The 72089-nt window shown below is 32.2% G+C and overlaps 6 protein-coding genes and 1 long non-coding RNA gene across 10 annotated transcripts in view; 3 read left to right on the top strand and 4 right to left on the bottom strand.

Annotated features, from left to right (window-relative positions):
- Positions 1–13657: 13657 nt before the first annotated feature.
- Positions 13658–15542, top strand: COL5 (CONSTANS-like 5). Its single transcript, XM_016345355.3, has 2 exons — positions 13658–14709; positions 14802–15542. Exons 1-2 carry the CDS (start codon positions 13999–14001, stop codon positions 15180–15182), a joined length of 1092 nt encoding a protein of 363 aa, XP_016200841.1. The 5' UTR covers positions 13658–13998; the 3' UTR covers positions 15183–15542.
- Positions 15543–32466: 16924 nt separating this feature from the next.
- LOC107641978 (Protein kinase superfamily protein) lies at positions 32467–36175 on the bottom strand. 2 transcript variants are annotated; one of them, XM_016345328.3, is made up of 10 exons: positions 35649–36175; positions 35430–35548; positions 35222–35340; positions 35004–35131; positions 34538–34924; positions 34195–34449; positions 33949–34106; positions 33649–33864; positions 33410–33559; positions 32467–32999 (listed from the first exon to the last, which is right to left on the bottom strand). In XM_016345328.3, exons 1-10 carry the CDS (start codon positions 35779–35781, stop codon positions 32853–32855), a joined length of 1812 nt encoding a protein of 603 aa, XP_016200814.1. In that variant the 5' UTR covers positions 35782–36175; the 3' UTR covers positions 32467–32852. The 2 variants fall into 2 exon arrangements, with proteins under 2 accessions (XP_016200814.1, XP_016200819.1); XM_016345333.3 differs by having other exon boundaries at positions 35034–35131; positions 35649–35919.
- Positions 36176–37965: 1790 nt separating this feature from the next.
- LOC107641996 (PTI1-like tyrosine-protein kinase At3g15890) lies at positions 37966–39815 on the bottom strand. Of its 2 annotated transcripts, none has more exons than XM_088500193.1 (3): positions 39766–39815; positions 39519–39672; positions 37966–38892 (listed from the first exon to the last, which is right to left on the bottom strand). In XM_088500193.1, the coding sequence occupies exons 1-3, from the start codon at positions 39813–39815 to the stop codon at positions 37966–37968; spliced, it is 1131 nt and encodes a 376-aa protein (XP_088356319.1). The 2 variants fall into 2 exon arrangements, with proteins under 2 accessions (XP_088356319.1, XP_016200832.1); XM_016345346.3 differs by having other exon boundaries at positions 37966–38883.
- A 7863-nt stretch (positions 39816–47678) lies between these two features.
- On the bottom strand, positions 47679–48546 carry GDU3 (glutamine dumper 3). The gene has a single exon (XM_016345324.3). It carries the CDS (start codon positions 48417–48419, stop codon positions 47934–47936), a length of 486 nt encoding a protein of 161 aa, XP_016200810.1. The 5' UTR covers positions 48420–48546; the 3' UTR covers positions 47679–47933.
- A 12171-nt stretch (positions 48547–60717) lies between these two features.
- Positions 60718–62217, top strand: LOC110264466 (uncharacterized). The gene is made up of 3 exons (XR_002350651.2): positions 60718–61099; positions 61170–61362; positions 61822–62217. It is a non-coding gene; the product is annotated as an uncharacterized LOC110264466 (long non-coding RNA).
- A 4205-nt stretch (positions 62218–66422) lies between these two features.
- Positions 66423–68388, bottom strand: LOC107641952 (uncharacterized). 2 transcript variants are annotated; one of them, XM_016345319.3, is made up of 6 exons: positions 68222–68388; positions 68118–68144; positions 67963–68025; positions 66970–67048; positions 66845–66890; positions 66423–66749 (listed from the first exon to the last, which is right to left on the bottom strand). In XM_016345319.3, the coding sequence occupies exons 1-6, from the start codon at positions 68261–68263 to the stop codon at positions 66740–66742; spliced, it is 267 nt and encodes an 88-aa protein (XP_016200805.1). In that variant the 5' UTR covers positions 68264–68388; the 3' UTR covers positions 66423–66739. The 2 variants fall into 2 exon arrangements, with proteins under 2 accessions (XP_016200805.1, XP_088358394.1); XM_088502268.1 differs by lacking the exon at positions 66423–66749 and having other exon boundaries at positions 66841–66890; positions 68222–68373.
- A 2840-nt stretch (positions 68389–71228) lies between these two features.
- The window catches only part of LOC107641941 (glutamate receptor 2.8-like), a 2474-nt gene continuing 1613 nt past the window's right edge, over positions 71229–72089 (top strand). The window contains exons 1-2 of the mRNA XM_016345314.3: positions 71229–71679; positions 71791–72089. The exon at positions 71791–72089 is cut by the window's right edge and continues 8 nt beyond it. Coding sequence (XP_016200800.1) covers positions 71365–71679; positions 71791–72089 — 614 coding nt within the window. The 5' untranslated portion in view covers positions 71229–71364. The remainder of the gene's footprint in view (positions 71680–71790) is intronic.

Here is a 72089-nt window from a genome sequence, read left to right as displayed (position 1 = left end):
CAATGAACTTTTAGAGTATATAATAAGATTATTATTAATAAAGTTAAAAAATTAATTTTTTTATATTTTAATAAAATTATTTGATTTTTTTTTATTTTAACATGTGATTTAAAATACAGGTTAACTAAATCCATATCAAAATCAAGAATGAAAAAAGTGAAAGATATTTGCTTGAAAAGGAAAGGAAGTATATAGAGAAGTTAAAAGTTGTTTAGTGCAAAATGTAAATAGCATTATTAGGGAGTTGATGGGGCAATGCAAGACTCATTCTTAAATATTAATTAATTAATATAAGTGGGATACAGAAAACAAGGCCAGCAGAGAGACACGTCGAGGGCTCCCGTCGCATCATCCATCAGCCATCGGCACTGACTAGCACGCATGAAGCATCCCCATTAACTTCCAAAATATTCATTCATACCCATTTCATTAACTACCCATATATCTTCGGAATTGTTTCGATCTAGGATTAAAGTTAAGATAGATACTTGGTTTATACTATGGTCTAAAATAAAACTAGATATAAAAAGATAAAGACTTATCTAAGAAATTATATGTTGAGTCTGTAGCGGAATTTTAACTTCTAATAGATAAAAAGTAATATGAAATTGAGCATTACTCACAATAGTATACTCGCTATATAATTATTAAAAAAAAAAAAGAAAAAAAAATAAATAATTGCTATGAATGTGAATTCCTTTAATTTTTAATTGAAATTGAATACATTTTGATTTCACTTATTTATATAGTTTCTTAACTTCTATAAATAACAAGAGAGCATACTATAAAATAGTTTTCTATAAAAGCTCTTTAACTATCCACTATTTTCTCTCTTCCATCATTTGTCTGCCTCCCTTTGTTTTCTCTTTGTCTTTCTTTTATTCTCACAATTCTCCACATCGTTCACAATTTGAAATCTACTCAAATTTTGGACGATCAAAGTGTGGTATTCATATCCGGTTGCATCATTTTTACAATGACTGCCTACGTACTTTTGTTCAGGATCAAACCAATCGTAGTTCTTCTATTTCTCCATGTAATGCCTAACATGAAGCAATATTGAGCAATTCCAAACAGTGTTGGAACTTGTTTCCTGACACTGCTTTAGTCAACATATCAGCATGGTTTTCATCTGTGTGTATTTTTATAAGAGAAATGTTACCTTTCTTTATAACATCGTGCACGAAATGATATCTTACATCAATATGCTTGGTACGAGCATGATGAACCTGATTTTTAGCCAAATAAATTGCACTTTGACTATCACAACTCAGGTTCACGCAATCTTGCTTCAACCCCAAATCATCTAGAAGACCCCTTAGCCACAATGCTTCTTTCACCCCTTCTGCTACTGCTATGTACTCAGCTTCTGTAGTAGATAGTGCCACTGTAGCTTGTAACATCGATCGCCAACTAACTGGAGCACCTTGTATTTTATATACATAACCAGTCGTAGAACGTCTTCTATCTAGATCACCAGCATAATCAAAATCAACAAAGTCGCTGATTTGACATGATTTTTCACTAAAGCATAAACCTGTGTCAATTGTACCCTTCAAGTATCTTAATATCCACTTGACTGCTTCCTAGTGTGCCTTACCCGGGTTTGTCATGAACATGCTAACAACACTGACTGCCTGTGAAATATCTGGGCGTGTACACACCATCGCATACATTAGGCTACCGACTGCACTAGCATAAGGTACATTTTTCATGTAAGCCTTATCCTCTGCTGTTGTGGGAGATTGTTTACCAGAGAGCCTAAAATGTGGAGCCAACGGCGTTACCACCGATTTAGCATTTTTCATTTCAAACCTTTCAATGACGCGCTCAATGTATCCTCTTTGGCTCAAGAACAATTTTTGGCTTGATCCATCTCTTTTAATTTCTATGCCTAATATTTTCCGTGCAGCACCCAAGTCTTTTGTTTCAAATTCTTTACCAAGTTGAACCTTTAACATATCTATCTCTACCTTGCTCTTAGAGGCAATAAGTATGTCATCCACATACAATAGAAGATAGATATAATCACCTCCAAGAAGCTTACGAATGTATACACAACAATCATAATTACTTCTGAAAAAACCTTGTTTTAACATAAAGGAGTCAAATTGCTTATACCATTGCCGAGGAGATTGTTTCAATCCATATAGCGATTTCCTCAAGCGACATACCTGACTTTCTTTACCCTCAACCTTGAAACCCTCAGGTTGATACATGTAGATTTCTTCCTCTAAGTCACCGTGCAAGAATGCAGTCTTCACGTCTAGTTGTTCCAACTCAAGATCACCATGAGTGACAAGACTTAAAAGCACCCGTATGGAAGTGTGTTTCACCACAGGAGAAAATATCTCATTGTAATCAACACTTTCTTTCTATGCAAATCCCTTTGCTACTAATCTAGCTTTGAATCTTGTACCATCTGACTTAGTAGGATCTTCTTTTCTTTTATACACCCACTTACAACCAATTGCAGTCTTTTTCACGGGCAATGTGACCACATCCCATGTCTTGTTCTTATGAAGAGATTGAATCTCTTCCTCCATAGCGACCAACCAACTCTCTCTATCTTTGTCTTTGATAGCATGTTTGAAGGTGACCAACTCATCATCCTCCACTGAGAGTGCATAATCTACCAAGTTTACCTACCCATAATATCTCAAAGGCTTGTCTGACCCGAACTTCTGAACAAATTTATAATTTCTCTTTGGCCTAGTAGATGCCAAAGAATCCTGCTGCTGCTGTTGTAATACATGTGCATTTTCTCGCTGAATTTCCTCATGATCAAGTTCATCCTCTACGTCATCTCGAGTAGCATTAGGATGCTCCATCTGAACATTACTAGAGTCTATTTGTTGGTATTTAGACTCTATCTCCACCACTTGAGTATTCGAAGTTTTTCCAACATCACCATCATCTGGCACCATATCTTTAGACAAAGCTACCATAGATCGTTCGTCAAAGGTAACATCCCTGCTAATTACAAACTTAGAATCATTTACACTCCAAAGGCGATAGCTTTGAACCCCTCTTGGATACCCCAAAAAGATTGCCTTCTTAGCTCTATCATCAAGCTTATTATCTTTGACATGATAATAGGCTGTGCATCCAAAGACTCTGAGTTTCTCGTAATCTGCATGTTTTTCTGACCACACCTTATAAGGTGTGTCTCCATCTAGAGAAGAATGTGGAGATCGATTCACTATGTAGCAAGCTGTAGCAACCGATTCTACCCACCATTCTCTGCCTAACCCGAAATTAGAGCGCATACACCTTGCCTTCTCAAGTAGCGTACGATTCAGTCGTTCGGCGACTCCATTCTTTTGTGGTGTTTCTCTAACTGTCCAGTATCTTGTAATGCCTTCTCGGTCACAGAACTCCTTGAAAGCCCCATCCGTGTACTCTGTGCCATTATCAAATCGTAGAGTTTTCAGATTCCTACCTGTTCGGTTTTCAACCATTGCTTTCCACCGCTTAAAAGTATCGAATACCTCATTCTTATGTTTGAGGAAGTAAATCTAAACATACCTGGAATAATCATCAACAAAAGTAACAAAATACCTGGAACCACCCTTGGAAGTAACTTTAGCCGGGCCGCAAACATCAGTATGTACGTAGTCTAACAACCCTCTGTTTTTATGCTTGATTGTAGAAAACTTCACCCTATGTGCCTTTCCATACACACAATGCTCACAAAATTCTATTGTGGTTTCTTCATATTGTTCAGCAAACCTTGTCCACAAAGCAATGATAGACCTTTCTCTGACATATGTCCAAGCCGCATGTGCTATATTCTTGTGCAATTTGTTTGATCTCTACTTCTACCGATTCCAACTGCTAACTCACCTGTGATTGTTGTCCCCAAAAGAGAATAAAGATTACCGTGACGAACTCCCTTCATGACTACTAAAGAACCACGAACAACTTTTAGTACCCCATTTTTCGCAACTATTTTGCAGCCATTTTTCTCCAACAAACCTATGGAGATAAGATTTTTCTGCAAGTCTGGAATATGCCTCACATCCTTTAAGGTTCTTACTCCTCCATCATGTATCTTGATTCTTATAGTACCCAACCCCACAGTTTTACAAGCATGATCATTGCCCATTAAAACTGTGCCACCATTTATGCTTTCATAGGTAGTAAACCACTTCTTATTTGGACACTTATGGTGAGAGGCTCCTGAATCAAGAATCCACTTACCGGAGATTTCATAAGATTGTTCTGTTACAGAGTAACAATCCTCCTCATCATTTGAGACGTAGCTTGCTTCTTGCTTTTCTTTTGGGTTGTCGTTGTTCTGTTTCTTGAAAGTTATATTCTTATTTGGACAATTTGCTTTGAAATGTCCAACCTCACCACATTTAAAGCATGTTCTCTCCGCGTGAGGTCTAGATTTTGGCCTAGACTTTCCACGCTTATTATCTTTTCCTCTTTCATTAGTCTTTCCTCTAGCCGCGAATAATCCTTGTGCTTGATCATTATACTCTCTTTCATTTGAAGATGACATTACACTTGTAGTAACCTTACGTAGATCATCCGCTTAAAGTGATGCCCTCGTCTCATCCATGGTCAGAGTGTCACCCACCAGCATCAATGTCTGTACCAGATTTTTGTAGGACTTCGGTAATGAAAGTAACAATATGAGTGCCTGGTCTTCATCATCAACCTTCACATCTATATCCTTTAAGTTTGATATGATCCTATCAAACTTATTGATATATTCTCAGATTGAGGTGCCTTCCTCCATCTTGCATGTATACAATTTGGATTTTAAGTAGATCCTGTTAGTTAGAGTCTTCGTCATGAAGTTACTCTCTAACTTTGTCCAGATGCCTACTACAGTTGTTTCTTCGTTCACCAAGAAAGCAACATCCCTCTCAAGGCATAAGATTATTGCAGCCCGTACCTCGAGATCTAATTCTTCTCAATCCTCATCATTCATTCCTTCCGACTTTTTCTCTTTTTCCGCTAGTGCCTTGTGTAACTTTTGTGATATAAGCAGGTTTTTCATCTGCATCCTCCAATAGGAAAAATCATTTTTCCCATTGAACTTCTCGATTTCATATTTGCCTACTTTGACATTACTACTAGTAGAAGCCATTATATTCAAAATTGAATTTTACCACTCAAATAATGAATAATATAACGTTGGCTCTTGATACCAATTGTTGAGTCTGCAGCAGAATTTTGACTTCTAATAGATAGAAAGTAATATGAAATTGAACATTACTCATAATAATACACTCGCTATATAATTATTAAAGAGAAAAAAATGAATAATTGCTATGGATGTGAATTCCTTTGATTTTTAATTGAAATTGAATACATTTTGATTTCACTCATTTATATAGTTTCCTAACTTCTATAAATAATAAGAGAGCATACTATAAAATAGTTTCCTATAAAAGCTCCTTAACTATCCACCATTTTCTCTATTCCATCTTTTGTCTGTCTCTCTTTGTTTTCTCTCTGTCTTTCTTTTATTCTCACATTATGTCTTCTCTATACATACTCGATCTTATAGAAGTTGGATGCCACGATAATAGTGCAACCCTATTTTTTTTTTAAATAAAATAATTAATCTTTAATATATTTACCATTTATTTAAAAAGAAGATGTCAATAATTTTTTTTTAAAAAAAGAAATAATTATCCACTACTTAAAGTGGAATTAGTTTAATAGTTACTTTTTTATTATAAATATATTGATACTCTTAAATATATTTAAAATTCAATCTACTAAAATTTGTCTAAAATTTTTACTAACTTAAGTATTACAATCTTTTGTAGGTACTATTCCTTTTATTTTCTCACAAAAAATTCAGACGACAACATTTTAATGCCAATACAAGTATAAATCAGACGCTGTCTCGAAAAAATCTGGATCTCACGTTCACCATTTCAAATAATCTTCGAAACAATTTGTTTTCGTGCATAAATTAAAGTTACATCTTGCCAAAGTATATCATTACTGGGTTAAGGTCTCAAGTGAGGTTTTCTACTCCAACTTTAAAGATGGTGGGCTATTTGTAAGGACAAGCTTCAATAAAAATTTAATAGACACGTGTTAAAGCAGAGTAGTGTTCACCTATGTTGTGGTATTTTGTTCCACATTTGTAGGTTTTTTTTTTTAAATATATATTAAATTATTAAAAATGAATTCTTTAAAAATAACCTAAATGATGTGTTATATATTATTGTGAGACTTTACAAAATGTTATTATTTTTATAATTAAAATAATATTTTTTATAAAACATCTATATTTTATCTTTTTTATAATTATTTTTTTAATTATAAAATGTCAATTTTATATTATCATCATATCAATATAAAATATTAAAATAAATGAAGTTGACTTTATTGTTTAGTCAACTAAAGTCAACTTCATTTATTCATCACATACATTACCATACGACAATATCATTTACTAGTAAAAATTCAACATTTATAAGTTGACTTTTGTATAAGTGTTGTTTGTTATAAAGAATTACTAATAGTCCACCGTGTGTTCTTATATATAATGATTATAATTAAGTGATACGTCCTTGACTCCTTCCACAGTTTCATTATTTGAATAGATAAGATATAAGAACCAAACTCCTATTTTTTAATATCTAGAACCTTCCACACAACTTCTCTTGACATGTGCCATATGCTTTCATTAACTCTTATGGAAATCATAGTAGATCTCGCATATATATATCTTTCAAATATATCAGACTTATTTAGTGCAAAACCAAATTGATTCTTTATAACGAATACTACTTTTCAATACGCTTATTCTTGTTCTTCCTTATGCAAAACTTCATATTGAATAGCTTACAAACTTTTCTTTTCCCGGATGCATATATCATAGAGCTCATAAATTAAACCTACCATTTCTTTTATGTTTATTTTAACATAAGAATGAAAGCAATTCTTTCTCCATTATTAATCTAGCTCTAGCATTATTTTGGACCTCAATATCTCATGATAAAGAACATTTCGATTTGAGTTATGCCCTTCTATCTTAGACTTTTCAATAAATGTACATATATACATCAATATGTATAATATCATGTATCACTAATTGCTATTATCTTTTGTTTCGGTCAAAGATTTTTTCATTATTTAATTAGTTTGTATTTTAATATTAATAAAATATCAACTTATTATTATAATATATCTACAAAATTTTTATATTATATATATAGTGTCTATTTGACAAAAAAAAAAAAAAATTAAAATCAACATATTTATGTGTTCTATATCATATGGTTATTAGTATCTAGTGTTGTTATTAGTATCTCTACTTCATAAGTTAAGATAACCCATTACTCCACTTTACAAAGTGGGGAGCAAACATATCAAAGTACAGGATTTCTACATATCATATCACCAAAAACTAATGTAAAGAAAATAGTGTGTAAGCTTGCAGCTTGCCCCAGCATATGCTAAGACAGCCCCCATGCTATAATTTGCGTAAAGAAAAGTTTTCTTTAAATTATTAGTAAAAATAGTAGAATACTATATTGTCAATAATAAAGTGAACGAGTTAATTAAATATCAATAGAAGAAAACTATAGAAATTGAGTAAAGCTAAATACTTATATAAAATTAGGTGGAAATTCAGGTCGACTTCACATTAAGTTGATAACTGAGAGTCATTAGATGATTTGATTGATTTGACTAAATTTTCATGTAACGGCTCTCAGCTATCAACTTCATATGAAGTTGAGTGCACTTAAATTTTCACCATAAAATTATGTTAGGTAGACACTTCTTAGTTTATATGTAAATAGAAATAGTTTAGAGTACCTGGTAAGTAAATCTTTTAGTTCTTGTATAGTTGTATATATAATTTTTCTTATTTTTTGATTTTAAGCAGCTAACGTTCTACAAATACATACTGTAGCATAGTGGATTAATAATAATAAAAATAATCCCATTATGTTACTAATAGTATTCTTGTCAACTTCTGCCAACTCTTGTTTATGACCGTATTTAATAGAAGTATCTTTGTAGATGTATCTAATAAAAATATTTTTTATAACTGTGTTTAATAGAAGTGTTTTTATAGATGTATTTCTTAGATATATCTCTTTATACATGTATTTAAAATATAATAATTAATTATTATTGACAATAAATTGACAGATAATATATTACTACTTACTCTACTTAATAAAAATCATAAGAAACAAACAAACGAAAACTTTTAGAATAGGAATATCCGCAATTAATACGCGTTAACATGGTCAAACAGTTAGAACGTTAATCACATCTTACCATTAATTCACAAGAAGTGCCGAAAGGCAATACCCTAGGTGGTAGGGAAAAGCATTGATTTGAAGAAAAAGCTTAATTTCACAAGAAAACGGACCTAGCCTTTTGGTATATCTTGCCTTTCCACCACGAAAAATATTTGAATTGTGAAATTATTCAATTTGATCTTATACATTTTTATAAAATAATTAGACTAAGTAAGTTGATAACAAAAAATAATACATCGCTTTCAATGAATGGTGTATATGCATATGTATCACACCCTCAAAGGCAAGGCAAAGCAAAACGAAGATGTATGACTCCGCGTCGTTCCCACCACACAAACTACCACCAAGCTGCTTCTGTCTTTTTCGTTTATGTTAATGTAATTGTTTTTTCCTTTAATTACTTCCTTTCTTCTTTTTCTTTTTATTTTATTTTATTTTTACACCATGCCACCGCCCAAAGAAAGGGACCGAAAGTTATACCCCCATTATTGTTTTCAAGTATTTAAGAAAATAAATATATATATAATGTTAGTAATCCCTTAACTTGGAAGTGAATAGATTAAGATGGCACGAACCAATCTTCACGAGTCAGAACCGACTTTTCAATTAAATTAATTTATCTACTTCCGTCGTCTTGATTGGTTTCGTTAGTTTATGCCTTATGACGTCACTAACCACGTATGCATTAATTTGGTTATTGTTTTTTTATCTATATAGAATGGTGGAATGATTCCAGAACATTGAATCTTCTATCCTTCTATATTCGTATGTAAATGATTTTGACCAGCTGTCATATTGTTTTATCTTAGTCAAATTGTCATCATCATCATAAAGCTTTTTTGTTACAATTTATCGTTAATTATTTTTTATATGATGGATAAAATGGTGTAATACATTGATATGAGTTAAAATGAGTGTATTTCATAAGTGTGATATATAATATAAATCGTTACTCACGATTTGCATAACAAAAGAAATCGTTATTCACGATTTCATAAATTACATTTTTTTTTAATTAAAAAATTAAAATCATGACTCACGATTTTTTTTTGTCTTATCTAAAATCGTAACCTACGATTTCTATTAATTTTTTTTATTTTTTGTCTTATTTAAAATCGTTACTCACGATTTCTTTTATCCCATATCAGTGCATTATACCAAAATATCATAATATTAATGAAAAACACCTATAACAACACAATATAAAAAAAAAAATAGCCACAATTTATCTGCATATGTCAAATTATAATATCATACGAAGAAAGAAGTAATATTATCTTAGTCTTTTATAACATTAGAATAATAACTTAATTACCTTTTTGTGTATAATAAAATAAAATTATGACTCACTCAATTTCAATATGACTGCATACAAATAGATGTAGTAGTAATTGTATTTAATTGAGTTAGTATAGTTAACACAGAGATCAGACCCTACATAGTACATAGTACTTACTATACAGAGTAAAATACAAATAAGGATAAGGTGTTCTTTGCAATTTGCAATTTACAATTTTCAATTTGTAGTTTGCAATTTGCAGTTTGCAAACCAGCAAACTGTAGTACTAGTAAAAAGGATAATCATCAATAGCTTTCATATAATTTACTCCCCTATATATGTTGCTGCTATTGGAGAATATTAATTGTCGTGAAAAGGTTGATGTTGTTGGAGATAGAGTGAGAGATATGAGGGAAGAGGGAAGAAGTAAAGATAACGTTGAAAAAAAATAAAATAAAGTTATTAACTATGAAAAATTTTAAGGATAACTGGCGTGAACCTTATCCTGATGAAGCGCCCTCAAAGCTAACTTACCTAATTTTCAGTTCACAGCTACCATCATTAACATGTATGATCAGTTCATTTCCCTCTCTCTCTCTCTCTTCCCCATCTTCTAGTAATGCTAGCTGTGTCTCTTCTTAGATAACTAACACTTCTCACTCGAGCCAGCATGTATGTACGAATTTTTACTCATTGAAAATACATGAATTTTATATCCTTATGTGAGAAAATAATTAGATGAGGCATATCATTTTTTATATGTATCGTCCCACAGACGGTATGTCCACAGTCACCAATTCCATTGTGGTTAAAAAAAATCCAAAATCTAAGAAAGGAGAAATATTTAACATCATTTTATTTAAAATTTAATAAAATAAGACATTTAAAATTATTAAAAAAATATTTAAAAATTTAAAAAAAATATATAATTATTATAAAAATCATCCTAAATATATAACAAAAGCACATTTGAAACTTAGAAAAAAGAAGCATTTAAAATTAATAAAAAAAATCATCTAAACTTAGAAAAAGAAGAGGATTTAGAGGAGAGAACACGGTATCGCAGGACAACAAATTGCAGGAGAGAGGCGTTGGGAGGAATTGGAGGATTGGAGGGGGAGACGGGCGCGTCGCGACGAGAGGATTCAAAGAGAGAGGGAATGGCGTCGCGGGACAATGGGTTGCAGGGAGAGACGTGGCGTCACGGTTTGGATGGATAAGCGCAATGGAAATTTCACGGAACACGTTTTTGAAATTTTTTTTTTTGAAGTAAAAGTATCTCACTACAATAAGATGGAGCAAGAACAAAGAAGTAACAACTTACAAACTCTAAAATAACTCAAAATAATCCTTAGTTATTTTTGGCATTGTTATCAACAACTAAAGGTTCACCACCAAACTATTTATTAGAATTTGTAAAAGATCTGTTAATAATTTTTACCATACTTAAACACTGATTGTTGAAATTTCTATAATTTTTTTTAATTAAATTGTCCAAATGACAGCAAAAAAAATCAATAAACCACCTTTTTCTCTCTCACCTTTGTCATTAGTAAATCTGTACAACTTTCAAAGTGTTATCTGAGGATACCTAAAATAACGCACATCCTTCCAAAAGTGAACAACCAAACACACCACAACTGCTAAGTAAACTCACATCCAATGAATAAGTGAAAACTAGTTTCTATCGATTTATTACATAATACACACATATGATCATCTTGGTCAATAACACTTAATCTTCACAGTTTTTTTTTTTTGTATTCTTCCTACCAACCAACACAAACTACGTAAATAACTCAATTTTTGGTGGGACAAATCCTCGTTAAATTGTACTAGTAAAATTATAGCTTGTTAAAATATCTCTATCTACAATATCTACACAAATAAATTAATGAAATAAATACTTTTTTTTTGTTAAATTTTCATATTACTCTATCTTTTCTCTCAGTTATTAGTTTAACTTATCGTAAAACTTCGTGAAATTGGTTTACTAATTTCAACTTTCACTGAAATACACTTTTAAAATTTTATAATTAAATTTTTATTTTTTTAAAAATAAATTGCTAAATAAAAAAGTTGATTACATATAAAGTTGATTAATTATACTTTTTTAATATATATGGTCCTCACAGAAAAAATGAATTGCATTTCACAAGTGGTTCAGTGTTTTCACAAAAGTAGAGGAGTTGATCGAATCAATAAAAAATATTAAACTTTTAATTTATTCTCCTAATGGTCTTCCAAAACTTTTAAATAAAAAAAAAAATTAAATTTATTTAATATTTAATATTTTTAAAAATAACATATATATTAAATAAAATAATTTCTTTTAATATTAGACAAATAATTAAGAAGATGAATTAAAACTCTTAGTCATTACTTAATAAAAAAATACTTCTTTAAAAGTTAGTCGATTTAATTTTATCCAGATTATTCGCGAGTTAAAAAAAATAATGCAAGTCTACTAATTTTTTTGTTTTCTTATTTTTTTAATAAAAATATATAAACAGTTAAATAATAAACACTAAGTACATTATTTACATTAACACACAGTCACACACTAACAAATAATATTATGATACAGATTATCAATCTAAAACTCTAATGGAAGTTTATGAGTTTATATTATACATTATTCTTATCAATCTAAAACTCTAATGCAACTTATTTTTACAATTTTCCATTTCAATCTCCTCGCGTTAGTTGTTTGACTTTTCTTCTTGTGGTGGTGCGAAGGATACAAATGATTACGTCACCCATTATTACACTCTCTTTACTTAATTACTTAATTATCATATCTCTTCCTACTTACTTACTATATTTAGTTTACACATCCTATCTCTAACTCCTAAACGGCACTACCGCACCATGCATATATATCATTTGTGAATCGTGATACTACTTCCATATCCAAAAAATGATTATTATTACCCTATTTATACCACCATATTATGACGTGACAAAAGAGGGAAATAAAATATTTCGTTTTAGCATGTTACCCATTCTTTGTTAGAATAATGTTTTTAAAAAAATGATGATAATTAATATATTCATGTAGCTCAGAATGTTCCATAAAAAGAATGAAAATATCACGAAAATTCATTCTAACCTAGCAGTTGCCGTATACAAATAGTAAAAGTTTGGATGATATGTTACAATAACGAGTTAAAATTTTTCCCAGTTCTTATGAAACCCTATTATATATAAATATTTCTGTAAACTCTCATGGAGTTTAAACATACGCTTTGATATTGTTGGGCTAACTGATATTGAATTCTTTTGAATTGGTGTTTACCAAACAATAAACAATATATATCTAACCTAACCTCTGTTTCTTTGCCAGTTTTTCTTTTAAAAAATCTAACCTAAACACATGCTAAACCAGACACAAGAGAATTAATTACTATATATACCCTAAACAGAATATCTTGCATACAATATTCATTCAATAATAACTTCTCCAAATAAAGAGTAACCATGAAAGACTTATTCCGATCCTAGTAAAAATTAAAAAAATAAAATAAAATAAAATAGAAAAAGTTACATGTTATTGCAACATTTTAAAATTCGGTTCAATATTTCAATCAATTTGGCCTTTTGTATGCACTTATATAGAGTAGAAAAGATGAAAGAGTTTGAGCCTCCAATGTGAAACTTGCCGAGTCTCTATAGTATATATCCACATACATGAGATGAAAACATTACGTATACATCCATAGGTGGTTTTTGTCTGGCTTCAAAATGGCGAATCAGTTCGTTTCACCAAAGGAGTATACAAGTGCTGGCTTATAAAATCTCCCACAAATGTCATTGAAGCTGTAAACAGATAATGTGGGGTCTATTATGCTGGACCATAATAATATGTGGGGGGAAAAAGAGTTAATATTGATAAACAGAGAAATTTTTGACAATCACAGAATAATACATTCATTTTTCATCTGTTTTAGTATTTATAAAATCAACCACCATATATATATTTTCTTTGTTTGACAATACCTTTTTTAAAATCAAAAGATTAATATTGATTATTTATCTGCGATAATTAAGCAAAGTTAATTATGTATTTTTATTGATGTATGTTGAAGGCTTGAAATCGATGTGGGGATGGGGTGGGCATCTTGAGCATGTCGCCTCTTCCCAATTTGATAATTTGATCTTGGTGTCCGTGGAGGGCCCACGTCGGCACAGACACAACACGATGACAACTACTACTCCTAAATAGAAATAGATATATTTGTTGGCCTGAGGGAACCATTTTCGTGGCCAATAAGAACCCACGTGTCGTGTCTTCATTCGTCATCACCTAGATTTCCTCAATGTGACGACGCACTCCAACCCCTAGATAATAATAGAAATCAACACACCGTTCCCATTCAGAAAAAATAATCAAGAATCCACATCTCCAGGGAGCAACTACTACTACCACTGCTGCTGCTTACTGGACAATTGAGAGAGAGAGCCATGGGCCTTAAGGGGTTGAGGAGCGGCTGGACCGTGCCGCCCAAGCCATGCGACTCCTGCAAGATCGCTTCCGCCGCACTCTTCTGCCGCCCTGATTCCGCCTTCCTCTGCATAGCCTGCGATTCCAAGATTCACTGCGCCAACAAGCTTGCTTCGCGCCACGACCGAGTCTGGATGTGTGAGGTCTGCGAGCAGGCACCTGCTGCGGTCACCTGCAAAGCTGACGCAGCAGCCCTCTGCGTTACCTGCGACTCTGACATCCACTCTGCTAACCCCCTCGCCCGCCGCCACGAGCGCATTCCCGTCGAGCCCTTCTTTGACTCTGCCGACTCTATCGTCAAGGCCTCTGCCGCCTCCTTCAGCTTCGTCGTCCCAACCGACAACGGCATCTCCTCTGACGGATTCCCCAACGACGACGCCGCCTGGCTCATTCCCAACCCAAACTACGGCTCAAAGCTTATGGACGCCCCGGACATGAAATCAAGGGAGATGTTCTTCTCAGAAATGGATCCCTTCCTCGATTTCGATTATTCCAACTCCTTCCAGAACAACAACAACAACAACAGCGCCGGAAACGACAGCGTCGTTCCGGTTCAATCCAAACCCGCTCCCATGATGAATCACCATGCCGAAGGTAGCTGCTTCGACATCGATTTTTGTAGATCGAAGCTTTCCTCCTTCAACTATCCATCACAGTCTATTAGCCAAAGCGTAAGTGCTAAGATATAACAAGCTCATCTTAAAATTGTAGAGGAAAACTTGAATTTCGCTGATTGAAATTTGAATTTTGTTATGCACAACAGGTTTCTTCGTCTTCGCTTGATGTAGGAGTGGTGCCAGACGGGAACACCGTCTCGGATATATCGTACTCGTTCGGCCGGAACTGCTCCGATTCGAGTGGGATGGGATCGGCGGGAAGTGGCGGCGGAGCCACGCAGCTGTGCGGGATGGACCGTGAGGCGAGGGTGCTGAGGTACAGGGAGAAGAGGAAGAACCGTAAGTTCGAGAAGACCATAAGATACGCTTCGCGTAAGGCTTATGCAGAAACCCGGCCCAGGATCAAGGGCCGGTTCGCTAAACGGACCGAAATCGAGTCGGAGGTGGATCGTCTCTACAGCCCCGGCGGTGGTGTCCCAGGGTGTCTCATGCTGGACAGCCAATACGGCGTCGTACCATCGTTTTAGTAGCGTAGAAAAGGAGTGAATGGCAAAGTAGGGTGCATGGGGAAATGCTCTGTTCCTCTTTTCTCGCTAGTATTTGGGGATTGTAGAATAATGAATGATTAGTGAATCTATGGTAACCGTTGATTGAATCTGTCCGGACATGATGCTTATAATTGGCCGTTGATCTGATGCAGAGCATATGAACATTAAGATTTGCTCTGCTGGAGAAAAAGCCCTCTATCTTTTTCTGTAAACTTATTAAAATTAGGAAAAAGAAAACTGTAAAGGGCTTTGTGTAGAATTAGAATCTGTACTGTAAACTCTTTTCACCGCTTTCTCTGTCTCTTTCTCTTTCCAGTTAAAAAGTGTCCTTTTCCAATCTGATCACGGATCTCTTTCCCCGTTTCTATTGGGTGCCTTTCTTCCCAAATGTATCTGTTTTTCTTATGAGAGGTATCATCCTTTGACTATTCTTGTATTAAGAACCTATCATCCTTTTACGACTCCGTGTCATGTTAGGTTACCATATGTACGATTTATTGTTAGTCGTAACTCAAGTTTGATTTCTTTTCTCATCCATATTTTAATCACACAATGGGGTTTAGGGGATATACTCTAGGATGAGATGAAAGGTATTTTCTTTAATTTTCCAGAAGTTTCTATGAATAGAATACTGAATATATAAACGGTGGAAGGGAAGGGGGATGGTTCTCCCAATTAGTCCCACGGTTGACACGTTGGATTTATAAGATCACGAACAAAGGTAAAAATTCAGATGCAGTTGATTTCATGTAAAGTTGATACGTGCGAATCGTTAGATGATTTGACTGATTTGACTAAATTTTTATTTAACGGCTCTCAGATATCAACTTCACATGAAGTCGACGTCACCTGAGTTTTCACCCGAACAATATTGTTTCTCAATAGTCATTACCTCATGTATTAATATTTTACTGTCGTAAAAGCTCGTGATAGAATTATTAATAGATACGCTGTTATAATAAGACTTGCAAATGGTATAACTAGATGTCTCTATCAATGCATATAATTATCTTGGTATATAATATTCAACCAACATCCATTGGAATCCTTGTTAGCTAGGAAGGAGTTTATTTTTAAGTGTCTATTAGCGTTGCTGCCATGGAAAAAAAAAATTGGTGAATATAATGTATTGCGATAATGATATTTTAGATTAATTGTATATATACTAAGAAATTAGAAAGCCTAGTATATTAAAGTTTTTATTAATTTCATTCCAAATTAATTAAGGGGATCAAACATAAAATACAAATGAGTTCAATATTAGAATCTTAGAACAATACTCCAACAGATAATATATAACTCAAAATTGAAATTAATACGAAACTAAATGTATAAGTAAGCTATCCATTTAGCGCTTTAAGCATTACTATGTCACGAATCAAATTCTCATACAATGCATGTTTAATTTCTACGAGTAATGGTAGAGAGATAATCATTTAAAATTAATTTATTTCATTTTATATTTATAATTTTATATGTAATATTTATATTTATATATTTATTATATTTAAAATTATTTATTAATTTTAACAATAGTTAAAGAGTATAAATAAAAAAATACTTTAGACTATTTATTTTAATCTTTATTATCTTCTAATATCTATTTAGCAGATAGATAACAATCAATTCTTAGTCTTTAAATTTTACCTGACAATCAAATTAATTCCTAAATCTTAAAAGTAAGTTGATAGTGTTTGGATAGAGTATTTTACATTAAAGAATTAAAATATAAAAGACTTAAAATAACTCAAAAAAATATATTTCCTCTTTTTAATACTTTAATCTAAGAGTATTAATACATAAAGAAACAAAAAATATTTCTACCTATCATTTTAAATACTAAATAAAGTAAAAAAAAAAAAGGAAGCAACTGTTTAAAGTGGCTGTAATCATAGACATCAACCGATATCTCTCGCGTTAGTTATCTGGAACTCAGGTGCAGTTGACTTCATGTGAAGTTGATAATTAAAAGCCATTAGATAATTTGACTGATTTAAATAAATTTTCATCTAAGAACTCTTAATTATCAATTTTACGTAAAGTCGACTATATCTAAATTTTCACCGGATACTATACTGAGGAGAATTTACTATGACGATGATAAAAATATCACACAAAGTAATTGAAAAGAGATGATTTTTTGACGTGAAAAGATAATTGATATTATTAATTATATATAAAACTACTTTACCATTAAAGATATTGTCTCATGTGACCTATGCTATGGCCCATCGATCTCTTGATCAACAATAAAAATCTATGGATGATAATATGATATTACATTTTCGCGTCCCACACCAAATGCAATTCATCCAACGCATCACTTGTAAATAGGGATATACATATCATCATCGATATACTACACAATTGTTAGGACATATATAATTGGATGAATTTCAGGTATGCCAAAAATTAAGGTGTTTTAATATTTTTAGTTATTCATCTTAATTATGTATATTTTTTTATTAAGATATATGATTAAAAATATTGGACCACTTTAATTTTTGGTATATCTGAAATACTTCTTATATAATAAATTAATAATACAAAGAAGTAATGACTTGAACTCAATACATTACTATTTAAGTGACAATGTTATGCCAGATTGTATTAGTATATAAAGACAGAACACTTAAATATAAATATAAAAAATAAAATTATATTTAATAGATGAGATATGAATAAAAATATTGTGTTTTGAGATACAAAGATAATAAATAAAAATACAACTTAACTTTTTATTTTTAATTTATTATTATTATCAAAATTTTATAATTATGTTTTTTATTATTTTATTTTTTATTCTATTTTATATTTAATTTATTATTAAATAAAATATAAAAATATTAATTTTTATTTTTTTATTTTTTTATTTTTTGTGTTATATTTTTAATATCTTATTTTATCATGTTGTTAGATCGGATCGGAGCCATATATATCAATCATTGAAGAACATTTTGTGGTGATGAGAATGAATTCAAAGACCAAAGACAAACTTAGTTTACAACATTATTAGTGGTCTCGTAGAGTAGATATAATCATAGAAATGAGATTGATTCTTGTTATACTTTGAGGGTGAGCATAGGAAGAACCAAATGAGTATGTTTAATGGGATTTGGGTTGAGGAAAACATGAAAGTGATGATATGGATATAACTAGCATCCTTGTCTGTGATTATTAATGTTGAGAGATGGACATTAATGAGGAAAAAAGGTGTGGGTCCAATTGGTACACGTGGGGTCATTGTCAGAATGGGCTCCACGCACCACATCTTCTTCACGTGTCGCCCCGGGCCAGCCCATCTCCTGTGGGCTCACTTTGCCGTCCTTACTCTCTCCACACTGGTCCATTCCCATTCCCCCAGCTATCACCATCACCATCATCGCCATTTGCAAATTGCAATTCCATGTACAACAAAATTAAAATTAAAATCATATAAGTTAGTCATTGATGATGAGATTAATACTCTATGCATGGGGTTCTTCTCCTTCTATTGAAGAGGATCAAAGCAATATCAATAAACTCTGAGAGTGTTGGGAAAACTCAACACAGGTTTAAACAAGAACCTGTCTAACAGCGGAAGCATTAGAAATAATTTTTTCACAATCTGTGCGATTAAATAGACAATATCAAAGATACTGCAAGCAGTAAATATAATGGCAGAAATTAAATAATCAGACACAAGAATTTTAACGTGGAAAAATTTTCAAAAGATGGACAAAAAACTCACGGGACCTAGTCCAGAAAAATCTTCCACTATCAGAATAATGGGTACACAAACAGTCTTCAAAATGACATTAGAGCATCTCAACAATCAACAAAATAAATCATCAAAACTGACGGAATCAACATAAACCCTCCACAAAAGTGGGTATCTCAAATCAAGCAAAAGAAAAGGCAATACAACTAGCAAGTTATATTCTAATGTTCATCTCTACACCAGAAATAACATACTAAAATTTCATAAGAAATGGGGCAAATTTACCAAGTCAATGTGATCAAAATAGTAATGCTCTTTTCCCCCAATTTTTCTCTTCTCCTTCGACGCTATGCTTCGTGTTTCTTTTTCATTCAAAAGAATGAATGAAGCTTCACTCTCTCTCTTGTGCTTCCCGTGGCTAATAGCCACTTTATTTCTTTTGTTTTATTTTTTTTTGTTTTAAAATTGTGGGCCCCACTTAGTTTGGAACCCACTAACAAATCTCCCATTCACTAACTCAAGTGGGGATAGGCTGCTCCACCAAACCTGCCTTCTCTTTGCAGGAATCAAACTTCACTGCAGGTAAACTCTTAGTCATCATATCTAAACCATTATCATCGGTATGGATCTTCTCAAGTGCATATGACTTCATCTCAAGCGCTTGACGTATCCCATGATACCTCACCTCTATGTGTTTCGATCTAGAATGAAACGTCGGATTCTTGCTAAGATGGATAGCACTCTGAATATCACAAAATAACACAAACTTTTCTTAATTGATGCCTAACTCTTGTAGAAATTTCTTCATCCACAAGAGTTCCTTAGAAGCTTCAACAACAGCAATGTATTCTGCCTCTATAGTAGACAAAGCAACACATTTCTGAAGTCGAGATTGTCACGACACAGCTCCCCCCTGCAAAAGTCATCATATAACCAGAAGTAGACTTCCTTGAATCAAGATCCCCAGCCATATCTGCATCTGTGTAACCATCCAACACAGGTTGGCCACTTCCAAAACATAAACAAACTCTGGAAGTACCATTAAGGTATCTGAGAATCCACTTCACTGCTTGCCAGTGTTCCTTGCCAGGATTAGAGAGAAACCGACTAACAACTCCAACAGCATGAGCAATATTTGGCCTGGTGCAAACCATAACATACATCAAACTGCCAACTGCAGATGCATATGGAATCTTCTTCATTTCTGCTTTCTTTTTCTCACTTGTAGGACATTGTTGAGAACTCAGCTTGAAATGACTAGCAAGTGGAGTACTAACAGGTTTGGAATTATTCATGTTAAACCTCTCTAAAACCTTCTCAATGTACTTCTGCTGCGACAACCACAGTTTCCCATTCTTCCTGTCACGAGTGATACTCATGCCAAGGATTTTCTTTGCAGGACCCAAATCCTTCATAGCAAAGGATCTATTCAAGTCTTTCTTGAGACTTTCAATCTTCTTAGTGTCATGACCAACAATCAACATGTCATCAACATAAAGTAAGAGAATTATAAAATCACCATCAGGGAATTTTTTAACATACGCACAATGATAAGAAGAAGTCTTACTATACCCACGACCTTCCAAGAAGGAATTAAACTTTGTGTATCACTGCCTTGGCGCTTGCTTCAGCCCATATAAGCTCTTCTTCAACTTGCATACAAGATGCTTCTTTCCTTTAACCTCGAAACCCTCTGGTTGCTCCATGTAAATTTCTTTATCTATATCACCGTGAAGGAATGAAGTCTTCACATCAAGTTGCTCAACCTCTAAATTCAAGCTAGCCGCCAATCCAAGCACAACTCGAATAGAGGACATCTTCACAACTGGAGAGAAAATCTCCTCAAAATCAATACCTTTCTTTTGCTCAAAGCCTTTCACAACCAATCGAGTTTTGTACCTTGGCCGTGAGACATTTTCATTTGCTTTCAACTTGAACACCCATTTATTCTTGAATGCTCTCTTATCCTTCGGTAACTTCACCAATTCAAAAGTATGATTCTCATGCAAGGATTTTTTTTTTTTTTTCTTCTTGCATGGCCTTCAACCAATCTTCCTTATGCTCATCAGACATATCTTCTTGGTAACTCTCTGGCTCCCCAGTCTCAGTGTTCATCACATACTCATGAGGAGAGTATTTTTGAGAAGAATGATGCTCTCTAGTAGATCTTCTCAATTCAGGCTCAACTGGTGGTTCAGGTGGAACTTCAATATCTGGTACCTCAAGTTGAGGTGTAGGTTCATCATGCAAATCATCACCATCATTATCAACTTGTACATCTCCCCCATCAATAGGAGGTCTAGTAGAAGGACCAGGTTCATCATCAGCAGAACGTCTAACGGTTATTGTAGGCTTATCTGTCTTCCCCAAGTCTTCAATAGTTTGGTCTTCAAGAAAAATCACATCTCGGATTCTAATTATCTCTTGGAATGTGAACAAAAGCCCTGCAGCCAAACACTCGCAAGTGACTATAGGAGACATCTTTCCCTTTCCAAACTTTCTCTGAAACATCACCATTAAGTGGAACTGAAGGAGAAAGGTTGATCAGATCTACTGCAGTCCTCATCGCTTCACCCCAAAAGGATTTAGGCAACTTTGCATGAGAGAGCATACACCTGACTCTATCATTGATAGTGCGATTCATTCTCTCTGCAACTCCATTATGTTGAGGAGTCTTAGGAACAGTCTTCTCAAGCTTGATCCCATGTCCTTTACAATACTCTTCAAACGGACCCCTGTATTCACCACCATTATCTGCTCGAACACATTTCAATTTCCTTCCTGTTTTTCTTTCAACACTTGCATGAAAGTGTTTGAAGATTTCGAGCACCTGATCTTTAGATTTCAAAACAAAAGCCCACACTTTTCAAGAATAATCATCAATAAAAGTAACAAAATATGATGCACCACCTAGTGTCTTAACATCCATAGTGCAAACATTAGTGTGAACTAAATCTAGAACATGTGATCTCCTATGAGGTCCAGAATTATGAAATGATACTCTAGCATACTTTCCAACAAAGACGCTTAGTCTTTTCTCACTCAAGTGACTAAGACGTATGTGCCACAAATCAGAAGAGGAATCCTCAGCTACGTTTAACTCTTCTTTGCACAACTTTGCTTGCAACTAGTAGAGAGTAGTGAGACTATTGTCTTCTCTTGCAACAATGAGAGCTACTTTGGTAATCTTGCATTTTCCACTACCAAAGGAAGTGCAATACCCCTCTTGATCCAATGCCTTCACTGAAATAAGATTGAACCGCATATCTAGCACATGCCTAATATTCTTCAACTGCAACTTGCATCCCATGTTAGTTTCAAGCCACATATCACCCATACCAATGATATCACACACTCCTTTATCTCCCAATTTGATCTTGCCAAAATTTTCAGTAATATAGGAAGTGAAAAATTCACGCCTCGGAGTGACATGACATGAGGCACTAGAGTCTATAATCCAAGTGAAATCATCACAGACAAGATTCACATAATTTTCATCATATGTGATAAGAACATCTTCATAAACAATAGCAGCAGTTTCTTTATCACTATCTTTACCTTTGTCTTCGTTTCTTTCCCTTGATTGTTCTCTTTTCAAGAACCTACAATACCTCTTGATATGCCCCGACTTGCCACAATTGTGACAAATGAACTCCTTTCTTGGCTTGTACTTTCCTCTTGACTTGCTTCGACTCTCTGACTTGTCGGTACTATGAGGTTTTCTACTTTGACTTCTCCCCCATAACTCTGAAACAAGTGCTTCTGACTGGGAGGAGGCATTAGTCAAACCTCGCTCTTTTCTTCTGACTTCTTCATTCAACATGCTCTCTTTAATCATTGCTAACGTCAACTTCCCATTTGGAGCTGAGTTAGTCAGTATCACAACCAGAACTTCCCAACTATCAGGCAAAGAGCTCAACAACAACAAGGCTTGTAACTCATCATTCAAAGTGATTTCATTATTTGTCAGTTGGTTCACTGTCTCCTGAAAAATGCTCAAGTGCTCCGGCATTGATTTACCTTCTTCTTGACAAGCTTCCTAATCAAGAATGCTTTATTTTGCACATTCTTCCTCTCATATAACTCCTTCAATTTATTCCACATCTTCTCAGCATTCGTTTCGGTGTCAACATGTGGATACACGCTAAGATCAAGTCATTGCCTAATCAAAGCAACTGCATTCCGATTCAGTTTCTTCCATTCAACATCGAATTTAGTACCTTTGGATTTATCCCCCTCCACAGGATCATACAAGTCCTTGCTATACAACATATCTTCCATGAGGGTCTTCCAAATTGAATAATTTTGGGAATTCAATTTGACCATATTCGGTCCATGAGTATTTTCCTCCATTTAATCAGCACAGAGATAAACAACCAAAGCTCTGAATACCACTTTGTTGAAAAAACTCAACATAGGTTTAAACAAGAACCTGTCTAAAAGCGGAAGCACCAGAAATAATTTTTCCACAACCTGTGCGATTAAATAAGTAATACCAAAGATACTCCAAGCAGCAAATATAATGGCAAAAATTAAATAACCAGACACCAGAATTTTAACGTGAAAAATCCCCCAAAAGAGGGACAAAATACCCACGGGACCTAGTCCAAAAAAATCTTCCACTATCAGAATAATGGGTACACAAACAGTCTTCCTAGTGATACTAGAGCATCTCAACAATCAACAAAATACATAATCAAAACTGATGGAATCAACATAAACCCTCCACAAAAGTGGGTATCTCAAATCAGGCAAAAGAGAAGGCAATACAACTAGCAAGTTATATTCTAATGTTCATCTCTATACCAGGAATAACATACTAAAATTTCATAAGAAATGGAGCGAATTTATCAGGTCAATGTGATTAAAATGGTAATGCTCTTTTCCCCCAAATTTTCTCTTCTCCTTCGATGCTATGCTTCGTGTTTCTTTTTCATTCAAAAGAATGAATGAAGCTTCACTCTCTCTGTTGTACTTCCCATGGCTAATAGCCTCTTTATTTCTTTTGTTTTATTTTTTTTGTTTGTTTCAAAATTGTGGATCCAGTTGGAACCCGTCCCAGCAACGCCTACTGCAAGGTGAGGCTCCGCCCTTCCCCTAGAATCCACTCCGGGTCGGAGGAGCTGCTAGTCCAACTTCTTGAGCAGCCGAGATATTGAACAACGAGCCAGGTCAAAGAAAGAGAGAAAAATGATAGGTAGTTTCCTTCTTGCTTTTGCGGGGGTTTTGGCAGAATTGGGTTTTCAGGTGATATTGGATTGGATAGAACCTGAAAGAAGTCATACTGGATACCACTGGTTAAACCCCACTTAATTGGAGACCCACCATCACACAGAACATTCTAGTATTATCTCTATTAAGTTATTTGAGTTATAATTCATTGACATTAAAATATGTATTTTATATTTTATGAATCGTTGTATTTTAACATGTGTCTTTAAAATTGGTGTCTCTCTAAATAAACAGTTGAAATGTATTAACAACCAAACACTGCCTTATGATACGGTTGTGTAAGGATCTGTCGTCTTGGTTATTCTATGGATGGGTCCTTTGCTTCCAATGGCCACGTGAAGGGGGAAGACTAAATGAAAATTGAGATGGTGGTGGTGGCCCTCTACTTGGTTTATCTTACCTACTACATTTTATTACTTATTATTGTTATTTTTGAAAACGACTTTGTTGCTCTCTACGGACCTAAAGCCGTATTCATTTTTTCTTAGTGCGTTGTCCAGGACCTTGTCAATGAAGCAAACTAATTTCTTCTTGATAAGTTGATTCTATTGTTTGATCTATTTTTTGCTTATTTCTTTTATTAAACACATATGTTTATTGTTGCCTAATTACTGAAGCAAGTAAGATAAAATTGTCTACAAAAATTAAATTATATGTTGACTTCGAATTGAAGTGTTACTGAATAAGTGAATAGGGAACCAAAGAAATTTTTACACTAAAAGATAGGTGTATTTAATATTTGGACAATAATATTATGTTCATGTAAAATACATATTAAAATATAAAATATATATTAAAAATTAAATATATATTATATAAAAAATATAATGATTAATTTAATAATTAATTTTAATGATCACGTAATATTTTTCTTAATGTTTCGCGTAAATAAAATATCAATTAAAAGCTGAGATTTGTTTTTATTTAGGTCTTTTTTTTTTTTTGTGTTTCTTTCTTTATTAGTTTTGGGTTTAAAGCGTTTACTTTATGTACACCAAAAAAGGCATTTTCTTTCCTTCAACAAATAAAAAAGTTATCTTTCAGAAGAAGTAAAACAAGAATATTATTTATATATTAAAATTAATTACTATATATTTGTATTAATTTATTTTTTTAATATATATTTTATATTTTTAGTGAGTGATTTTAATATACACTTAACATAATTATAAATAAAATTCGACCAAAAAATAAAAAATTACACCAACAAAAGAAAATAGAAAATGATATCTGTCAATTGAAAAATAAAATAGTAAAAACGTTTCAACTTCTTTTTTTGTTGTTATGTGATAATGAGTACTTTTTCTTCTTTTTTATTTGTTGGGTTTTCTTGTGATTATTGACTTTTTTTTTAATTTTTTTTCTTGGATCTTGCTCGTGATGATATTAGGTCGAACGTTTTCTTTTTCTTATATTTTTCTCCCTTTATACATTGTCCTTTTTTGTTAATATTATTCGGGGTTGAAGCTCAAGAAAAGAGAACCTACTACAAACTAAACGGGATAAAGTAGCCCGTCTTTTATCATCTCTGAGAATACTAAGAAACTCAGGAGGAGATAAATCCCAAAAAATATAGTCAGTTTCTGAGTTTATACTCAATCTAGCCAGGTAATTAATACTCCTGTTTTTCTCTCTATAAATCTGTACAAAAATTATACTCTACTCTCTTCTCCTCAGTTCATTCACTTTCCTGATTATGGGGTTAGGGTGTCTCCCCAAATTCTTTCCCCCATTCAAGAGACTTATCACTGCTACAGAATCAATCTTTGCAATAATTCTACAGAAACCTATAACCCAAGCCAAACTCAAACCCTTGTATATACCCCAAAACTCTGCATCAAACGCTGATCTTCCCCCAATTTTGCAAATAAAACCCGCAATCCATCTTCCTTCTTCCGTCCGCAGGTGGCCGCCGCACCCACTTGCTGGAGGAGTTCTCACCGCCGACCCGTTCGTGTTCAACTTGACTCACCCATGGAGGATGGGTTCCAGCAAATGTTCCTCTTTGTTTTCGCTCCTTGCTTCCCTACTTGGTGAGGTCTTCTCAAAAGCTCATGTATTTTCTTAGCCTATTTGATGATCTCATTGTGTGGTTGAGGTGGTCTTTGATATTGATTATTGTTTAATTCCTTGTTCCTCCAATGCCATAATCTCCAGCATGTAGTAATGAAAATGTCTTTCCAGTTCAACTCAGTGTCCGCACTCTATTGCTTCTTGAGGTTAGTTTCTATCCATTGCTCCCAATTAAGTTGAAAGAATTAAGGAATAAATTTGATATTGATAAGTTTACACCAAATAGTTGAGACTTTAGGGTAATTTCTAAGCACATGTAGTACATATTTAGCATCTCCGTTACAAAGTTGACAAATTTTATTACCCTCGAAAATTCTAGCTTTTCTCGGTTGGTCATGATTCTTCTGTGCATGGCTGTCCATAAAAAAACTTTTGCTCTTTGTGGTCCCTTCCAACTCCAGAGGCTTGTCCAGGTCGTTTTTTCCCATTTAGGCCAGTTTGATAGAGCTTTGTATGTTGCACTAATAGAGAAGTCTCCATCTTAAGAGTGTTTCCACCCTCTTTTATCGTCCTCGTTCTCAGCTTTGGGAGGGTCAATTTTAAGAATCTTCTCCACTTTATCTTGGGGTAAATTGTTAGTAAGTTTCTCTGTGTCCCACATTTCTTCTCCATTGGTCCATTCCCACACCAAACTTTCAGTGTCTATATTAGCTGGGTCACAAGCTGATTCCATGAGAGGAGCTTCCCCTTCAATCCATTGATGTTTTTAGAATAGAGTAGACAACCCATTTTTCATATATTGGATGGTGCCATTGTTGAACTTGGGCCAAAGCTTTGTGATTTCTTTCCATAATTGAGATTCTGTAGTTTTTGAAGAGCTATTACTGTTCAAATTCCTCCCATTACAATATTTATAGGATAGAACCCGAACCCATAGTGTATTTGGATTTTCTAAGGCCTGGCACATATTCTTCAAAAGAAACGCATCATTCATGATGGTTGGATTCCTAAACCCCATTCTTCCTGCATGTTTTGGTTGACATAGAGTTTTTTACCCCCACTAAGTGCATTTTCTTTTGATTCTGGTCATCACCCCAAATAAAACTCCTTTGGAGCTTTTTCACCTCTTGACAAATTTCTCTCGGGACTCTATCATGTTACATATTATAATTTAGGATGGGATTCAACACAGAGTGGGCCAGAGTATACCTCCCAGCCAAGGAGTGGCATTTAGTTTTTCAGCCTTTAAAGTTGTTTTGAACCCTTTCCAAGATATCTTTGAAATTTTCTTTTCCAACCCTTTTGTTAGTTACCATTGCTCCTAGATATTTTTCCAGTTCTTTTTGCTCTCTAAAACCAGGCTTGCAAAGAATTTCTCTTTTGACTGCTACATCCATTCCTTTAGAGAAGATTATAGAGGTTTTGTCATTGTTTATTTTGAGCCCTGATGCTTTACAGAACATCTCCATAACTTCTATGACATTTGTAATCTGTTCCATCGTCACTTTCACAAAAAGTAGTAAGTCATCCGCGAACATTAGGTGCGAGATCTCAGGTCCACCCTTTCCAACTTTAATCGGCTTCCAACGTTCCTTTTGAACTTGGTCTTTAATCAAATAGGATAGCTTATCCATGCATACGACAAAAAGGTAGGAAAACATTGGGTCTTCCTGCGTCAAGCTCCTGATAGGATCAAAACTTTCTGTTCTACTACCATTCCAGATTATATTGTAGCTGACCGAACTGATGCAATTCATGATTAGCAAAATCATTTGTTCTGGAATTTTAAACTCCTGCAATCTTTGATGCACAAAACTCCATCTCAGCCTGTCGTAAGCCTTTTCAAAATCTATTTTGATGGCCATGAACTGTTTCTTCCCCTTTATCCACTTCATGGTATGCATCATCTCCTTAGCTATAACTGTGTTGTCTTGTATTTTTCTGCCTGGAATAAAGCTGGACTGATGAATAAAAATCCTATCATTTAGATGGGGGTTTGATTCTTTCCACCACTATCTTTGTGACCACTTTATAGCAAACGTTACACAAGGCAATGGGTCTAAATTGTTTTATGAATTCTGGGTTATTCGTCTTAGGCACTAGAGTCAGGAGGGTTGCATTGCATTCTTTGATCAAATTCGGGTCCTTCTAATAATTTCAAATAAAATAACAAAGCTTCTTTCCCATGATCTCCCAATTATTTTTGTAGATGAGGGATGGAAAACCATCACTCCCTGGAGCCTTCAGGGATCCAATGCTGAACACAGCTCTTTTAATCTCTGCTTCTGTTGGCATGGCAATAAGGTTCCTGCAATCAACGGAGTTGCTATAACTGTGTTGTCTTGTATTTTTCTGCCTGGAATAAAGCTGGACTGATGAATAAAAATCCTATCATTCAGATGGGGGTTTGATTCTTTCCACCACTATCTTTGTGACCACTTTATAGCAAACGTTACACAAGGCAATGGGTCTAAATTTTTTTATGAATTCTGGGTTATTCGTCTTAGGCACCAGAGTCAAGAGGGTTGCATTGCATTCTTTGATCAAATTCGGGTCCTTCTAGTAATTTCAAATAAAATAACAAAGCTTCTTTCCCATGATCTCCCAATTATTTTTGTAGATGAGGGATGAAAAACCATCACTCCCTGGAGCCTTCAGGGATCCAATGCTGAACACAGCTCTTTTAATCTCTGCTTCTGTTGGCATGGCAATAAGGTTCCTGCAATCAACGGAGTTGAAATTAGGATAATTTAAATGCAAATTCTCAATAGGGACAGTGCTTACTTGTTCTTGGTAGATGCTTCGAAAGTGGTTGATGACATAGCCTTCAGGTCTTCCTCCTTTTCTATCCAGTTTTCATTCATAGCCCTAAGCTTGTGAATCTTATTCTTCCCCCTCCTTATCACTGTCTTAGTATGGTAATATTTTGTATTTTTATCTCCTTCTACAATTCATTTCTGCCTTGATTTTTGCATCCAAAAAGCTTTTTCTTTGTTCAACATATCACCAAGCTCCTTGTTGAGATTGTGTTCAAGTTCTTCCAAAAACGGGTTATTGCATAGGAATGACTTCTTTGAATTCTAGCAAGCCTATTCAAAATTCTTCTTTTATCTCTAAAGATGTTGCCAAAAGTGTCTTTATTCCACCTTAAGAGATCTTCCTTCAAAGTGTTAAGAGCTGGCAGCAAATCATAGTACTTATTCCAACTCGACTTCAAACACTTGAAAATCAGGGTGAAGAGCCCACATGGCTTCAAAACGGAAAGGCTTGCCACTTTTCTCACTTTTGGTTCCTATATTTCTGATTAGCAGAGGATGATGGTCAGGATTAGTTCTTGCCAGCACTTCAACAATAGCCCCATGGAATCTAGTTCTCCATCTACAGTTGGAGAGGGCTCTATCGAGTCTTTTAAAGACCCTGTCTTGCCCTTTCCAATGCGGACCCCTCCAAATAAATTTGGATCCTATAAAACCCAAATCAATGAGCCCACAATTATTTATCCATTTGGCAAATGCCCTACAAGCTCTGATATCCACTCAGCTCCCCTTTCTTCTTTACACCCTCTTTAATCTCATTAAAATCACCTGATATAAGCTAATCCCCCACTCAATTGTCAGAGATATTAAGAACTTTCTGCCAAAGTATTCTTTTTTTTTTTTTTACTTTGAGGACTAGCATAGACAGCCGTCATATACCACTCCTTCTCTCCTTGTTGCTGGATTTTTATATGAGTTTTAAGGCAAGTAATGGCTATATCAGATCTATTCCAACAAACCCAAATGCCCCCCCTCCCCCACAAAACCTTGAGCTTCCTCTACAATGAAATGAGAGAAGCCTAATTGGTGAATGACTCTTCTAGCAGTGTCACCACTACACTTGGGTTCTAATAAGACAACAATATCCGACTTACTTTATCTCATGGTCTCTTTTAAGGTGCGTCTAAAAGCTCCACTAGCCGCACCCCTAGTATTCCAAACCAGGCTAATCATGGAAAATAGGTGAATAACAAAAAACAAACCTCAACAAAGTCACATAAGTTGATTTGCATTTCAATGTCCCGAAGGGCACTGGATTCAAGCATAGTAAAGTCTATTTCATCAAGCAGAGATAGGTTAAGCTCCTTCTCCAAGTTTTCTAATTCCATACTATCACCTCTATCTTCCACAATAGTCATAAGATTTGGTGGTCTCCCTTCATTAGGTGGATTCTGTATGGTAGTTTTTATTCCCTCTTCCAAAATGATTTGGGATGAAATAGTATTTTCGACCCAATTTTCTTGATGGTGAACAATGGTTATTTCTGTATCTGTCTCTGTAGTCATTTTCTGTATTTCTCCCTCTCTTTTTCTCTCTATTTTCCAATATTTGGTTGATTTATGGTTGTGTTTTCTGTAATGTTTTTATCTTTGTTGTTGTGTTCTGCTATATGTGTTTTTTTACTGCTGCTCTGACTGTTTGTTCCTTCTTTCTTCTTTTCAGGTTGTGTGTTGTGCTAGTTACTCATCTGGATACTCTCTTTTCCATTTTCCTAATCTCTTGGTTCTTCTGGTGTCTCTTCTACCCTTTTCTCTTGTTCCTTTACTGTTTCTTCCTCTAGTAGCACCTTAAACCTGGATTGGTTGTATTTGCTTTGATTGTCACCATTAGTTTTTCTTGTTTCCCCATTTATCTTAGAGCTCTCTCTTCTATTTTTCCTTATTTCTTCTTGGTCTTTGCACCACCATCTAGCCACCATAAATATCATTAGTTTCTTGCACAACTTGTTTCCTTTTATCTAGCTTGTTATTACTTTCTATTTTATCAGTGTCTACTTACAGATTTGCTTGTTGGTTCTTCTCTATATTGGTTTGTTGTTTACCTTGATCCCCATTTGAGACTTTTACTCTATCTTTCTTAGTAGGACAGTTGGCTTGTTTATGATCTATCTTTTCACAATTGGAACAAATTTGATTAATACCCTCATATTCCACATGATAAACCTCCCCATTTATCATATATTTTTTCATCAAAGGTTTTGTTACATCCACCTCAACACATAATCGTGCAAACTTGCCTCTACTCCTTTCAGCTATAGTATTGTGTACTTTCACTGTTCTTCCAACCAGGTTGTCTATCTTCCTTAAGATGGTTCTATCATATATCTCTATAGGTAAACCTGGTAATCTTATCCATGCTGTTACCTTGTCTATGGATGCCTTTAAATGATTGAAGTTAGGCTCCCAAAGTCTCATTGTAAGACAGTGATCATACACCTTTCATGACCCTTCTAGTAAAGCAAAATCAAAATCCTCATTAGCATAAAATTTAACTAGGTAGTAGTCATTAGTGAGATCTATGACATTTATAGTTCCCTTCTTGTCCCACATATTCACTAGCCTCCTCTTCATTGCTGCATATCCCAATCTTCTTCCTAGGAGCTTCACTATCAAAGTGTCCCACCAAGATTTCCACAATTTTCTCTCTATATTTTCACTAATAATGATATTAAATAATCCACCTTCAACTTCTTTTATTCTGATTCTCTCTTCTTCGAGCATGCTTTCAGTGCTTGAAAGGTTTCCATCCTCTCCTATCTTTTCTCGTTCCTTTTGATTTTTCATTGGGCTTCCCTTTACCATTTGGGCGAAGGTTTCGTTCCATAAAACTTATCGGCAGCATCCCTCTTTTTCATACATCTAGTCTTCAACTCTTGGGACAAGGATTTGGGTTCTCGAAAATCCCTCTCCATCCTTTCTCACTTTCTTCTTGCTCCTCTTGAGCTGGTCCTGTTCTTCTGGTGACGGACGATGGTCTTGTGGACCCCGCCTGGGTCTTTAGCACCGAGCATTTAGATGAAAACTTCTTCCGTTCAGAGATGTACGGAGAAAATACCAACAGTTATATTTTTTGGAGATGAGTGTTAGGAGGCCAGCAATTTTTGTAATTTGTAGCCATCAATTAGTCATCATTAGTATTTTTAATGTGTGAAATTACATCTAATAGTGTGAAATTATTCACTTTTCTTTTAATGATTAAGTACTGATCAAATTTTAATAAAAATACTGTTCTCCTAAACTTTCTCTTTTTTGCAAAGCAAAATACGTTACATTGTCCTTATGTTTTCAGGTTATGATACAATTTCCTTTTCCTTTTTTGGGTTTTAATAGCTCTGAGCTTTAATATTTTAATGACAGTATAGGCTTAAAATTATACTAATATTCTAATACTATTTTCGTAAACTTCATCTATTTTTTGGGCTTTTGTGTCTCACACTTATCTATACTATAGTCTATAAGAAATGAACAGAACCCAGTTTAGCCCACATCCAGTTTGAATTCCAAAAAAAAGAAATAATCCAAAAAGATTAATCAAACAGAGTATACACATATTTACAAATTACAAACAAATTTCTCATATAGATAAAATCAAACGCAAATTAATAATTGCAAGAACAGTTCCCTAAAAACTTCATAAAAATTCTAATCTTATATTCCAAGAAAAGAATTGAAAACTCTCTCCACATTTTGTTAACTAAGATTGACTAGACTAATGTGTATAAAATAACCTCCAAAAAAGTGGAAGAAAAAGTCATACATTAGTCACAAAACTATATATATATATATAACCCAAACTAGATCTATACCACTGACTTGACTTTATTATTACTACACTCATGTCACAGCCCTAAAATATATTATTGTGTATATAATAAATGTAAACTAATTTTCAGAGAAAATCCTCGAGAGATATGTGTGAGGGGACATCATATCCAAACACCATAGAATAATCATCCAATTCATCTGAAGTGAATTTTGGGATCCTCCAACTTTTCCCTGCCTCACAGTCATTCCCACTTGCCAGCAACTCTAACACCTGTACAATACCAAAAACAAAAAGAATGAATTCATATTCATAATCCAACTATATATTAAGTGTACACCAGAATCAGTTATCAAAATCAGACACTAATATAAAATATAAATTAAAATACAAAATACATATTAAAAATAAACTAAACAAGACATGTATTTATCACAATACATAATAGCTGATTTTAGTAATTAATTTTCGTATTCAAATAATATTTTTGTCATGTGTATTATTCTTCTCGTCTCAAAATATTTGTTATTCGGTGAAAATTCAGGTGAAGTTGACTTTACGTGAAGTTGATATCTGAGAGCTGTTAGATGAAAATTTAGTCAAATCAGTCAAATCATCTAACGCTTTCAAGTATCAACTTCACGTGAAGTCGACTGTACTTGAGTTTCCACCTTGTTATTTACCTCGCTCATTGGAGGGCGCCACGTGGCATTTTGTCTGACACAGTATGAAGCTGTAAGCACCAACCTATAGAGTTGCTCTTCATCATATTTACCATCCATTTTTGGATCAGCTAGCTCTCCAATATTCCCTGATTCCATCAGAGGCTTTGCCTGCACGGATGATCATATATATTCATTAATGATGTGGTTTGTAGCAAGCATGAATGCATGATGCATGTTGCTAAATTGTTGAAGAGTACCCAAAGGAGAAGATTTTGGCTTGATGAATCAACAGGTCTGCGTCCAGTTACAATCTCAAGAAGAAGAACACCAAATGCAAAAACATCTGTTTTCTCATCCACTATTCCATGCATGAAGTACTCTGGTGCTAAGTATCCGAATGTCCCCTCTACTGGGATCACTGCATGATGACTCCACTTGTTTGGAAGCCACTTTGCAAGCCCAAAATCTGTTATCTGACATATCAAACAATTTCTTAAAAACAAAACAACTTTTTCCAACTCTTAATGATGCTATATCTATATGTTCTTTCTAACTACCTGTGGCTCATAATCAGGGCCTAGAAGAACATTGGAAGCTTTGATATCGCGATGAATTATCCTGTGTTTGCAACATTTATGAAGGTAATGGAGCCCCCTTGCAACTCCAATAGCAATCTTGTATCTGATTGGCCAGTCAAGTGAATCTCCACCTTTACCTGATAATCATTCATTCATTCATTCAAGTGCATTTGATAATCTCAGATAACAAACAGGAATTCAAGTTCCTCTTCCTCTTCCACTTACCGTGCAATGCAGTTGCCAAGTTTCCATTCTGAGAGTAATTGAAGACTAGATAGAGTCCATTTTCGACGCAGCATCCAACTAAGGATGCAGTGTTAGGATGGCAGACATGTCCAATAACTCCCAATTCCATGAGGAACTCTTTCTCCTTGTTAGGATCATTGTTGTCCTTCGCCAATCTCTTCACAGCAATGCTTCTTCCATCACAAAGATCACCTTTGTATACTTCTGAGTATCCGCCTCTCCCGACCAAATTATCTATACATGAATGAGAAAAAGGAATGAGGACTGTGATTATGTATGATTGCAACATCACATAATGTTTCTAAGGCTATGTAGTATGTACCTTGGTGGAATTCATTAGTAGCATTGGCTATCTGCTCATAGCTGAAGCACTTCAACAAGGGCTGAGCCTTTTCATTCTTGGACATGCTATGTTTTCTTCGGAATGGTGATCCGAGGAAGGAGGCTATGCGCCTCAAGGGAGATTGAGGCTTTGATCTTCTCTTAGGTGTATCTGTGGTGCAGGTGCTTGAGACCATAGTGCTGAATGTATCATCTTCTGTGCTGTTAGATTGCCCTTCCAGCGCATCTAGTACTGTTCTTGGCGAACTGTTCTGTTCTTTAGACTCAGAGTCAGACATGAATTCATTCAGAACAGGGAAGGTAGCAGCCTTGTCACCTTGATTGTCATCATCCTTAGATAACCATTTAGAACTTGCTTCACTGTCATCTGTTGGTGATAATATAATGTATAAGGGATTTGTCATTCGGTTTCAATTTTCATTTTTCATTCCAGAGAATTAAACTACCTTGAGAATGCTTTGGATTTGAACTGGTACCTTGCTCTGCCTTGGCGAATTTCCCAACCGAGACCACAGTGCAGCCTTCATGTGCATGCTCAAAGCAATACTTGCTAATTCCCTTGGAACTTCCATTCCTATAAGGAACAAAATAAACATTTGTCATGTCTGATCTTGACAATGGAAATTCATGATATGATGATTGTTACATCATCACTAGTTCTTACTTGTTTTTTGGATTTCTTGAGCCACGTAGAAGAAGAAAATCAGCATTGATGGACTTGGCTTCCTCAGCTAAACCTCCACCTACTGTGGAACTGAATGCCACTCTTGCCTCCAGATTAACCTGATAAAGCATTCACATGTTAGAGTTAGACTCAATACTTATTACAAAAAAATTTGGCCATCTTGATCCTGATGGAGAATGAGGTATACCTGCTTAGACCAACATGTTTGTGCAAATTCTCCAAGCATAGATATGACATGAGCCTTTGCTTGCCGAAGTTGTGATTGCCTCTTTCTGACCGAGGCGCGCTTCTTCTTATCCTCAGTAACTGAAGTATTGTCACAGCATGAACACATAGTTTTAGTGTTGAGAATAATAAAAACAATATTGGAAAACCATGTAATGAATTGAGTGACTGACTAACTAACCAAGAACATGCACTGCCACAATGCTGTCATTTGGATTGGCAAGGACTCTTATTGCCCATGAGAGAAGCTCCTTGCTGTCATCTGAGTCCAAAGAGAGTCCAACTAGCACCTTAGAAGGGTAAGCAAGCACCATTGTGAAGATAGCTAGGCTCTCAAATGTTGCAAGTTATTTTGCTTTGATGGTTGAATGTGGTGTGAGCTTAAGAATAAGTAGTGTGAGGGAAGAGCATGATTAAAATTCAGTTAGAGGTGTGAGGCCAAGCCAACCCCCATTGCCCAATTTCTTATTATACTTGTTTGAGAAGCATAAGAAGGCTTTTTAACAGTTAGAATAGGAGAAGTGATTAGTGTTCCTATTAAGTGTTGTAGTTGGGTGCTTTGGGGTATAAGCAAAGGTGGTGGGCACGTATTTGATTTGTCTTGCTATGAAAGCCAAGAACCAAATATATTTAGAGAACAGAGTAGCATCTGGTAGGAAAAGTTACCCTATTGGAGCTGCTGTTTTTTTTTGCCATACTCGAGAGTCTAGTCTAAAACAACTGCTTCATTCTTCATTCTCATCACTTTATCATCAATGAAACTTTGAGAAGACACTAACTGTTTCCTCTCTTTTTCTATAACGGCTTTCCCTCATTTCGCTATCGAATCAAACCTTGCAACGTTGCCACATACCATTCATTCTTTTCCTATACTACCTTGTTTATGTATCATAAGTTGTGAAAGAATAATAAAGAGATAATACTCAATTTGGTCCCTGAAGTTACACTCGAGCCTCAATTTAGTCCTTAAAGTTTTAATTGCCTCGATTTAGTCTCCAAACTTTTCAATTAACTCTGTAACAAAAACTATTGTAGGAACTAACGTGATTAAAATTTGAAAAGTTGAAGGACTAAATTGAGGTCGAGGACTAAATTGAGACTCGAGTGTGATTTCAAGGACCAAACTAAGTATTTTCTCAATAATGTTTCATAAATGTGGAAATAAGGGCCACTAAGATTGCCTTTTCTTTCTTAATTAATGAATTTACAGTTACGCACGTGCGGGTAAACTTATGAGAATATTCTCAATCCTCTAATCAACTAGGAAACATAGGAACATTTAAAAATGGTTACATAATTTTCTCCCTTGCAAGAAAGAAAGACAAGGGCCATTTGTATTTCCAATTGTTTTCTGAATAAATTCTAGCGGCGAGTAAGGCATGTGCGACTTTAATAATTATGCTGACTTTGCAATTTTCATATATGTATAGAAAACTGGAATATACATGTGCTGCCCTTGCTGGAAAGAGATCATAGCTTGTATTCATCACACAAGTCACAATTATGAATCAATCAATTAATACATTCACATTTCAGGCCTAGAATTTCGTTATTATTATATATGTATTTTTTCCTGTACTACTATTACACTAATGCATATATATTTGTTTCCCTAAAGTGGAAAATAAATAAACAAAAATTTTGCAGTTACCAATAAGTTGATGATTTTTCCTTTACTAAGTTTAAGCTAAAGGGACATAAGTTTTGGCGTTAGAATTAGAGAGAGATTGATATAGGATCCATAAGACATGACAAGGTTACTGACTTACTGCCACACCTAAAGGTGGAGGTGAGGGATTTGGATTAGGGAACTGCCTCGAAATGGATCATTTATCTTTCCCTTAGCCCCACCACACTTGATATGAAAACACATTTTGTTATGGAGTTTACACTTTACTTACTTCATAGTGTGACAAATTGAAAAGACATGAAGGATGCCTTAATTTCAAGCAAGAATAAGAGTTGGCACTGCCACATCTTCTATTAAAAAACCAATTCAACTGTTAACTGTTATTTACTTTTTGGTAGTTATTTAACGAATACAAATTATCACAATTTGAACTGTACTCAACATATTACTGTGAAATGTCTTGTGTCTTAAGAGTTAAAAGTAAAGAACAAAGAGCCTTTTCGTTTATTATCCAAAACATATATAATTAATTGATAACTATAAAATGACATCTAAAAACCAACTTGGTTGGTCAAGTTCTCAACTCACTCGTCCGCTTAAACAAGTGTTGGTTGGGAGTTTGTGCATGCAGCAACTCATAAATAAAATGACATTCGAATTTCAAAACCAAAACAACTCTTTAAAATTAAATGAGTAAATTCATAAAAGAATAAAATAAAGATTAATTACTATTAAATTCGTATTTTTCCTAATGTGTGAACTCCAATGTTTTGATTCAACCTTCACATTTTTACTTTATGGAATTTTTCACTCTAAAAAGTTTGATCATATTGTTGATGCAAGTGTGGGGTTGAAAGGATCATGATTATTATGGTGGTAAGTTCATCTTTTGAACCTGAATGGCACTAAAAACACCATAGCCGGCGCTGCTATTAGTTGCATCATCATCATCACCATGCTGATCAAGTGGCATCAATGTATCAGTGTATTTGACAGTGTGAAGCCTAGTGTTCAAAACAGCGTTATGATTGGGTTCATACCCTTTGAGAAGGTTAACCACTTGCTTCATGTTGGGTCTCTTATCAGGCTCACTCTGCACGCAAAGTGCAGCCACATGAATCGCTTGCTTCACCTGATTCTCATCAAAGTTACCTCTGAGTTTAGGATCAACAAGATCCCCGAACCTTGATTTACTTATGAATGGCTCAGCCCATTCGGTTATGGTTCTCTTAACCCCACCAGGGAGCTTCTCAATCGGCTTTCTTCCAGTTACAAGCTCCAACAGAAGAATCCCAAAGCTATAAACATCGCAACTCTCGGAGACTTTTCCCCACATGGCGTATTCGGGTGCCAAGTATCCCAAAGTGCCCTTAACACGGGTAGTCATGTGGCTAACCCCTTCGGGGATCAGCTTAGCGAAGCCGAAGTCAGCAACAAGCGGCTCGAAGTCTGAGTTGAGAAGAACGTTGCTTGCTTTGATGTCTCTGTGGATGATGTGTGGTGTGACGTCATGGTGCAAATACAAGACACCTTCTGCAGATCCAATTGCAATCTTCATTCTCCTTTTCCAATCCAGTTGCACTTCATTTGTAAACTGCCCATGCAGATGAGAAAGAAGGCTCAGATTCGCCATGTAATCGTACACTATAAGCCTTTCTTCATTCCCTGCACAGTACCCTCTCAGTCCCAACAAATTCTTGTGCCTAACCCTTCCCAGTACTTCTACTTCTACAGCAAATTCCATCTCTGCCTTCGAGTTCATTGCCTTCAGTTTCTTCACCGCTATCTGCCAACACTTTCATTCAAATTAAACAACCGCCAAGAGATTCAGATATATAAATGGTTATATTTCTGGTACTGTTTTTTGAATGACCATTCACGTCGTCAATGTGATGTGATATTTGATGGTATGTAAAACATTAAAATTAAATATAGTTAGGTGAATTATACGGTAAAGATGTAAGTTTATAGATTTATTTTTCTTTTAATAGAATGAAAGAGAGATTAATAAAGATAGGATCCACATTTTGAATAAGCATCCCGCTAGGGAGACAATGGACTATTTGTATAATGTGTACAATGGGCTATTGAGTTACAAAATGAACATCCCCATACTATCTAAAATAACCATCCGAATACTAGGATAATAAACATCTTCCCAAAAGTTTAAACTGAATTGGAGTTCACCAAGGATCCTTTTGGATCTAGCGCTCTAATACCATGTCTGATGAGAAAAAGTAATACTAATAGTTATATCTCTAATACTCCATAAACCTCCATTGTACACATTGTACAAATATTCCATTGACTCCTCATACTTTTCCTTTGAATAATAATAGAATAATAAAAAATAACTATAAAAAAATTATATTCTCTCTTTGTACCACTCCAATATGTACAGTAGAGTGTCCATTTAGTTACCTCATGACCATCACTTGTTTTTCCCCAATACACGCTTCCAAATCCACCTTCACCAAGCTTATTGTCCTCACTGAATCCATTTGTAGCTGCATGCAGCTCCTTGTATGTGAATATTCTCCATGAATTGTTGTTAACTGCACCAAATGCTGTTTGCCTGCAACCACCAACATTATTAATTATTTCACACCATAATTAAAATTTCCCCTTCTAACACCTAATAATCAACAATAAATTAAATTTGACATACGCTGCTTCTTCAATTTTGTCAGAGCCACAGCAACTCAGGGAGGATCCCATACTAATTACTTTGCACTATACCTTATGAGATCGATGAATTAAGATAGCTATGTGCTTAATTAATTAGTGAAGTGAATGAAGCTTGTTGTGTGCAAATAGAATATACTGTTTTCGAGAGTATTACTACACACATACATGCAGCCCTTTTGCTTTCTATATATCAAATACAATTTATTCAAGTCAATATTACCTTATATTATATATCTTTTGTAAACGCCGGCCGAATCGACCTTGGCCGGCTTGTGCCTTTTAAAAATCAACTTTGCATTAACAACTAAATAACGAAGGCTCTTCACAATAATACTATTACGTAAATACGTATACTTTGCTTTTAACATCATTTATATATATAAAAACAAATTTATTATATATTACTAATTTTATAACCAAAATATGTCATATACTAATTTTACATCATTTTCTCATTACAATTGAAATCAAATATTTTCTTCCAAAATTAAAGAGCTTTCTCCTCTTCTCTCTTCTTTTCTCTATTTCTCTCATTCTTTTTACTCACTATATATCTCTCTTATATATTATTATCAATGACTAATTACAAATTTGACAATCAAAATATACAATATAATATTCTCTAATTGCATTTAAATTAAATTAAAATTAAAATTAAAATATAACTATATTATATATTATATTTATATATTAATAACTAAAATGTATCACATGACACTTCCTTACTAAAATTTAGAGAAAATATTTTTCTCTAAAATTAGTAACAATCCTTCTTATATTTTTTTATCTGCCTCTCTCTTTTTTTTATTTCTCTCTATCCTTCCCACTTTATATATAATTTATAATTTATGTTTTATATTACTAATTTAACAAATCAAAATGTGTCACCAAATATTTTTTTATTATAATTAAAATAAAATTTTTTTAGCTTCCAAAATTAACAAACTCCCTCTCTCATTCTTCTTCTTTACCTTTCTATCTCTTTTCTCTCATTTTCTATTTTTTTCTACCTTTCTATTCTACAAAAAATAAAATTAACTAACATAATATAATTTAAATAAAAATATTATTATATACATATTTTTTTATTTAATTTTAAATTTTTACTTCTAATCTTTCTAATCTATATTTTCATTTCTTTTTTTTTCAAATATTTATTACATATAATTTAGAGAACATATTAATATTGTGATTAAAAGTTAGAATCAAGATTCAATTATTTTAAGAAAAAAATTTTGAATTAATTTTATAACTATCAATATAAATTTTTTTATGCTAATAATATCTAATTATATTTTATATATATAAAAAAATATTATTTTTAAATAACAAGTATAAAAATTAATTATTTTTATTTGTACAACAACCTTAACACCTAATCAAATATAAAAGTATACACGTTAAATTCTTTCAAATTTTAGATAAAAGATTCTAAAATTAGTTGTTATAAAAAATTAAATTCTTTTCTATAAAAATAATAACTTAAAAATTTATTATTTAATTTTATTTTTATTTATAAAGACTCTGATCTTCTTAGTCGACGAAAATTTTTGTCCTTTACAATTATTTTATAAAAGTAGTTTAATGATATAAATTTTTTTTATCATAATCTATAATATGATGATCAATATAATTTTAAAATATTTATATTTTCGTAATAATATTATGGATAAAAGTACTAATAGGTCTCTATATCATTAACAAAAGTTTATTCCCTTAATTTTAATTTTCGGCCGTTCTCCCACGACTTTGTTATTAATTTATAGTATAAGGAACTGACTTTATCAGGCGCTTTAAATAAATAAATGAAAATAGTCTTTTTCCAACCCTTTACATAAATGCATTAGTAGTTTTTTTTTTTATGGTATATACGAGTTTATTAGTTGTCCGTGTTAATTATATTTGACTGAATGTTTTAATGGTATACGCCCCAAGCGGGAAAAAACTATAAATATTCTCGATAGAAATAGTAGTACTTGGTTTGGGTAAGAGACGACTTTCTTTCTTTCTTTTTTTTTTTTTAAAGAAAACTTATTTAATATTGTGGCCACATGACTTAGTTTACGTGATAATAACCATAGGACTAAGAATGATATGACTCCATAACCAGTAAACTTTGGTATCTGATGATCTCAAGTTGCCTAGAGGCAAAACTCTTGAAAAGTAATCAGAAACCTTCTTATTATGCCAAGTGGACGAATTCTCGGTGCCCAAGTATCAAGTATGTATCTTGAAAATATGCAGGAAATAAATAAGAGATAGTCAAATTGACATCCGATTTTTTAATCGATTCAATTCCAAACTGCTAGATGATTTTTTTTTCTTTAAAATTAGAAGTGAAATTTAAACTCAAAAATTTTAAGTAAAAATAAAAATATTATACCATTTAAGTTATAATTTATTAACAAACTACTAAATCATATTCGTATATATGTTTTACATACTTTTTATTCATTTCCAAATATTTTTAGGGAATACTCTCTCCCATCTTTCTCATTGAATTTCTTGTTAGAAACATCCGGTGAATACTGTATACGCTGGTCAATGCAAATTAGTATTCAGTGGTGGGTAATAATGTCTTTTCATGGGTCAGAAGTGGAACATATTTTTATTATGAGGAATGCTAGGAGTCAGTAATTTTTGTATTTTGTAACTATTAATTAGCTATTAATGATATTTTTAATGGTGTGAGATTACATGCAATAGTAAGAAATCATTCACTTTTTTTTTATGGTTAAGTGCTGGTTAGAAAACACAAAAGTTACTGACCTTCTAGACTTTTCCTTTTATTATTTTGGTCATGGATTTTTTTTACAGTATTCCTAATTCAACATGTCAAATATTAATCTGTCATAAATTAGACCTCAATTTAATATATGGTCAAGAAGTTATTGCATGTAGAAGACAAAATTTAAATTTCTAATACTTTTTTAAATGTATGAATGCACTTCACAAATTCAAATTGATTATTTTTTTTTTCGGTTTTCTCAAATTGATTATTTTGATCATGGTATTGAAAGCAAGACAAAGCAGAAAAAGTTAACGACCCACAAACACTACATATGGTTTGCAATAGATGGGATGGGCTTTTTACTTTCGCAAGGACTATTATAGTCCAGGCCCAACTCATATTTTTTTGGTGACTCCAGGCCCAACTCATATGATAAGACAAATGGGGGACAGGGATAGACGAAATAATTCTGCGATCGCCTCATCAAGGAAAAAGAAAAAAAAAAAATTGCTATCACCTGAGGGAAGTACGAATATACACCACTCGATGCATGGTTAATCATTCTTAATTAGATGCTAGAAAATTTTTGTGGGATCCACATACATTGATTGTTACCGATATAGGACCAGAGTCTAAAATTGCTAGAAAAATGTGCCTATGCAATTCCAATATATATAAGGTCAATACTTTTCCCTCAATTCTATATTTAGTTTTTGAGATTGTCTTCTGATGCTTGTCTTTAACACTTAATCAGGATGTTTCTTTAGTACGTGGGTAACTTATTGCACGTGATGCAGAAAACGATTCCTAAAATCAAAATAGGCATTAGGTTTTCCTTTTGTGAAAAAACTTACAGAATAACAGAGATGTACCATGTATTCATGCATGTGCAAATCAATATGAAAATGCACTAAGCTTCAAGGGCCACTTTTAGAGATTAGAGATTTAAATTACTAATTAATTAAACTGAAAAAAACAAAGTATACGAGTCTTTGCTACACTGCTCTCTGTCATCATTGTATTTAGGAATGTTTCGAGTTGACGTCAAGTATCTAATGCTAATGCGCTGGTCACAATTATTATTGCACCTCATTCATCATCGAATATGCTTCATGTAACAACTAATAGATTCGATATTAATTCTACGGAAATGTTTGGTAACCAAAGAAAATCAGCCAAAAACAGCCATAACTTGCCTTATTTAGTATTCATTAATTGTTGCGACAATTAATTAATACTAAATAAGGCAAGTTCTGGCTATTTTTTTTTTGTCTACCTAGCATCCTAATTCTAATTATAAAATATTTGATACTTGATCATTCTAGATTGATTTAGTTCGACAAAATAACCTAACAAATTATCTATTATGAGTAATTTTTATCGAACTAATCTAATTTTTTAAAGATGTCAAGTTAATTTCATATTTCATAGTTAAAATTATTTAGGCTCAAACCTTTTTGCAGTAAAATGATAGTTTTCTAATTTGAAAAAATAAAAATTTTTTATAACAAAAAAAATTAATCAAAAATAACTATAATTTATTTTATTTAATATTTATTAATTATTACAACCATTAATAAATACTAAATGTAACAATTAATGACTACTAATTAATAACTACTAAATAAAGTAAGTTTTAACATTACCATATTAGAAATAATGAATGCAATTTACCCTTAAGATTAAGTGAGTCGTCCAAGGGAGTAGATAGTGGAAACCATGATTAATAAAACTCAATTGGGCCATATAGTTCTTTGGATGCTGACCCAAATGGAGGTTATTTTTCTTGGAGCTGTTGAAGCGTAAGCATATAATAATTAGTAATATAATGTTGTTGCTGTTGTCACATTTCGATCACAACTTGTGAATTGAACACACCCTTGACGGACGCATTGAATTGTGGTGTCCTCCTCATAAATATATTGATCCATCATAATATCAACATTCAACAAGCATTACATTGATCGCTCTATTACATGTATATGTGTACCATACATGAAGTTGTTACATGGTGACATCAATGATTCCCTGATAGATGAGGAGACAAGGGAAGAACATACAATTAAAAACTTACCTGCATATATATATATATATGATATCAAGTAAATAATTTTATTATATATGTCATCAACTAATTTTTCGTCTTGATTCTTTCGATATATCACAAAGCTTTCTCAATAATGCAAAGATTTTATTGTGTTCTGATGATTTTAACAATTTCTGTTTATTAATAAGACAATTATGTTGCATCAATGTCAATAAAGCTTATACAACGACAATGATGATATGAGTCTTGTGTGATTTGAACCCCCAAAACAAGCTAGACAGCTAGCCCCCATAGGACCATATTTATCCCACTAATAATTTGTCATTTTCGTTATCATAATTACTAGTTAATTGCTTGTTATCTGTTTTTCTTTCTCTCATCCAATTTCTGGAAATCGCAAGTATGTATATGTATATAAAATTATAAACAAATATCAATCTCTTCTTACTTCCTTTTTTATGTTATCTCTTATCTGTAACAATCATATAAGATGTAGACTAAAATTAGCCATTAATATAAAATATATCTAAAATATAAAATTATATATTAAAAATAAATTAAATTATACATATATTTATATATAAATACATAATAATTAATTTTAGTAATTAATTTTAATGTATAAATAATATTTTTATATATGTATATATAAGTTGCAAATGTTATATATCAATAAAATAATATATATACTAATTAATAATTCTCAAATATACATATAAATTAAATTTATATTTTATATAAGTACTTCCTTTTATATTAATTAATTTAATTTATTTTATATCAAATAATTTCGTTCTGCTAATTATTACCATTTTCCTAGCCTTCGCACTAATTTGGGAAATAATATTATTGATGTTTTTATCTTCTAAGCATTAGTATATAATGAGTTTAATTTTATGAGCAATTTTTGTTAAATTAAAATACACTATGATAATTGAATTAAAGTGATAATAAGGCAAAGTAATTCATACGAAAATGGTTTACTACAAACTAGCATAACACATTAGTATGACATTTAGCTTTCAGCAAAAAATCTATCTCCATAGCGTTTTCCTTTATTTTGTTTGATGTTTTATTCCGTCTTCCCTCCTTATTATCGTGAAGTTGACGGGTACCAAAATGTGTACGTCGACTACTTCCTTTGTATTATTATCGAACCATTTTTCATTTTCTTTATTTTGTTTTAACGTCTTTCCACAGGAGAAACAAACTTCATAACTACACTTACAGCACATATTCTACCATCTTTTGGTACATAATAACATAATATGCTGATTGGTATGATGAGAAAGTTTTAGGTTGTGTAACTACCTAACTTAATCTTTCGGATGAGCATCTTGCTCATATATAGACGGATAAAAGCAGAAAGTATAATCTTAATGAAATAATATTAGGTACTAGAATAAAATACTTTTACATAAATTAAATTAAATAAACAAGTCTTTTCATTGACAACCATCTTCATCTTTTTTATGAACAAATAGTCTATTATAAAGGATAGTATTAGACTACTAACTAGTATGTAATTACGAATGTGTGTTTGGATTAAAATTTGTAAATGAGAGTTTGTATAAAATTAATTTTATAAAATTGATTTTGATAAAAAATGAATTGGTATTAATATATTTTATGTTTGACTATTTTTATATTAAAATAGATTATAATAAACTAAATGTTATTTGTATTATATTATTCAAAATCACCTTTTTGAATATAAAATTTTTGAAAAAGACATAAATTTAAATAATTATTTTATATTATGTTATAATTTTAATTTATTTAGTATTCTTAGTACTCTTTAGTACTCTAATAGAATTAATAAAATTATAATACAAAATAAAAAAGATTATGCTATTTAAAAAAGAAATAACAATAATAATAAAAAATTCATATAAACAAAAAATAACAAAAATTTTATAAAAAATAATAATATGTATAAGAGAGCATTAAAAAAATATTATAAAAAATAATAAAATTTATTATATGAATAATAAAGATTAAAATTAATCTTTTAAAAAAAATTGATGTAAGTTTGATGCTATAAAGGCTAAATCAAATACACCCTGAATCGTTAATCATTTTCCATTTTTTTGTTAAGAAAAAAAAAATAGTCATCTAGATTCATTTTAAAATTAGCACTGAGCTAGTTCGGTGAGTTCACAAGTACCAAGGGCAATAACTAAATATGACATATGGGCAAGTATGGATCGCAAATCTAAAACCAAAATTGAACTCGGTTTGCAATGGCAGTGGCAGAAGCCGTTTTCACGGCGTAAACACCGTAAGGTGAAAGAGAGACAAAGAGAATAATAAATGCAAGCAAAGACCGAACGGAGGTTAAGTTGAGTGAGCGCCACGAGGAACAATACACACTGTTGTGTACTATTAGGTAGCGTTTGTTTTGAGGTACTGAGACAAAGACTGAGAGACTGTGACTCAGTATCGTGTTTGTTGGTTCAGAAACTGGTACTAAAATTTCTGTCTCTGTCTCCAAAATTTCAGTATTTCAGTACCTCCAAAAAGTAAGGACACAGGGGACTAAAATTTTTAGAGATGAAGACTGAAACTTTAATAATATTTTATACCTAAAATACTCTCATTTCAATTTATTATTTCCAATTTTACCCTTTGTGCAAATTAAATTAGAGTTTTATTCTTGTTTCAATTCCTGTCTCCCATTTTGCACCAAACAGAATACTGAGATTTATTTCAATCTCTGTTTCTTAGTCTCTGTCTCTCAGTCTCAGTCTTTCCGTCTCTGTCTCTCCACCAAACGCTACCTTACAGTGCAGCTACTCAAGTTCTCACCTTCACTGTTTCTTCTCGCCGCATCCAACACACCCATGACGCATTTACGCCCTTTGCCTCCTCCTTCCACGTACAATGCCTACCCACCACCACTTCTTCCTCATTTAATACTTAATTACTTCTAAATGCATGTACGAAATTCAGATCTTGGTATTTAAAAATAAATAATCTATACTTTACTCAGTTTTAGTAAATTATCTTCTTCTTCCTCTTCCCCTTTTAAATAGAGCAAATTTTTATATACCTCAGAAAATACAATTCGTTAACAGATGAAAAGACGATATATTATAGAAATGAAAATACAAAATTGTGAATTAGTTAACTTTTCATTCCACCTCAACCGAATTTACAATCCCGAATAATCTACCCAAAAGAAGAAAAAATAAAATAAAATAAATAAAATCTAAATTAATAATTCCTATTATTACATGACCAGAGGAGCTAAGAGTTCTTTACGAAGAACTAACATGCAAGATTGCAGAGTAGACACCTAAAACCTGTATCATCTTTTTCTCTTTTCTCTTTTTTTTTGATTTCATGAAAACATAAAGCCCTCTTTCGATTAAGACGATCCATCGTGAGTAACGTCCCTATTTTCGATTTCGCTTCTTACTTGTTTAGTGCCCTCTTCGGATTTTTGAGACTGATCACAGGTACAAGTGTTGGTGTTGTTGACGAAGGAAGAAGAGGACCTAACGGTGCTTGACGAGACTGGCGTGGCCAAGAATGTTGGTTTGTCCTGTCCCGCCATGATCACAAGGATCTTCTCCTCGTAAGGACCTTGTTGCTGCTTCTGGTTGTCGTTGCCTTTTCCCTCTCCCGCTTCCAGGTCTCGTTCTCCTTCGCCGTTTCCTTCCAGGTAGCCAGAGAGCTTCCAATAAGAGCAGGCGAGGATCAAGAGAGCGAAGGCTATGAGCCCTAGCATGGCAGCGAGGCCTCCAAACAGGTATGGAACAGGGGAATGCCATGCCGAGTGTGGTACTTGTTGGCCCATGGAAGAAGGGGCTCTTGCTTCTGCTTTCATTGGTTCTCTGTATGCAGCCGCCATTTTTGGTTTGGGTGGTTTCTTTGTGATGAGTAAAGAGAGAAAGAGAGAGAACAGAGGAGAGGGGAAAATGCAGGGGAAGAAGAGAGAAGGAGGAGACAAGGCAGTGATTAATGGGTTGGGTTGTGAAATGGGTGATGGTGTGGAAAGGTATTTATAGAGAAATGAGATTATTGAAGAAAAGAATAACACTAAATCACTAATGATTAATAGTTTTTTTTAGTTCAAGTTTACTTAATACTTTTATTTTTAAAATTAAAAATTAAAGACTATAGTTGATTCCATAATTTTCTTATTCTTTCTATGTAAGCTATATATTTTGGATATAAAATTTTATTGGAATTTTTTTTATTCTCTAGATTGTGATAAAATCATAGAAAAGGTGACTACTAATATCCTCATTCATATCTAATTTGAGATGGTTATTCACCTGAATATGTCTTATGTAAAAATAATAATTAAAATATAAATATTTATAATTTTATTATTATATTAAAAAATGTCATATATAAGTAATTACTCTAATTTAATTGTTTTTTCTTTCTTCCTCTCAAGAATGGAAGCACATATTTTTAAGTTGAGCCCACAGTTTTTATCTATCTCTCGCGTATGCATCATGTTTCATGTCCAACTCTTATTCCCCATTTTAAATATTTAAAATATATATATATATATTTCTACCGTTGATGTCCTCTCCGGTAGATATTATATTTTAATTTATTACTCATATTTTTTAGATTATTGTGAAGTCACTAAATACTTGTGAATGTATGTTTAATATAATAAAAATCAAAATAAATTAAAATACATGATATTATAATATTTTATTTATATAAAAATATGTACTAAAAATAATTTAAACATATTTAAAAATATAATTATAATATAAAATATTATATATTCTTTAAAAAAAATTAATAATATTGTTAATAATTTTAAAAGTAATTATATTTGATGTAAAAATTATAATAATTCAATAGTATATAATTGAATAATAGCATAAAAATTAAACTATATATTATAATATGAAAAATTTGTAATGTATTAAGACTTGTACTATAAATTCTATGGCAAAACTTTACAGTTTACACACACAACCATATGAATTATTCTGTTAATAAATTTTATATATAATTTTAAAAAAATATATAAAATAATATGATAAAATATTTTATGAGAGAAAATGTACTTAAAAATCTGAGAGTGGGATAATTATTATAAGTATAGAATAAGTGCTTTAATTTTTATTAGAGGAATTAAAGACTAAAAAAGAAAGCATTATGATCTTTGTTGATAACAAGAGTAGTAGAGTGGCTAAATGAAAAGGAAAAAACTTCTTGAAAACAATAAAACTCAAGAAATAAAGTATTTGATGTAAAATATTGGGGTTAAGTTTAGAAATATTGGTGATTTTAAGACAAGAAAAGAATGGAATAGGAATATCACTATGATAAACAATAATTATTAGATGAAGTGGATCACAAAAACTGAATATAAATACTTGGTAATGAAGGTGAAATAAATGAGTAGGTGAGATTGTGAAAATGAAATGATACATGAATAGATGACATGATAAAATTATTTAGGAGAAAATCAAAATAAAATAAACACAGCATTTAAAGTGTTCAACAATATAAAAAAATGACTTATTTATATTTTTTCATGTAATTTTGATTATTATTTATTGGATAATTTTTTATTATATTTTGGTTGTTAATTTTTTAAATGATTTTAGCGTAATGTATATTTTGTTTAATTTGTATTTATTCTTAATGATATTATCAAAGAGGATAATTCACAAATTAAATTTAGTATTTGATTCATTTGACAAGAAGATAATTAGTTATTAAGCCAATAAGTTATAGCTCAAATGGCATAGAGGTCGCGGGTTCGTTTCCAAATTTTGCCAATGCGTAATAGCTCAAATGGCATAGTCTTCCCATACTCAATTAAGAGGTTGCGGGTTCGAGTCTCCTATATTTGGTAAAAAAAAAAAAATAATTAGTTATTAAGATTTGTAATTTTTATAAAAAAAAAAATTTTAAAAGCAGTTGATCCTCTGTTACATGATGTGAAGAGGAGTAATGGGTCCTGTGGCTGTGGGGTAGAAGATAGTATAGAAATCGATTTGAGATTGTGAAATTTTATTCATATAAAATGTTTTGGTTTCTCCGATCCGCAGTGGATAGGATAGGATTAACGCTAGCTACAAGGAATGCGCACTCAGGGGCATACTTGTAATGTCATAATCATAACACAGGGGAAGACGAGAGAATATGATCCTCTCTGCCATGTTTGGCAACAAACCAACACGAAAAGGAGACACTCATAAATGTTCATGTGAATTTTTTATTTACGCACTATATTTTTTTTTTTTAATATATACCTTGCCTCTCACTAGTGTGCCACATTTTGCTTTTCAATTATTTCCTTTAATTTTAGGCCTTAGGGACACCTTTGTTAGTTGATTTCCTTAATCTAGGTCATTTAAAATATCATGCCTTTATGGATTATGGATAAACTCAAAACTATAGTAATATTTTATCTGTTCTATGCAGATAATCAACGTGTTCTTGGCAAGTTAGCAACTTTTTTTTTGTTACTCACGGTATCCTCGCATAAGGCAGGATTCGAACTCCTACCACTTGTTTAAGTCGAGGAATGAGCTGACCACTCGATCAACCTAAGTTGGTTGAAATCACATGATTTATTAGTTCCAACTAAATTACACTTTATCCGTCCATGGTTTATTAATTACTTTCTATACCGTTAACTACTATCGTTACAAAAAACTTAAAGGATTTAAATTAAATGTAACAATGGTGCAAAAAAAAAAAAAGTTTATGTCCATGAGTCTATAATTTAGTAGCTAGTTAAGTCTCCTGCTACCATTTAGTTTAATAAAAACAAATCATCTTGGATGCTATCTTAGTTATCTACATACATATATTAAAAAGAACGTGTGAATGTTTTTAACCTTATTCTAATTCTAGATATGCAGTGATGTGCACATGCATGGATGATTCATGAAATTGGATTACTAGAATATTTAGAGAATATATATTTTGAATAAACATGAATAAAAATTTCATAGTGGGTGTGGATCTTAATTTGGCTAAACTTTAATTTCATATCCTAATTGTAAAATTTCTATCCAGATATATGGATTCCAACCGGGCCTGGGAACGAAGAATCAAGATTTTGCGTGGAATGATATTCTTGAAGAAAGAGATTCCCTTAAAGTTATAATAATGCTTCACATTGGGTAATAATTTATCCATAGTTCTTCTTAAATCATTTAAATATGTAGAGGGGTATAATCCGTACCTCTTTCTTATACTTTATTTCATACATGATTTATAAAAATAAAATACACTATAATTTAATTAATTAATTAATAATGTAACATAGAATAGGATCATTGTGTTGACATCATATTGGAATAGAGACGAGGGCCCATTCAGTTATGATTAAACTTTGGGCACGAAAAATCGTACGGGACAGTGCTTAATCATGTGTCATGGTGTACACATGAACCAAGTATGCTACTTTAAAGGAGAATCCGTTTAAACCGTTAGATTGAATATTTACCATGCTTTAGGGACGTTGATCGCGAAACTGCAGCGCATGCATCGTTAACGTGTGTCTACGATATACTCGTGCATCATAGAATCATTGTCTCCCATATGTGTTTTTGGTAGCTTAACGAAAATATAAAAATGTTATTTGTACACTAAAATCAGCCATCAATATATTTGTGTATAAATATATATAGTTTAATTTATTTTTAATGTGTATTTATATTCTAGCATGTATTTTATACTAATGACTAATTTTAGTGGCTGATTTTAGTGTACACCTAGTATAACCCATCTCATTAATAAATTGAGGGGTGAAAAAAATGTTGTGAAAACCCTTTCATTTTTTTAAAAAGCTGCTGATTCATATATCATATAATTTATAACACAATAATAATATTATCAAATTAAAAAGAGTAGTATGACACCATGCATACAGTACTATATTAGTATATTATTATCTGTCATTGCAACTATCTAACTTGATGAAATAAAAATATGTGGTTAATGTGTTTTTCATGAGAATTATTAATTAGTTCTCTCAAGTTTGGAAAAATTTAATTAAGTAAGATTCTTCGTGTTTGAGAAGATATACAACTCCACACGGCTGAGTTGATGAGTTTAAGATCATGACTAAATTATTAATGGAAGATTTGGTAGATGGATTCATTTTTTTTCATTTTTTAGAATCTCGGTTCCAACAAATGGCTAGATTTCGCAAGCATAATAATGTTTTGAAAACGTGTAACAGGCGAGTTAAACTACTGGAATTTTGTAACAGATTCTTAGAAATGAATACCTCGTCGCGTTTAATTGATATTAATATTGATATCAAATTTTAATGGATATTCTTTTAACGGGGATACTTCCATTATGATTGAACGTATTAATGAACTGATTATTTTTAAATTTCTTAACAAATTAGAATAAAATTGATTTTTTTTAACAATAACAATAAATCTAATTTCTTTTTGGGGATCTAATTGTATTTTTAAATTTTTAGAGATTTAAATGTCTGTAAAATAAAAAGTCAGAGATATATTTGTCTTTTTATCAAAAAATTTAAAGATATTTGATTTAAATTGTGTAATTCGATCATATCAAACCGGGTCTAATAATTATAATACAGACAATTAGGTTTATTATTGTTGTTATAATAAACCAATTTTGTTCTGATTTATTAAAAAATAAATTATTAACCGATTTAATAAAGATGTCCAATAATAAAATAAAAGCTTAAACTGATATTGGAGTTCACCAAATATCGAACTCTTGACCTTTCTGATCTAGCGCTCTAATATCATGTCATGATATCACTCATCCTAAAAACCTAATTATATCTCTAATACTCTATAAACCTCTATTGTACACATTGTACAAATATTCCATTGACTTCTTATACTTTCCCATATATATATATATATATATTCAAATTTATGATTCATTGTTACTTTTTTATTTTTTATTACATTATTAATGCAATAATTAAACTATTAAACTATATGAATAGAACAAAATATGACTTTTTTTTTCTTGTTTGGAAAATTTTCTTTATTAATTATATATGGTTTCAGCTAAACCAAGCTACGTTGCATGAAATTTAATGACCACCATCTGTGTCATTATGCATACACACATACATGATCATCATACATGATCTTCTTTTTGAACTTGTTTAGAATACTAGGAATTAGAATTCACTCTAGAGTTGAATTCTGAATTTTACTTTGGCTAGAATTCTGATTTTTACTTTGGAACAACTAAAAATGAATGATTTGAATTTCTTTGAGAATTTCAATTTTCATTTTTTTTCATTTGTAAATCAGACAAAAAAGAGTCTGATTTCTAAATCAACTCTCACACCTCTTTAAATTTGAATTCTATTTCATTAATATATTATAATTATTTCAAATCATGAAATTAAATTTCAAATAAAAATAAATTCTTTTCTTAAAAAAAATAAAATTCTTTTTGATGTTAAATGATGATTTCAAACAAGCTCTTTTATTAGTTAAATAAATTAAGAAACAAGCTATGAACATAATGCAACTAATAAGTTTGGGATTAGCTAGATTCATTACAGAAAGGGAGAGAAAATCATGACTCCTGTGGTGAAAGGTCCTTCACAAGAAGCGCCACACGCCCTAAATTAGTTGGCAACAAAGACATATACTGAGTCTTGTGTGACATCACCCATTCACCCCCATTTTTTATTTTATTTTTCAAAAAAAAAAAAAAAGGATAATATTGAAGTGCCGGGTGCCCTCCACTAGCATATACTTCGCCTCTGATATGACTCTGAATTCATCTTTTCTTTTATTATTATAACTAGTTAATTAATAAACAAATACTCGGTTGCTTAATGTATATAAATAATCATATTCACATCCCAAACTTTATGAAACGCGCATACCTTTCATTGCTTCCCAAGCAAATACCAAGAGCACATATGGGAATGGAACCAAAAAAGTTAGAAATAAAGTTAATTATTGTGGAATCTGGAAGTGCAAATTAAAGTACAAAGCCTTCCATGCACTATCCCTCGTTTGAACATGAAAAAACGGTAAAAAAAAAAAAAAAAGTAAAAAGTGTTTTGAAAACCGGATCGAACTAGCCGATTCAACTGGATTAACCAGAAATCAATCTCCTAGCTGGTTGGGTCTACCTGTAAAACTGTTCTGCAAAAAATCGGTAAAAAATTGGCCAACCAGTGGTTAACTGGCGAATCGGCCATATTTTATCGAGCACCGGTTCTCCCCCAAGTCACTAAACAGCATCGTTTGGCGCTGGCAAAAAAAAAAAAAAAGGCTGAAGTGAAGTTTGAATGCACAATGTAGCTACTTCTCTAATCTCTTCGACCTCTCAACCCTAATTCTCTTTGACCTCCCAACCTTAATCTCTTCGACCTTCTGCCTACGAACTAGAAATGCCACCGTCAAACGAAACAAACACCGGAGGGAAGCTCCACCGTCGCGGGTCGAAGCCTCACCGTCGTGGTCGTCAGCTTGTGGTCGTGACCGTCACCGAAGCGTCGTCGTCTGGCTTTGGCCTTCTGAATTCTTCTGTTGTTCAATCTTTTTGAGTTTTTGTTTTGAGTTTTTTGGTTTTTTCAATTAAACTTTTTTTTAGTGATGAATTTAGGACAGATTTGTTAACTTTTGATGTTCTTCAGATGCAGAGTTCTTTTGAGGTCTTGTTCTGTTTTTTATTTTTTTTTGTTAATTATATAATTAATCATTTTATAATGTTGAATAAATTCGATGTAGGTTTAATTTTAGAATTTTACTCCGTTGATGTAGGTTCAATTTTTTCAATTCTATTATGTTGAATTAACTAGATAAATTAACAAAATAATCAGCAATAACAACATAATACTGTACAAAAAAGTAATGACTTTATGAATTTGGCCTTTTTAATCCTTTTCCTTTGGACCTATCTCTTGTAAATTTAAAAAAAAAAAGTGATGACTTTATAAATCTAGCCTTCATAATGTATTTCTCATTGTACACACTTAGGATTAGTTACTAACATCTTTTTTTTTCTCTGAAATGGTGTTGCATTTTTTGATTTTTTATGATTAGTATTTTTGGTAAGTTGAAAACTTGATTATTTGATTTTTTTTGTGGTAAAACATTATGTGTTTATCATTTAGATGCGTTTTGTTATATTTTAGTTATAAATTTTGATATTTAAAGTTGTTTATAAATTTTTATTAATAAATTATATATAATTTATTATGTAAAATTATGAAATTTTAAATTTTATTAAATTTAAAAAATTTAAATTTAAATATTTAAAATTATATATTAAATTTTTAATAATTTTATTTAATATTTAATTAAATCAATTAAATTTTGCTTAAATTCTGGTCGAATCATTAAATTAATAAACCAGTTACTTTACCGATTCATTAAGTTCTCACAGCTTTGAAACTAGTAACAGAAAAGAGAGAGTGTGTGAGAGAAAGTATGTGTGTCACCGAATATAATGTAAAATGGGCCCCTGGCCCATGTTAAGTTTGGGGCCCATGGTCAGTCGTCACTTTCCACCATCCAACGTACACGCCAAGGACAACGTAATAGGAGATACTACCCTATTCCTTTTCTATAATCGACACCAAACCTCCAAACATCGTTTTTTTTAATGCTGATATAGAATAAAATCCATATTATGAAACTAGTTTATTTCTGTATAATCTTCACTTACTCACTTCCCACTAAGATTATTATTATTATTATTATATATACACTAGGTCACTAGCTACGAATAATATAAGAAAATAAGCCAAACTATAGATATTAAACAACTAAGCAGATAATAGATTTGACATACGGTTCCAAACCAAATCCCACTCAGTACTTTTTTAAATCTTGATTAAGTGAATTACACGTAATGTTTCATTCCTGGAAAGGATTGTCATTTATTCATTAACAGTATTTTTATAATAATTTTTTCTTTCTACATATAATTGTTTCTGTTATTATGAAATCTAATTCTGCTAGTAGCCGTTGACGTCCTAGGTCGTCTTGGGTCATAATAATTATTTACATTTTTCTAACTAACTATAAAACCCCTACCCTAAAGTATTATTGAGCACTGAAAATGAGTTACTCTTATCTTAATCAATTGACTTGTTGGACACTCTTCTCTCCTATATATTTCTCAGACAATGACATTCTCAAACATTTATTTTTGTATTGATAGCTAGCTAGTACCATAGACTGTGTTTGTTTACAGAGATAGGACATTGAGACATACACATTGAGACACAAGATCATGTTTGATAGAAGAGATATTGATAGAGACAGTGTGTCCAGAGACACTGAATTAGTGTATTTTGTGTCCATCCTGACAGGAAAGACACAGAAACACTAATAAGGAACACAATTTATTTTTTTCATTATTTTTGTTAATTTTTCATAATTATATTTTTTTATTATTATTATATTTTTTATCTCAAATTTTTTGAATAAAAAAATAAAAATAAATTAGATTTTCATAATTTGTTATAGTTTTTCACTAAACAGAATACAAGAATACAAAAATTTTGTGTCTCTATTCATCAGTGCCTTATCCTATCATGTTCTCAGTATCTTGTCCTGTCCTATTCTCAAAAACAAGCGTAGTCATACGGTTCAATTAGCTAGCCGAATTAATTAATACGCTTCTATATAAATGTGGACTCAATCTATGTCTTTGGCTCAACTTATATTATACGTAATTGGGAAGTAACAAGGGGGCAAGAAAAATTGGTGCTTTGTTTCAGCACTTTCCTTTAGCTTCCAAAATTTGATATATACCGAAAGACCACAATTATCATTAAAGCTGATTAGATATGTATGCGTTTACTCAAATAAGTAGAAGTGGTAGAGTTTAAGCCGTGCAAAGGTATGTATTCAAATCTGAAACAATGAAAATAATTGAAATTTAAGTTTGATTGATGACGATAATCAATTTTAAAAGGACCTGTGTTGAATCGTGTATAAAGTATAGATGAAAAGATGAAGAGGTCAAAAGGAGGCCTAAAGATAAGGATGATATGATGCATATATATATATGGCTTTATTATTCCTTGGGGAAGGTGACTTCCCTTTTTTGTAATTGGCTTCACTTTAGTTACCAACATAATACAATCGCTGAATTCATTCGAATCTATATATTAAGACAAACTAAAGATGAGTGAATGCGTTATGCGTTGCAATCATGTCAGTTACGTTGTTACCTTTTTGTATTATAAGACAAGCAAAAGCAAATAAGCAATGCATACTTTGGAAAAAAAACAAACAGCGCACACAGAGAATGCTATGCTACTTCATTCATTAATCATTCATACCCTGAATCTCTCTAAATAACTTGCTCAGAAATTGATTGCCAAATGGTCACACAGGACCTTAGCTTGTTGGTCACTATTAAACTACTCTTCTATCTTAGTCTATGACAACAATAAAGAAGTCTCGTAGCCCACAATCTCTTAATTGAGTATGGAGAGACTATACCATGATAAAATTGTAATTGAATTTATGTATTATGTTGGACTAAATTTATGGGTCACGATACTTCTTTATTATTGTTATAGACTAAGATAGAAGAGTAGTTTAATAGTCACAATTTTTATAATTTATTTCATTTGCAGCTCCTTTTAATTGCAATAAGCTATAATGTGTTCATTATATGCAAAAATTACTTGATGTCTTCATCAGCTACTTTGAATTTATCGAAATCACAATATTATATTAAGCAATGGATAAGGTAACTGATTATGACTGGGAGCGCTTAGGCAGGGCATGGGCCATATAAATGTACTTAATTTCTAGGGCTAAATAATTATTCCTAATCAGAAGGCATGAGTGATGAAAGCCTATAACTAATAAAGATGGAGCTACCTACTGATAATAATAATAAGCGGGGAAATAATATTGTTGGAATCTATCATCACAAGAGATAAAATAAACGCTAGCAAAATTTGGTAGTGTGTGATGAGAACTTTGTTTCCTTTCTTGGAAGAAAAAGACACCATATAATTTTCGAGTGTGTTATGTATACACTAAAATCAAGTATTAAAATTAATTATTAATATAAAATACATATTAAAAATAAATTAAATTATAAATATATTTATATATAAATATATTAATAATAATAGATTAATTTTAATGACTGATTTTAGTGTATTTCAATTTTTTGTATGTAGTTAATCTCATCCAATTCAAAGATAACGCATGCTTATATATTTATTGTTAGACTATCGATACAGAAAGTGGCAAAAATGTGTATTCACAAAGAAACGACACATACATAGTACTATAGTAGCTAGCAAGTTAGGTAGAGTGACAGGAGAAAAAGAAAAACAGAAAAGTACTTATCATCTTTAATTTATGGTAAACAATCCTAAGGTTAATATTTGAGAATTATTAGATGATAATTTAATTAAATTGATTAAATTATTTAAAAAATTTTAATTATATATTTTATATAAAAACAGCTGGAGATAAGTTTTTAATATAATTTATTTATATGCAATGACCTTACCTACTAACTGGTATAATCTGGTACATAGAACACTGATCCGTACACATGGCATGTACATAACCGCATATATCATAATTATAATTATTATATTCATAATACTGTGCATGATGTTGCATTGTAGATCTGAATCATCCACTCAATGTTAATTAAAATTTTTTACCATACTCCTCATCTAGAATAGTATTTGCTTTATTTGATTCTTTGAGTGCAAGGGACCGGGAATATTATTTCAAATTATTTTAGGAGATAATTTGATAAATATTAAATATGATAAATTTTGACATTTTTTTTTCTCTCTTTAGTATTATGGAGTCATTTTATTATTGTTATTAAATAATTCATTATGTTGTAGTAGCGGGATGTGATGACAAAATCACTTAGAATTAGGGGTGTATATGGTTTGGTCCGGCTCAAAAATTTAGTCCGGTCTCAAACATTTTAAAAACTAATTTAGTGTGATTTCATTAAGTTTAGGGTCGGGTAAAGGTTTTAAAAGTAGACCCGGTCATTATTTTGAGTCGAGTCCGGACCATAGCTTGTGTCACCCGAACTCGGACCGGTGGCCCGAGCATCATACACAATTAATATTTTGTATTATTAGTGATGGATGATGGCTATTTTTATGTGAAATTTAAATATTATAAACTTTAATATTTTGTGCTATTAGTCATTATAAAATTATAAGTTAATGTTTTATGTTTAAAATGCATAAGACTTTAGACTAATGCATAATATTGTGTTATTTGTATTGATTTAAATAGTTGGTGCTATTAGACAATATTAGTATTGATTATGGTTATGTTTTAGTTTTAGAGAATAGTTGGTTCTTGTTATATTTTTTTAAGTGAATTTTACTATGTGAATTGTGAAATAATGGTTGAAAATTAAGTGATTTTTACATGCTAAAGATTCGGTTTTTATCCGATTTTTATTCGGTTTTACCCGGTTCGAAAGTGCGTAGGTTTTATTGGGTTTATGATCGGATTAGGATCTAAAAATTAGGCCCAATCTATATTTCGGATCGAGTCGGGTCTGAATTGAGCCAAATCCAGTGTGAGCCGACCCATGTACACCCCTACTTACAATTGCGGAGTTGAATTAATGAGAGACAAGAAGGCAAAGTGGCAAGTGGATAAGGGAAAACGAAAGCTGCAAAACCACCAAAAATTAAAGAGCTTAGAAGAGAAGAAGAGAAAGGAAATTGATCATTCACCCAACTATAGCTAGCTATACTGCTTTTTAAAAAAGCATGTATAATAATTGAAAGAATATATAGGCATTTGTTGGGGTTAAAATAATGAACGAATTAAAAGTCGATTAGGTGCGTTTTTTCCCTTGTGGGGTTTGCCATAAATAATGAACAAGGGAGACACCAATAAGCAAACTCGACCAACAACCTAAGTGATATACATATATTATTCATTTTTGATACTGATTTCCACTAACAAATAATTATAAATATTGAAAATGATTGAAAGGACCAATCAGTACCCGCCACGCACCAAGTCACTTGTCTCTCACGTGAATGCGTTAATGATTATATTATAATGCATTGGATAATGCTTCGTAAGATGGTGACTTGTTGTAAAACCAGAGATACATGAACATGAGCAGTATACGACACCATCACCATGCCTAAATATATCAAGAAAAAAAAAATGCCAACCATGAGTACATATTATTTGTTAGCTAGATTCATTCATTATTATTCTTGCCACTCTATCTATAACATACAACAACAATAATAACTTTATCTATTAAGTGAAATATTGCTATTGCACAATATCATTTACTTTTGATATATCAAATTATTAAGGTGAATGCTATCCTACCATCTCTAAAGTAACATGTAAGTTATTCTCTCTAATTTGGGAAGAGAAAATAAGACATTCAATGAGACGGTGATGCTTGGGGGCGTAATGACGACAATGAAGAAGTGAGGAGGAGTAAACGCAATTAGAGAGAGTTGGAGTACCTTTTTTAGAAGAATGATTTGGGAAGAAAAAACGAAACACCAATGAGACAGTGATGCTTGGGAGGCGCAACGACGACGAAAGAATGGAGAAGATAACTCAGGTTAAAATATCTATATATATGATATTTCTTATGTCCAATTAAAATTGGAACCAGATTATTGTTGTTTCAGATATGGAGTTGCTTCAGGATTCAGGGGAGGCCCACGTTTAAGTATAGAGAGGCGTATCAGACCCATTTGAACAAACCCCACACGTCTATTTGGTTTCTCAATCATAGACCCATGCATTTATTAAAGCAGAAAAGATAATACTACCCGAAGATAAAAGCAAAAGGAAAAGAATTCATGAAGGAAAAAAAATCAGGTAACATCCTCCATTTGCCACACTATTATATATTTTTCATAGCTCTACTTTATTTTCCTTTTCTGATATAAAAAAAGGTTGCTGTTGTGTCATTATATGGAAAAGGTTTGTTGACTATCACAGGAAATTTAGATGCAGAATTCAATGATAAATTAATCACAGAAAAACATAGTAGCTGTGCACTAAAATATTGGAGATTTTTTTGGTCTGAACTAATATATAGATTTCTGACATGTTTTTATCACTAATATTACCAAATGATAAACTACCAAAATGATTGAATCTTCTCAAATGCAGATTATAGTTTATAGAATAATAAAGAGTAATAACATTATTAAAGTCTAACTTGTCTAAATTTTGATTAAGTACAAATCTTCATTCTTTTTTCTTCTTCTTATTGTTGCGGCTGCTGTTGTTGTTGTTAACTGTTAAGTGGTGTATTATCCAATCTGTGAGCAGGTAAATTTTGATGTGCAAGTGGATCAATCATATCATCAAGAAAAAAAAGAACTATATAGACAAAAGGCTTTCACTAAAAAACAAAAAAGGAACAGGGGGTCCAACTCCAGCATCAGCACTAAAGCTGGACAAGCTTCTCCATGATTTTTGCATCCCTTGTTTGCCCTGAAATTGCAACAAAAAATTCCCCCACAATTATATATTTCAAACTTTACATGATTGTTATAGCAGCAATGTATTTTACGGGATGATAATAATTAGGAGTATTTATGAATTGTATTCGATACGCATATTTGTGATATTTATCCGAATCCAATCCAAAAAATGCGGATATGAATTCGATCTACAAGACTATCAGATTGCGGATTTTATGTAAGGATCCGCATATCCGCAGATCTGCAAAAAAAAAAATAAATAAGTAAATATTTTTTTATATTTTATTTCAACTAATAATTATTATATATGTTATATTATTTTAATTTTATTATTTAAAAAAAGTATGGTTAATAGTATTTTAAGAGTAAACATATTTAAAAATTAAAAGAATAAAAAAGAAATTTTATTGATATTTTTAATAAAAATAAGTTTTAAAAATAATTTTTGTATTTTGTGGATATATCCGATATCCGATCCGCAAATGTACAGATTCGATCGAATTGGATCTAAACTTAAAAACTGTGGATATTGAATCCGATTCGATAACTTTAGTGCAGATCAAATTAAGATTTTGGTCATATCCGATCTAATCTAATCCGGATTCATCCCGAACAATAATTAGCCAGATTAACTATTTCGTAATTAATTAACACAAACATTGGGGGCATGGGGCCAATCATAACAAATTAACAATCATTATTTCCTTTGTTATAATCTGAGTCTGAAAGCACTAATGTTTGTAGTAGTCCTATTGGTGCCACCCCGGCCCAGTCAATGATTCCTATTTTGACTGTAGCTATTGGGATGTCCACATCTATCCATAAGTATAGAGATATAATAAATTTGGATAATTTTATAATAAGAAGTTTTTATGTGAAGAGAATGAAAAAAAATTATAATTTATTTTAAAAAAATAATAAAAAATGAAAGGACATATTTTTTTTAGATTGATATCCAATTATCTGTTCTAGAGAATTTTCATTTCTTTTTTATTATAACATATGTACCAAAAAGTTTTATATTGTTATCTAATAACATTGTTGTGTTTAAATTATTTTTTAAGTAGTGAATTTGAAAATTAGTTATTTTAATAGGATAATTAATTTATATAATAAAACAACATATATTGATATGTTACTTTAGAAATGGATGAAATACAAATCCACCAAAGTGATTTATTGACATACAAATCTAATAATGTTGTGGTTGTGCATGATGATTCATACAACTTATTCATGATGTTCCACTTTGGAGCATTTCATGCTTAATAATAGATAGCTAATAAAGGTTTCAGATTGCAATTGGATGCATTGGCTGATCCAAATCTAGTGGTTGGTTGGCTTAGCTTGTTTCACTATGAGTATGAAGTTACTATTACACAATTGTGGAGTTTGATATGAATGATGATCCTCTTAGACATTAAAACTCTACTAAATAAAGCGTGTATATATAGTATACTCAACAAAATGCAAACATCTAAACTTTTGATTCTACCACATGAGATCCTGTTCTTGTGTGTAACCACAGATAGGACATGTTGTCATTTTATGGATCAGCATGATGAGACAGATTAAGAAATAATACTACTTTAAATAATAATGAAAATATAGAATTGATGAATGGTGGTGACTTTCTATATGTATATTTGATGTGTTACCTTACACAAATGATTTTCACCCTTTAAATCTAGTCCTTTCCTTTTCATCCATACTAAGCGGAATAGGGTAACTCAATGATTAAGTGTGTGTTTAGATTTCAGTTTGTAAATGGAAGTTTGCATAAAATTGATTTTACAAACTTGATTTTGATAAAAAGTAAGTTTGTGTTTAAGTGATTTATGTTTGATAATCTTTATATCAAAATGGATTATAGTAAAATAAATATTGTTTGGATCACACTACTCAAAATTACTTTTAGATAAAAAATTACTAAAATAGACATCAAGTTAAATAAATTTTTTATATTATTTTATCATTTTAATTTAGATATTTAAATAAATATTATTAATTAATTTTATAATAAAATTAATATTTACTTACTAAAATAAAAATAATATATAAAAATTGACAATATATTTTTATATCAAAAGCAAAAATAATATATAAAAAATATATCAAAATATACTTTATTAAATTATATTACTTATAATTTTTTTAATATTCTCCGTAGTGACAGGTGGACGGAATGTGTCGAAAGGACGAATCTGAGTCCCGAAGTGCAACTTCAGGGACGAATATGAGTAACTATTAAGTTTAGGGACTACTATGAGGCTCGGGTGCAACTTCAAGGATCACTTTTGAGGCTTATCCCGAAGTTTGGCAAATGAATTAAGGTAAAGATAGATATATTCTATGAAGATTCACTTGGCATATAGAACCAATTAACATTATTGGACATGTTAATCTTATATATATATTTTTTGTAATAAGTTATATTTTGGCCAATATACAAGGAAAAGAAAAAAATTATGTAAACCAAAGAGATTAATAAAGTAATAAAAATAAGGAGTTAGTCACTACTTATTGTCTTATTATCTTGGTTCAAGGTAAATTAGACTCTAATTTTTTTCATTTTATCAACTTTTTCATTTTAGAGAAACTTGTTCTTAAAAAGAAAAAGTGAAAAACATACTACTAAGTTTATTTGTCCTTGCATTGGACAACACATGCACATGAATGTGTTATGTGATTCGATTGTAAGGCTAAGAAATAGCATTGCACACTACCCAGGAAAATATAATGGAGGGCATATTGGCACTATGGTCATGAAATTTCGTTTTCAAGCTTTGCAATGGTAGCTATCACAAATTCACAATAGGAGCATTTCGCTAGTGCTTTAACATTATACCAGGAAAAGATGACATCATCATCATCATCATCTCAGTAATAATAAATTAAATGATAATGCAGTAAAAATCCACAGCAATGGAGAATCATGTTGTACTAGGATTTTCATTATATGACAAAGATATGGTGATGAGAAGCATGGTACGTTTGTTAAAGTTAAAGTTTTTCACCTAACCTATCCACTCAAAGAAGGTTTTTATGGGTAACATTTCCAGAGACATAGAAAAAGGTTGAGATACTGCATGGTAAAGAACAGAAAGAAGGGCCATGCATGATGATACTTATATATATGTGGAGTATGAGTGGATGATCAGTATGAGTAAGTGGGTAGAAAATAACAAAGGCTCAACAGCACAAATGTTTCCTCATCACCAGACACATATATGGCTTATTAGTGATTAATTGCAACCTCAAGGGCCCCTTTCAATCCCACCTCAAACTCCCACTTTCTTTTTTCTATTTGCTTTTCCGTACAAATAAACATGTATTATAACATAAGACTTCTTTTTTCAAAAATTAAGATAAAATGTAGAACCACTAAGGATAAGAAGTACAGCTCTAAGATAATAGGCAATTATATATTTCGGGTCACCTTATTATGCTGTTGATTTCACTATTATAGTTGAGCATGCGATGCCTTGTTGATAAATCATAAAAACTTGTACATGAAAATAATGTATTGAAGGCATAGGTGGTCCTTGGGAGTTGTCTTAGTCAGTGATAGATGGAGGCTTTGGTCTTAATCAGAAGAAAGCTGTATATCTCTTCTCTTGGTATTCCTATCTTCCTCTTTGCTGGGATAGGTCTATATTGTCCTAACTTTTTTCTCTTGTTTTCTTCTCCTTTTTGGTAGGACACCAGACATAAATGCCTCTTGCGTTTTCCAATAGTCACCCTTTCTTTTCCCAACACTACTTTCTCTGTCTTTATTCATGTTGTTCACAAACACATCTCATGTCAGTTTTAAACAATTTTTCTTTTATAATGACGTTAAAACTAATCAAGCTTAACTATGTAACATTCATATAGTAACTCAGTGATGATGGCACGAGTAAAGTGGATAAAAATCAAATCACTTATTCAAAACACTGGTTTGCCATACAAGATTCACTACTTCCCTTTGTCAAAACTCTACAATGCCTTTCTCGGTCGGTGGAAAATTAAATGCAGCCTCTTTGATATCCACAAGTTCTAATTTAAATAACGGACATTGCAATTTCCAAGCAATTATGCTGCATGACAAGTTGGCCTGATACTGTTGTGTAAACATAATTTTAAGATTTTTGGATAAGAAATGATTTTATATCATTCCATGTGTTATACCCTCTACAATAGTAACTATTTGTTCACTACATTGACATGTATGGTATATTTTCGATGATGAATACCTTGGCACAATAATTCCCACAACACTTGGTAGTCAATGATAAAGAAAGCAGCAAGCCACTACTACAAACTTTGCATAGAGCCATTTGCCTTATGCAAGATCTTAGAAGATAAAACAAATGCGATCTAAATACTTGAATCTAACAAAGTCCTCTACAATGTCTAAATGACTGAGCAAGATCTGATATTAACATGATAAGCGGAGAAACCATAAACAGGAAAAAGGTTATATGACATTGGTGATATATTTGCCTCAATCATAATACAGTTAGCTTCCCAGCTTTAGTCTAGATATTGATCCTAGCAGAATAGGCAGAATCATGGGGAAAAAGAAACCAAGAATGATGAGTAGCTGAACTAAGAATTCATCTAATGCCAGAAAAATCAATCTACATAACAAAATTCCTCACATCCCCTATTCAATATAAGTGAAATAGTAATTGAAATGAAATGAAAGATGATTCTGCCTCTCCTTTGCTGGATAGAATGTATGGTTCACAGTTCTGCCTCCCTCTGTTCAATGTTCATTATCATTTGCCCCTGAAATTTAAGAGACATAGTAGAAAAAATAGAAAAATCATTCATCTAGAAAAGTAAACCTCGAGAGTTACAAAAGGAGTTTTAATTTTACTTACGTGTTCATCATTAACGTTATGTTGTCTCCTTTAAGAAGGATCCTCCCTAAATAAACAATAACAGGCTTCAGAACTTGCATGAACAGGTGGAAAGAAATTAACCAAATTTAGAAACTTTAGCATACCCAATGTCTTTCTCGTATTCTTCTTTACGTTCACTTCTTCAGCATCATCAAGAACCAAATTCATGTATTCATCAAAACCCTGTTTAGAATTAAATAAAATTAAAATCACACTATCATTAATTATCTGCTGAGATATTCAATATTTGTCATGAGGATAATATGCTGCCAACAACAACAATAACAATCAAGGCTTCTTCTAGCAACACATGTGTTCAAGTGCACAAACTCTAGATTTGATTGTCAACATATCAGTTTTATAATACATTTGAGCAATTAAGATTCTCTTTTTTTCCCCTACCAACTCAGAAAAATTCAGGTCTGCTAGCAAGAGAACGGAAATATGGTGGAGAAGACAAAATAAATGAAAAAGTATGAAAGGATATCAGGTTTCTAGGTCTCAGATTCTCCTCCTAAAGTCCAGGGTATTTATAAATGATTATAATGCTTGTGAATGTTGCTGATTTTTGGCCAAACCGTCATAATAGAAAGTCATATGGAGTAGCTTGGACCTTATTGAAGCTATACCACATTGCACTATTGCTAATTTGCTATGCCAACAACATGGCTCTATAGTCTATAGTCCTTTACTCTAGATACTTATCATCTCAGTTGCTTGCACAACGAAGTGATGCTGTTTCCCAAGTCGTTGTTTTTCTACATATTTTGAGTTCACCAACTGGATAATAAAACTAACCAACAGACATAAAAAAATTTCACATTTGCAAGCAAACCCAGAAATTGAAGGCAGGTCACAGTAAAACTTATTCATCGACCTTAGCTAGTAACATCATTGGATTTGCATAATTTAACGGACATTGGAACACCAACCACTATCAAACTAGCAAAAACTCACTTGAAATGATTCAGCATTAACCACAGTGCACATACATTTCAAACCTACAACCTTTTCCAATAAATGAACTTTGAAGTATACGAAAGGCAATTTTGTTGAGCAAGAGAAACCACATAAGAAAAAAGTAGGAAAGGACTCACGATGATTCGGCCTTCGATCCTCAAATCCTTTTGCTCGAAGAGCCAAATCTGAATGCGAGCTTTCTGCAGAGAAATGATATTAGAGAATTTGGGGAAAACACAGAAGGAGTCATGAACCGAGAAATCATCAATGTAGTAAGTATGCAAGGACTTACACTTTGAAGAAACCTGAAAATCAAGTTCTGGGGAAAGCAGAAAGGAAGAGGATTAGGTTAAAGAGAAAAACAAAAAGAAAAGGAAAGGTGAGTGAGAAACGCACAATAGGTTGGGTCATAACCCTCTGAACTTTGGTGCTAGCCATGGCGAAAAGGATTCAGGAAGATCGTTGTTGTTTGCAGCTAAAACCCTAAACCCCAAAATCTCAAAGCTCAATCAAATCGAGGGATTCCAATTTGCTTTGCTCATTTGCGGTGTTCCATTGGGGTCAGTATATGTCACGTGCAAACCATGTGAATATCAATGTCTGGGTTGTTTGATAAATGAAGAGGCCCACAAATTTTTTGGTTGGGGCCTTGAAATGTCATTTAAATGGGCTAGCTCATTACTTCAACATTCAATAATGCTCATTGTGGTAAGGCTGAGTCTAATGGACAATCTATAAGTCTCTTAAATCATATATCTGGGTTCAATGTAAATTGTATGTCCAAAAATAAAAAATAAAAGACATAATGCTCATTAAAAAGTATTAAACTTTTGTCCTTAATTTTATAAGATGCTGTTGATCACCTACCTTGTTCACTGAATTTATACAAAAATACATATAATTAATTTTCGTCAACTAGTCATTTTCACTCTTGATCTCTAGATATATTTTTAAAAATCTTTTGATGATGTAATCATAGGGGTAACTGTTTATTAAAGAAAGTATAGTCTAGAGTGTATATAATAATAAGCTAATTCTATGGTATCTATGAGTTTTTGTCTAAATTTTGCTTAATTTATTTTTTTTAGTAAATTTTGATTTTTTAAAAATTATTTATTTTTATATTTTTTAAATTAAATAATAACTTTTAACTTTTTTTAATAAATAATTTAGACATTATGGTGAAACATAATAATAATAATAATAATAATAATAATAATAATAATAATAATAATAATAATAATAATAATAATAATAATAATAATAATAATAATATGTGCATTCTTCCGTGACAGGTTCAACATTTCTCACTTTCCCCCTTCTTGTGTAGAAGTGAACTTTGCCACCCAACCTCCCAGCTCCCATAAACTTAATAACTTATAGTTAGCGGCACATCGCTATATATTTAATACGTGTAAATTTCCACATATTTTTGTGTAACATAGTTATAGTTTTGACATCAGAAATGAAAGGTGAATATACTTATATCAAATATAAAAATAAGAGTGTGTTAATGGAATATTTGTACAATGTATACATTACTAAGGATCGAATTCTTGACTTTTCGGATCTAGAACTCTGATATTATGTCATGATACCACTCATCTCAAAAGCTTACGCTGATGGAAAAATGTAACACTAATAGTTATATCTCTAATATTTCTTAAACCTCCATTATACACATTGTACAAATATTCCATTGACTCTTTATACTTTTTCTAAAAATAAAAAGACATAGCAAAGTAAATAATTATATATTCAGTTTCTATATGTAATATTGAGTGCAATAACACATGTTTCATCAAACATTATTAATAAATTAAATGCTATAAGCATATTGCACAAGAAAAAAAATGATACAAATATATATTCTATGTGTCTGAGGGGTAACATACTGAGATGAAACAGAGATGCTCTCATTTTTTTAGTTGTCTAAAAAAATTGGAAAAAATTAAAAGGAGAAAAAGAGAGAGAAGAAATGAAAGAAGAAGAGGAGGAAATGATTGACTTGACCTAGTATATATGATGCAAACTATTATTATTGTACAAGTCAAATATTTTACTTTTCCATTTACATGTTGCCATGTATGAAAGAAACAACATATTCTCTATTTTAGAAGAAGATACTTCCTTCTCATACTATTATCATATTCACATTCAAAATTTATTTAATTACTTCCCTCACTTAATCTATTTCCCTTGTCCTTACATTTTTTCTCTTTATTTTCTTAGTTGTACATCATATATAAATAATTATGCTACATATATATTAAAAGAATAGTGCTAGGGACCAATGGCCTAAGCGTACAATGTGTACAATGGGCTAAATCTTTGGTCCATGAATAAAATGAACATCACCGGCCACTTATCCCAAAAATTCATTAAGGATTGAACTCTTAACCTTTCGGATCTAGAATTCTAGTACCATATCTGAAACCACTCATCCCAAAAGCGTAATATGATCTCTAATACTTCCTAAATCTCCATTGTACACATTGTACGCTTAGGTCATTGGCTCCCTATACTTTCTCATATTAAAATTAGTTGCTAAAATTAGTTATTAATATAAAATATATGTTAGAATATAAATATATATTAAAAATAAATTAAACTATATAAATATATTAATGATTGATTTTAGTGATTAATTTTAATACGTAAAAAAATGTTATATATATTATACTTTCTCTACTTAATAATATCAATTAATGAAAAAAATCTGAGATAGATAATCCATGCTCGCGAGTCGCGACTCATTCTCAATTACCATACTTGATGGACCAAGTCTAACGGCTAAAGATCTATACACAAACTTAAATCAGTGGATAATAAACATAATTTCTATGAAATTTCTGTAGCGACTTACGTAGTTGATTTTGCTCCCATTTTTATTTACTTTTATTTTTTATACTAATCAAGCTAATCATATTTTTGCCAATGAGTAATAGCTCAAATGACATAGTCTCCCCATACTCAATTAAGAGGTTGTGGATTCGAGTCTCATATCTTTGATAAAAAAAAAAAAAAAGCTAATGATCAGTGCAATCTTAGCTTCTTATATATATTTTCCATAAGGAAAAGTCTAGGGGGCCAGCAATTTTATTGCATTTTGGCCAGCATGTAACCAGCAGAGAAAGGTAAACCATTGGATGAAATCTCACACTAATCTCACACCATCAAATCATCATTAATGGCTAGTTGATGGCTACCAATCACAAATGTTGCTGCCCCTAACATTGCTCTTTCCATAATAATGACTATTCAATGATTATGGGAAAAAGCTCTTTTGGACAATAGTATCTCACGCAAAAGAATTTGACTAAATTCATCTTCTGAGTGTGACATATAAAACTATTTTCGTTGACCTTGTGAAATATGAAACTAAAAGTTACATATGCAGATATACACATGTCAGAAAAGGAAACCATTTAATTCCTAATGATTTTGTGGACAAAATCCATCAACTCAATCTATATATATATAATTAACAAAGAGGAGAAGCTGCATGACAAGATTTAAGATCTGATCTTGTAAGATCGATGGCTAATAACAAGAGCTTGTCATACCTTGTGGCATGGCTTGTCATAATGTTTTTGGTTGCGCCAAGTACAGCATCCATGGAAGAAACAGTGAAACTGCGAGTAGGGGTGCCCAAGAAAGAAGGCTTCCCGGAATTTGTGAACGTAATATTGGACGAAGATGAGCACAAGTACAATGTCACTGGATATTGCATGGATGTTTTCAATGCCGTATTAACAATCTTACCTTTCAAAGTTTCACTACAAATTGAAGCTTACGACGTTAATGAATCAACTGGAACATACGATGCACTAGTACAACAAATCCCCCAAAAGGTAGCTTCAGCTGTTAGATGACAATTTAGTCAAATTTTTTTAATTATTGAATGACTTTTAGCTATCAACTTCACGTGAAGTTAACTGCACATGAATTTCAATATGTTGCAGTATGATGTTATGGTAGGGGATATCACAATACTAGCGAAGCGTTCGAAGTTTGTTGATTTCACGTTGCCATATACAGAATCAGGAGTTCAAATGGTTGTAGCAGCAAGGCAGGGAAGGGAGCAAAGCATGTGGACTTTTGTGAAACCCTTCAGCTGGGATCTTTGGTTAAGCATAGTTGTCATGTCTATGTTCATAGGTTCTGTCATACTCATCATGGAAAGGAACAAGCAGGAGGTAGCCAATTCGCAACAACTAAGCCCAATCTACTTCTTATGGTTTCCAATTTCTCAAGCCGTTCT

Source organism: Arachis ipaensis, chromosome B1 (genome assembly GCF_059453495.1).
Source record: "Arachis ipaensis isolate K30076 ecotype BB chromosome B1, ASM5945349v1, whole genome shotgun sequence".
Lineage (NCBI taxonomy): Eukaryota > Viridiplantae > Streptophyta > Magnoliopsida > Fabales > Fabaceae > Arachis > Arachis ipaensis.
This window is presented reverse-complemented; position numbering and strand designations above follow the sequence as displayed.

What these genes read in the sequence shown, in the direction of transcription:
- COL5 (XM_016345355.3), top strand. Translation starts at nt 13,999, where the DNA reads ATGGGCCTTAAGGGGTTGAGGAGCGGCTGGACCGTGCCGCCCAAGCCA. An exon ending in CACAGTCTATTAGCCAAAGC is followed by an intron (nt 14,710 to 14,801) that starts GTAAGTGCTAAG and finishes TATGCACAACAG; the next exon opens with GTTTCTTCGTCTTCGCTTGA.
- LOC107641978 (XM_016345328.3), bottom strand. Translation starts at nt 35,781, where the DNA reads ATGGTGCTTGCTTACCCTTCTAAGGTGCTAGTTGGACTCTCTTTGGAC. An exon ending in TCAAGAAATCCAAAAAACAA is followed by an intron (nt 35,132 to 35,221) that starts GTAAGAACTAGT and finishes TGTTCCTTATAG; the next exon opens with GAATGGAAGTTCCAAGGGAA. An exon ending in CTTGGCAACTGCATTGCACG is followed by an intron (nt 34,107 to 34,194) that starts GTAAGTGGAAGA and finishes AATGATTATCAG; the next exon opens with GTAAAGGTGGAGATTCACTT.
- LOC107641996 (XM_088500193.1), bottom strand. Translation starts at nt 39,815, where the DNA reads ATGGGATCCTCCCTGAGTTGCTGTGGCTCTGACAAAATTGAAGAAGCA. An exon ending in GACAAAATTGAAGAAGCAGC is followed by an intron (nt 39,673 to 39,765) that starts GTATGTCAAATT and finishes TGGTGGTTGCAG; the next exon opens with GCAAACAGCATTTGGTGCAG. An exon ending in AAACAAGTGATGGTCATGAG is followed by an intron (nt 38,893 to 39,518) that starts GTAACTAAATGG and finishes TTTGAATGAAAG; the next exon opens with TGTTGGCAGATAGCGGTGAA.
- GDU3 (XM_016345324.3), bottom strand. Translation starts at nt 48,419, where the DNA reads ATGGCGGCTGCATACAGAGAACCAATGAAAGCAGAAGCAAGAGCCCCT.
- LOC107641952 (XM_016345319.3), bottom strand. Translation starts at nt 68,263, where the DNA reads ATGGCTAGCACCAAAGTTCAGAGGGTTATGACCCAACCTATT. An exon ending in TTTTCAGGTTTCTTCAAAGT is followed by an intron (nt 68,026 to 68,117) that starts GTAAGTCCTTGC and finishes ATTTCTCTGCAG; the next exon opens with AAAGCTCGCATTCAGATTTG. An exon ending in GAATACGAGAAAGACATTGG is followed by an intron (nt 66,891 to 66,969) that starts GTATGCTAAAGT and finishes TTGTTTATTTAG; the next exon opens with GGAGGATCCTTCTTAAAGGA.